Source organism: Pholis gunnellus (genome assembly GCF_910591455.1).
Source record: "Pholis gunnellus genome assembly, chromosome: 11".
Classification (NCBI taxonomy): domain Eukaryota; kingdom Metazoa; phylum Chordata; class Actinopteri; order Perciformes; family Pholidae; genus Pholis; species Pholis gunnellus.
This window is the reverse complement of record NC_136538.1, coordinates 2,812,746-2,873,005: the sequence shown is the minus strand read 5'-3', so window position 1 is coordinate 2,873,005 and position 60,260 is coordinate 2,812,746. Positions and strand designations below refer to the sequence as shown.

Here is a 60,260-nt window from a genome sequence, read left to right as displayed (position 1 = left end):
ACGTCCCAGTGCGCACTCATCTACACATCTGGATCTGATACCAACACCTTCCTTTTCTATCTCCACCCATTAACCTCGACCACTGTGTCTTGACTACATTCATTAATTAACTCTACTTGCTTTTAATCCATTTTGGGGTCGCTTTATCTACAGTTTCATGAATGCATCTTGAATGCCTACATGACCTGGTGCCCATAAAAACTGCATCATAACCTAATACTTCAATATAAAGATTGCAATAGTTCATAAAAAGATATCCTGTCTACATCTTGGCGCGGTTTGAGACTTACCTGGGCTGTCCTTGTCGTTGTGCTACCTGCTAGTTTTTCTCCAGATGCTTTCGCTCCTCAGATCTCCAGAGTTCAGCTTTTCTTGCAGGTCAACTCGTGTCAAGTTCAAGTGTCAGTAACCTCGGTCACAAGTCAGCGTTCTGTTTCCATGGATATTACTGCCGCCTGTGTACCATACTCTGGTATAAAGTTATGTATTTCAACAATTAGCCAAATTAATTATACAAGTTGTCCCTTTTTTGTTTCTACGGGTGTTTTTTCATGAAGCTTATCATTTTCTATTGCCTCAAAACATAAATGAACAGAGAGGAAGATATCGTATCTTCTGCTGACAATATGTTGAGTCATGTTCACAATATATTGATCTGTCAAAATGAGAAAGTAATCATCTGTCAGGACGAGCAGCACCTGATGATGAACACAACATGTTGAGAAGAGCCAACTCAAAGTTAACAGTGTGACTGCAGAATAACCAATCAGTGAATCAGAAGAAGTCAAAACACACAGAGAGCTCTGTGAAGGTCACACAATCTGCTCCCCATCATGAGTTCTTTGGAGGCAGCTGTTTTTCTGTTGATTTCTAATCTGTTAGGGTTAGGGTTAGTTAATTATATTTGTTTTAAGATACAATAATATGTTTAAGTTTGAATTCACATTCAGAGATGGCGTTTTATTTAAGTCTGCCAACATGCAATTCATGTTTGCATATTTGACATTGACTTCAGATTTTGCACTCAGTTATTAATGTTTTCAAAATAAATGCTCATTTAAGTACTTTAATCATCAGTCATATTTCCATATTCATCTTTTATATTTCCCTCATTCTTCTACTATAGTGAGATGGGCGTGTCCATGTATGACTCGCCACCAGATGGAGGCAAATGTAACACTTCATCATCTGTTCTTTCTCATGCAATCTGACGCTTTAAATTTCAAAGAAATATAAAAGAAGAAAGAGACAAAAAAAATACAAATAAAACAAACATCAAGCATTGGTTTAAAAAATAATATTTATACATACACCCAATACCTACACACACACTTACATATGTACACACACATGGTGCTCACAGACACACTAACGTTGCTCCTCAGCCTGTGAAAACACTGAGGTTTTGGAAATAGATTATTTAGTATCTTTTTCATGGTGTTTGTTTTAAGATACAAGAGTATATTTAAGTTCCAATTCACATTCAGAAATGGCGTTTTATTGAAGTCTGCCAACATGCAATAACTGTTTGCATATTTGACATTGGCTTCAGATTTTTAGTTATGCTTATGGTTATAAAGCATTATGAACATTCATGAATGCTTAAAACTACAATTATACAGTGCCAAACAGATTATAACACAAATATGTTTATGATGCATATTAGACATTGGTGCCATAAATCTTCCAACAGTAATGAGCACATGTAGGACAGCGTGTGTGACACATTTCTCACATGTATTTTACAGAAGTACTGAAGACATGCTGGTCACTGAAACGTCCACTCATGGCTTCAGCAGAGAGACCTGGAGGTGCTGTGATCTGCAGCACTTCTATTAGAAAGTGTTTGTCTTTTTGTGTGTTTTTATTGTTGGTGTGTTAATGATTTTAGGGACTTTAGGGAATGTCATCCAAGATCATTTAGAGGTTTTTGTCTGCTGTTGACATAGTGGCGGGTCATTATTGGCCCTTAAGACAACACAAGGGTTATTAAAGCAAGTCAGTCTGTCCTGCCGTTCATCCCTCTGTTCCACACAGCTCTCTAACAAGGAGCAGTGAAGCTGGAACACCTTCCTCACACTTCATGGTGGTACCATGCCTGGAGATGAAACGTTGTCTTAGCAGATGCTCAGCAAATGTATAAACTCACATCGGAAGAAACTCGATATCACATTTGTAGAAATGCTTGTGGTGTCTAGTAAGTATTAACAAGGTTTAATCTCGAAGTCCTGAGGTGAAACCATTTGTCAGCGGCGGAAGATGTGAGGCGTTCCCTGATGAGCCGCTGTCCCTGGACCTGTCTCCTCGCAATCCTGTGATAAGACCACGTGCTGTCGTGGGGGGACAACATCCTCTAGACTCAAGGTTTATGAAGGGAGCTGAAAACGGCCTGGCAGCACGCAGGACTGTCACTTTGGAGCGCAGCAGAGACCAGCTGGGCACAAGGATGAAGAGATACAGTGTAAAAAAATATCCCTTCTGTTGTTTGAAGAAGACCATAAGACGCATGATGAGCGAGGAATATCATAGCTGTGATGAAGCTCATCGCACTGTGAGACAAAGGTGTTTAAGGTGGAGGGAGAGGTATGCAACATCACCACGACAGTAATGACAACTTCATTCAGCTCTTCACTTTAAAGTGGCACACACAAGACATTACAAAAGGAATCAGAAATATTAATATAAAAAAAACTATTTAAAAGATGAACTGAAGAACTAATGCTGCAAAAGAACGGAATAAAAACAATAAAAGAAAATGTCAAAAATGTGAAGCACAGACAGAGAAACACTATTTCCAATCGTCAGTCTGTGTAATTCTGAATTGAAGTCAACCTGAAAAGTCCACTTGAGATTGTTCTCTCAATTGCTGTTTCCAAAGTTAAGAAGAATGTTGAACCTCATATTCACAAATGTCTGTAATATTTGTCCATTTGTTTTTATTTTCAAACTCTGAAGGCTTCGAGATGTACAGTAGGCAAGATACTCTTAAGAGATACTGAACAAAGCTCATAGTGTACTGAAGGACCCCGTCTGCTGTGGTCTACTGTGGCTTTGTTTCATTCATTCATCACAGTAATAAACTATGAAGTACCTGGCATGGGTTATTGAATATTGTAAAATAACAGCTGGCGTGGTCCTTTACACTTACAATACTTGCTTCATGATATTTCAATTGTCTTTGCTTTGCTCCAGAAATATCTCAAATCAGTGCATCAGTCTGCCTCTAGCAATTGAGAATGCCAACATAGTAATGTATGCAGATCACACGACACTGTGTAGCACAGCTTTAAACAAAGATGAACGAGTAACCATTCTGAATCAGGATCTAGAGAGACTGTCTGATTGGGTGAAAGTGAACAATCTAGCCCTGAACATTTACAAAAATAAAGGTATTGTGTTTGGCTCGAAGAATATGGAGCTCAAGCGCAAATTCAGTCAGGAAGACACTAACGGGTAATCTCTCTCTCCTCTCCTTGTAATTACTCTATCAGCTGATTGGGGGCGTGCACTTTTAACTATCCAACCAGATGCGGCACAGTTTCCTTAAGCCAATCATATCTGTGCGGTCAACTTTAAAAGTGTTCTCTCTGCTGCTGTCAGTTGTCATTTCAGCTAAGCAGACGCGAGGCGATACAATTCCCCTTACCCTTTTAATTAAACATCTAGTTGTGGGTAACTGAGACAATGACGGATCCCGACTTTGATCGTTTCTGGAAGAGTCGGGTCTCAACATCGATATTTAGCCGGAGCCGGCATTCAGCCCGCCAGGTGGCCGGCGCAGGAGCACTCGCCCAGCGCGGCGCAGCAGCTCCCCACAGACGAGCAAGAGGCCCTCTTGGCTCAGCTAGAAGTTCGCGGTGGTATCCGAGTAAGGCTATCAGTTACTCGCGATCAGTCGATCCATCGCCGGTGGGCGCACCGGAAGAATCAGGCTCATCCCGCGGGCGGAGTCGCGTCCCGTACTCTTTCTCCACCAGCAACTCCTGGCCTCCATTGCAGACAACACCGTAATTGCCACTGGGTAGCTTCATCCACTCCGTCGATGCTGGTCTTCAATCTCTGGTAAACGATGCTGCTTCTATTATATTAACATCGGCGCCACCAGGACTCCATGCGGCAACCAGCAGCCATGTTAAATCAGCTCCACAGGACAGTTCAGGCTCCTCGCGGTTTAACAGAGACTTTGTTTCCGCGCCTCGTCATTTACCGACAAATGAGGAAATCATGGGTCTGACACACGTCTGGAGCTCCGGAGCATCACTCATTTAATCAGTATGATAGCGCCTGTTCCAGTAGTGGAAGTGGAGCGTCACGAGACCACAATCATTATGAGCGGGAATAAACACAACTAAGCAGCAGTTAAACTTAGTTTATCATCTCCGTAGTGAAGGGCGCGATGTGTACTCTCCTCCGAATTCAATCTGGCACGGGCTGTGCTCATGATCAATGGTATATCACAAATAGTGCACTGATAAAACACTGACATGTCTGGGGATTATAGGAGATGGGCCAATTCGTTTGAGATGCTTCAGAACAGCAGGGTTTAATTTGAGTAAATGTTTGGCAGCCAAATCCAATAGTTTACAGGATATTTAACCTTTGTTTCTTTATGATACATGTAATACTTTACTTCTTTCCTAACAGGGCTTGGCTAAGGCGATAAGTAGTTCATGAATATGAGGCTACAGCTGACTACAATCCCTCCTCGGCATTGTGGAGGTTGGTTCATGGCTTGTGTTAGCTATACCAACATTCTATGGGTATATCTATGGTTAACATTCTTCACAGCCATGTTGTTTGTACGCCTCTGGTGTTTTAGAGAATAATAACTCATAGAGCTGGGTATTGAAATAGAGTTCTACAAAGAGTTCCTCATGCAAAGGTCCGGAACATCAAAGTGCGTGATGATTTAGTCCCATATAATGGACGTAGCCCAACAGTTGTATCAACGTTTGTATGTAGTCAGCAGCTGATTATTAAATGAAGAAGTCGAAGGAATATGTCAGGTAAGTAAGGGTTGCTTTTATAGATTAAATGACATAACAGAAGCTTTTTAAGAACTTGCATCTTAAAAAATAAAGTACCTAATTTAATGGAACTGTATCGCTACGCAGCGTTAGAATTCAGTGCAATCATGGTGATGCGATCGTAACGGAAAGTATGACATTACAGCGTATCTTAAAGAGGATTGTGTGTAGCAACATTATTTGTGGTTTAAACCACTTGGTTCAGCTCTATTCCTCTTTTTACATCATAGTTGGGCAGTGAAATCATGCGATAGGATTCCGATTATTGGGCTCGTAGCTCATATCAGTGCCGCTAATATTTTGGAGTGAGTGGGTGCGTTTGCTCAAAAGATGTTGCTTAGTGGCGCTTCACCTGGCTGCTTTGTATAATCGTAATGGTCTCTGGACATACGAAACACACTGGGTTAAACTGGAGGGGAGGAATGAACATGTAAGAGTCTGTCCATATTGGTTAAGGCGGATTAGTGGCAAAACATACTTGGACATTTATACATCAAGTCTAATTGCCTCAATTCAAGCTCTTCCCCTAGGGATGCGCTTCTCCTCTCCTGCTCGTTGGACATGAAATCTTCCTTTTCCTAAGATGCACAATCTACCTTGATGACAGGTGCTGCGCTGACCTGCGTGTCAGATCGCTGTGCAGTCACTGGAATGGTGTAACATTCTACAAACAAGCTGGTGATTTTCGCTGATTTACTAAAACGTCGACACGGATGCAGGCCATCCGTGGGTTTTGGGGGGTTCTGTCAAGGCCTGTGGTTTACTAGACACAAAGGGTAACTCAAGCTCATTAAAGCCTTAAAAATGTGTACGGTAAGTGATGCATATAACTGGTGGTGGTGTCATGTTGACTTTGTTTCCGGCATTTTTGCATGTCATTTAATTTGTCCAATAGCATTATCTCATTCATGCAAAATGTTCTTTATATTATCTCTAAAGCTACCTCTCGCATTCTATTCCAGTGGATCTTCGCATCACGGTATAAGACCTTGGCTCTCAAGTCTGTTGGACTCACACCATTGTGGTCTAATTGGTACGTGACTTGGCTGGTAACTCATGGCTTAAACACTCCAAATGCGGAGGTGCTGCACAGTAGTTGTGGCGTAGATAGACTGGGTTTTGCCCTTTCAAATCCATGCTTAAGTTCCTCCGGGTAAGACCTATTAGTTGCTCCACTATTCTTACCCCAGGTAACATTCCTTTATCCAAAACGTGGTAGCAGTTGGAGGTTATCCTCACTAGACTCAACTTCTCACCTCAGCTACACTCTGGGCACTTTTTTTAGAATAGGGCCGCTACTTCGGCAGCTAACCAAGGCATCTCCTCTACTACCCTACAAAATTGGGTCGTTTGTCATCCTCTGCCTTCACGTCTTACGTCCACTCTGATCTCAACACCATCCTTGAGAAGCAAGATCATTGAAGCCTTAAAATCCGGTAAGGAATGCATATAACTGGTGGTGGTGACATGTTCACGTCGATTGTTATATTATTGATAGGTCATATTATTAGTATCGGCTCATAGCAGGGGATAGCATTATATCCTTCTGAAAATGTTTCTTCTAATAACACTAAAGATATTTCTCTAGCGTGCTAATGGGTAGTCTCTCATCACGGTATAATACCGTACCCTCCCTGCTGTGTTTACCTTACTCTATTTTCCTCTGGTGTGACTCGACCGTTTTCCCCGTCTGATTGGTCTAACACTGTTTCTCAATCTCCTGGTCTCACGTGACCTGGCTTATCGTGACTGTTTCCTAGGTGAACGTGACCTGGATTAACGTGTCTGTTTCCTGGTCCGACGGGACCGCTTTCCATTCCCAAAAGAAAGATGGGTCTGAGGTGCCCTATTTCTCATTTCCTGGTCCAAGTGAAAAGAGACCGGTCCAAGGACAACATTTCTAGACCCCCAACCATGCTGTTCTGTGTTCTCCCTTGAAACCCCCTATTCTGCACTGCGGTCTAACCTGACCCAACCTATCCTTGTCTGCGGTCTAGCTTGACCCTCACCTATCCCGTCCTGCGCTCGGGCCCTCCGCAGGGCCGACCCACCATATATTTCGGGATCTGTTGAAATCCTACCATACTTCACTATGGGCTATCTAGACCCGCACTATCCTGTATCTGCGGTCTAACCTGACCCAACCTGTCCTAGTCTGCAGTCCTTCGTGACATTCTTCTATCCTTGGCTTTGACTAACCTTGACCTCTTACCTCTGGTCTAACATCTACTCACTCACGTTCTAGCCTTGAATTCCCTCGTGACTAATTGTCTATGTTCTTAGGAAATTCACCACAGCAGTAAGGTATTTATTTATTTATTTATATAAATTTCTTTTGGGGGATTAGGCCTATTGGACCGCAGTATCCCTACCCTCGGTGATAGTACTTCATGATGGAGTCCAATCGCCAAAGACTTTGCACTTTTCATATTTGCATGTGTAATAAATCATTGTTAAACTATAAAACAAGTCTCTCCTGATTGAAATGCTTATTGGTGACCCACCGCATCATCGGTCACTGTCAGGTTCAGCTATAGAACCGGTCAAGAAGACCAAACTACTGGTGTAGGGTTGGATGGTCGTCGTGGTCTGAGCACATTGACGGCATTGTGACTAAAAAGGGAAGGGGCAGAGCAATGGCTAGAAGGTGCTCCACTGATTTAACATCCTCTATTATTTATCAGGTGTTACAGTCCTTTGTCCCCTGAAACTGTCCAGTCATATCTGAGCCACCAGATTGGCACTCCAGTGATCAATAAGAACAAGTAGAGCATACATGCACTCGCCTGTCATGGTTCTCAGTTCATTAAACTCCACAACGGCCTTCTCATTTAATGAGACACCTGAATATTTCTTCAACCATAACAAAACACATGCAACAGACATAACCATCACACAAGGAATGCTAGCACGGATCACTTGATACCTCCGACCCCAAGAAGAAACTTTCTCAAACGCAGTAATCTACCGTTCAATAAAGGCTTGGAACTCACCTCCTCCTCAAATAACTTGTACAGGTAACAATCTGTCATTAGAAAAACAAAGGCTCACTTAAGGCCACCGACCATTCAATTCAACTCAATTTATTTTTGTACAGCACAAAATCACAAATCCCTAATTTGCCTCAGAGGGCTTTACAATCTGCACACATGCTACAACATCCTCTGTCCCAGGACCCTCATATCGGAACAGGAAGAAAGAGGAAGAGACCTGAGAGAGCAACAGAGGAGGACCCTCTATCAGGATGGACAATAGTGTGATAGATGTCATGTGTACAGAATGAACATAACAGAGTTACAACACATTCAATGCATGTGACTGATCCTTCTTTGAAGACGTTATGGATGCATAACGTATACGGTCGGTTACTACACATCCAAGTCTCTGACTGCACTGTCTGTCTGACGTCATGTACTCTACATTATTTCGTCTCCTTTCTGTAGACCTCAGGGAGAGTAGCGTCAGCTAATGGGGATCCAGTAAATAAACTATAAACACCGGCTCATCGTCATCATCACACTCGACACACATGTGGTGTGGAACACGTGCAGCGCCAAAAGGTCCAAGACTCAGCGCATGTCCTCAGGGACACTGTCAGGATCGAGCAGCTGTTTGGCCTCGGGCTGCTGATAACGTCGTCTCTTTGCTCCTTATCGCGCTCTGAGCAGAGGATGCAGCCAAAGAAAGGCTCATCTTTGTGGAGACAATATTCTTTTACTGTAGACCTTCCAGCACTTCTCACTTTCTGCTGACTGGCACACGACTGCTTACACGTCTTTGTGTCTAAACTTAAGAGGGACACTACGGGTGAATGGTTTACATTTAATAGCTTATCACCATGAACGTTGATCACTTACAGCACTGTTGTGTATTACAAATGTTCTTTTCTTTTCGATGTATGAACTAACTCCCAAATAAAGACCTTCAGAATGTAGAGAGGAAAGAAACTGGAAGGTTTGGTGTCACTGCTGCTGAAGTGGAGATTTAAACTGCAGCACCGTGATCTCACTAAAACATGCGAGGACCACGAACTACAACATGCCAACACATTACATGCCAACAACATGGAACGTGCGGTTAAGCGGTTGTGGTCATTTCACGTAGTTTATCGAGATCAGGTTCCATACATTGTGCATGACACGACAGGTCAAAGGGTAATATACCTAAACGTGTATGCTGGACCTCGTTCAGCAAGAACAATAGCCCCAATGTGTTTGGCCTGTAGTGTCAGCATTCACAAAATGCAAATTGGAAGCAGGTATATTTGCAAAACACAACATATAGAAAGCATGTGGTCTAACACCCCACAGTGCTCACTGCAGCATCTGCCCCGTCCTTGAACACAAGTGTCCCTGACAAAACCTTCCCCAATAAATCACTTGAGCACAGCCAAGAGTGGTGACATTTCATCTTGTTTAATTCTGTAAATGTATTCACACACACACAAACAATGAAACCCGAACACACACAGCACCACACCACTAAAGTGTTAGAACGGCAGGTAAACAAAGCAGGGCGCCTGTGTGCTCTATGATTCTACAGTCTGAGCCAAGATGACACAGAAGATATATTGAACACATTAATGGAATACAAACGATCAAAACATTTGAAAGAACTCAAGAACAGAATGGTCAGAGGTGCTTGTTTTGCAGAGCAATTCTAAAGGGGCTAAATTAGAAATTCAGAGCACATCTATGATAAGCCTTCCATTCACATATTTGTATGCACGTTGTGAAATATTGCATTATAAAGCCGAATGGAACCAGCTAGATTTGATCCATCTTCCTCGATTGGCTCCCTTGAGGTGGGTTTTTTGCCTATGTCGAAAAAGAGTTAATGCAATAAATAGATTATGAAAAGGCCTCTGCCAAATACATTCTGATGTAGCGCTACACTTCGGGGACGGCGTTATCAGCTGCAACCGCCGTGTAAGAGCAGCCCAGAGGGGCGGCCATTAAGGAGGCGTGTGGGCACTCAGAGGGAGAAAGGTTCATTCTCTGCTCAGGTAGACATTACTGCTCTATATCTTTACAGAGACGATAGTAGTTTGCCTCTGTATTAGTGCTCTGAATCCTATTTAGAACACCTTTAAGCACAGGAACCGTGTTTGCGTTTGATACACAGTAGTGCATGACGTTCCCAGATGCACTAGCAGAGTGTTAGGAAGTAGAAACATGGCGTCTCATCCGACGTTAAACCCTCCCGCTGAGGTAGGGGGCGCGTCCTAATGCTGCTCCGTCACTTCAGCAGGTGTCTCAGCTGGTCCTGCAGGTTTTTAGAGTGCTCCACGCTGGAGGATGGAAAAGAATTCAGTGCACGTCATGGGTTTGTGTTATGGCTTACCGGTGAGACAGTGATGTCAGCTGTTCCCCCTGAAGGACAAACAGAGTGTGGTGTTTAGACTTACTTCTTCTGGATGGCCTCCTGCCTTAGTGACGGACAGACAGACAAACACACAGGCAGACTCTTAACATTCACTTCCAGTTTGAAAAAAGGTTTTTGTTTTTTAATTTTGAAGTTCCACGTGTTAGACAGCTGATTGATACTCACTGGTATTGCAGATGTGTGGTGATAATGGACATTTTTCTCAGACTCTGGAAGACAGATGGTAACGTTGTTGAATTGTGTCATTTTGGAGCACGCAAACAAGGGCAGATAACGTCTTAATACACTTTATGTTGTTGTCTGATGGACTGGACTCTGGGACGTTGGGACACTCTTAGAGGTGTTCATTTAGTTTAGTTTGTAAAAAGAGTTTCCAGTATGTTGTCCTCCCATGGCATGCTATATAACTCGAGTGTGATCCCTGCCTCTATATATATATATATATATATATATACACACACACACAGTATATACACATACTTACATCCTCAGAGTGCAGGATGGCATCCTCCTGAATCACCATATTTCTTGCTGCTTGACCAAGAAGCTGGAAGAGACATTAGCGACAATGAGGCATTTAGGGCTTTTATTCATGACCAGTAAAAGCTGCTATTCTTTTTCCCCATGAATAGGTTGATCGTTTTGTCTGTCCAAAAATCGGGCCATGCTTTTATTTTGAAGTCGAAATGACGTGTCCGTTTGTCCTCGTATTAGCTCGATGGCGTTAGCTAGAAGCCAGCATCATATTTGTCACTCGTCTCGTTTTACCTCCTGACTGCGGGATCCCTTCAGCACTTGGCGGGTCAGCGCGATCACGTCCCCGCTACAGGAGCCCACTTTATCGGATAAGAGCCCTTTGACAGACTGGCCAAACCGCGGCTGGGACTCAGCTGACGCCATTTTCTGTTTTCTGTTTTGGTTAGCGATGGATGGTGCGTAGCCAGGGTCAAAATTCACAGCAACGCGTCCCCCTTTACTGATGTGTCACATAATTCTAAATATTTTAACGCGTACAAATTGGCGCAAATAGAGCGACAGTACTGCGATTTTTGGTAATTAGTAGTCAATAAATGAATTAAAAGTTATTTGTACTTCATTATCACATGCATTTGATAAATATCAAGATCCTTGTAAACCGTCACAGTTTGACTCCTTAGTCAGTAAAGTATTTTACTAGTATTAGTATTTTACTGACTAAGGAGTCAAACTGCTGGAGTCAACATTTTACTTTAAGTAGTCTACAAATGCAGAGGTATTATCAGTAAAATGTCATTTGCTTTCATAAATGAAGGACTCAAAATTGCCCCTTGGTGTTGCATAATTAATTATATTTCTGTGTTGTACTTTATTAAGCTGCTTAATGTATACCAGTATATCATATTTTATAAAGGGAAGGTATATTTTGTGTGTATGTTGTTTATCTGCAGAATGAGTAATGGAGTTGGGGTGGAAATGTTAAGTTGCAGAAAATGTAATATCTCAAAACTGCACTTCAATACAGTAATGCACTTAGGTACTTTCCAACACTTCTGACTTTCACCATGTCCATTTTTTTGTGTCGTTATGGCAAGGATTCAATGAATCATCTTATCTTGTTTGAATTGGCCCAGCCTTAAACATGCCGACTCAAGGATTTGGCATTGAAGGAGCTGTATAAATGTAGGGCCCTGCAGCAGCTCAGGGCCTTTCTGCAGAGCTCCTCTCTGCTCGGCCTCCGCTGGATCAGACCCCTCTCTCAGGGCTCCTTTGCAATGGATATGACTTGGTTTCTGTGTCTGTGTGTGTTTTTGGCCGTGGGCCTGGCTTTGTTGGCGCTGCAGTTGAAGCTCAGGGTGTTGGTGCATGGCCCCCGGGAGCCCCCCCACCTCCCAGCACTCCCACTCATCGGCAGTCTGCTGAGTTTGCGGAGCCCGCACCCTCCTCATGTGCTCTTCAAAGAACTGCAGGGGAAGTACGGAGCGACGTACTCTCTGATGATGGGCTCCCACTGTGTCATCGTCGTCAACCAGCACGCGCACGCTAAACAAGTCCTGCTGAAGAAGGGAAAGATATTTGCAGGAAGACCCAGAACTGTGGGTACACTTCTTCTTCTTCTTCTTCTTCTTCTTCTTCTTCTTCTTCTTCTTCTTCTTCTTCTTCTTCTTCTTCTTCTTCTTCTTCTTCTTCTCCTTCTTCTCCTTCTTCTTGTCAGCAGCAGCAGTAGTCATGTATCTTTTGTCTATGTGTGATGAAGGTAACCACAGATGTTCTGACCAGAGATGGGAAAGACATCGCATTTGGAGACTACAGTACCACGTGGAGATTCCACAGGAAGATAGTCCACGGAGCTCTGTGCATGTTTGGAGAGGGCTCTGCCTCCATTGAGAAGATCAGTGAGTACAATTCCCTCTACACTCCTCTGACATGAGGGCTATGATAGACTGTAAACGCACCTGACACTTCTCCCTTGAGATTGCTTTGGCAAACACAGTAATGCAGACAGCTTCTCTGGATAATCTGCTTCTACCAAAAGAAATGTGATAAATGAAAGTTGTTTGTTATTTGGGTGTACTGACCCTTTAACTTTTGATCTTGTCATCAGCACTTTACAGTTGTGCATATTTTGCATTATTTCACTTTGTACAGTATTGTACTTATTGTAATGTTATGTATTGTAATAATGTAAACAAGAACTAAGAAACATTAAAGCTTAAACTGGAAATAAATGTAGTGAAGTTGACATTTTAAATAATGTTAATGTTAATGCATAAAAATCCTTAAATAAGTGTGCACGATGCTTTATATCATTCTGTCATCTATCTGTTAAGAAACATCGCCATGAAAGTGTAAAAGTACGGAAGAACCCAGATTCCTCCAGAAGGATCCGATTGAATGGAGGAGCATCACTAAAGCAACCGATCAGACAGACAAATGCTCATGAGCAGTAATGCAGCGTTAATCTACCGATTGTTTTCTCAATGAATCGATAGTGAGTTTGGTTCATAACATGTCAGTGAAAAGGGAAAATACCCAAGCTGACATATTCAAATAGCTTCTTTTGTCCTTGTAATACTCCTAAACCCAAAGGTATTGACTCTAAAGGGGAATACCACTGAGATGAAGACGTGTAATATGTTATTTCCATGGGCGAGGAAAGTCACTGAATGAGACACTGACTTGCTGGGCCGACAAAATATTTATTTTCTCTTTTGTTATACAGGACGGGGTGTGTATTGATTGAGAATTATGACACAATGTAAAGACAACTATTTAGAACACTGGAAAGAAGAAACTAAGAGCCAAAGTAGATCCGAATATTATCTGGAACTAAAAAGAGATGGTTGTGCTGTCAGAGACAGAAAGCAGAGACAGAGCCTCACCAGCACAGCTCATGTTGAGGCTGAGGTACTTCCTCCTGAAAGGATGAAATAAAGAACATTTACTTCTGTAATCCTGGATTTCAAAGAGTTTAATGATTGAAATACAGACACAGCAGATCTTGCTGCCCAATATGTATCAACATGTCACCACACACACACACGCACACGTTTGTTGAAATGTGATTGTAATACTGTATTTATCATTATTATATAACAAACGTAATGTTGTGTTCATGTTCATATTCCTATTCATATTATTGTGTACTTTTGTATTTTTGTGCTTTGGCAACATTGTTTTTCTGAAACTTTCATGCCAATAAAGTTACATTGAATGAAATAGAATGAACTGCACCGTGTGTGTTCATGGAATACGTCCCCCAGTGCAACAGTTTGGGTCATTGATGAGCTTTTATAGGTTTTGGATAACAATGGAGGTGTAGAGAAGATATATCCGGCTTTGGTCCACAGACACAATATACAGTGAAAATATAGAATTAATTTAACATTTTGATCATTGTTTTAGAGAGTAAGCATTGGAAACATGTGAGTGAGTGACGCTGTGTTTTGCTCAGTCCATGCAGAGGCCCAGTCCCTGTGCTCCGTCCTGTCCGAGGCAGCGGTGGCTGGACTGGCCCTGGATCTGTCTCCAGAGCTGACTCGGGCCGTCACTAACGTCATCTGTTCGCTCTGCTTCAACTCCTCCTACCGCCGAGGGGACCAGGAGTTCGAGGCCATGCTGCGCTACAGCCAGGGCATCGTGGACACCGTGGCAAAGGACAGCCTGGTGGACATCTTCCCCTGGTTACAGGTAGACGGCGTGAACATGAGAGCTGGATTTCAATGTGACAATGAGGCATGAAACAAGAAGCCATAGGAATACAATTACATTTTGCAACATGTGTTTAAACAGTGTTATTAATACTTAATTACTATCAATGTTTGCTGTGTAACAGTAAAAGTGCTAACTAGCCGCTGTCTTAACACTATAAGACCACATTTCCCATAAATCCCATTTTCCGATATGTCTTGCAGCTTTTGTGCTGGAACAACAGTCCTCTCCTGTTGTTGTGGACTAGTGAGTGCATGCCAGTGTGAAAAGCAGTTATACTGATTCATATTTAGTCTTTATTTATTCATGACAAAAAAGTGTTCTCAACACCTTTAACGTTGAAGCAAAAGGGGACATTTCATTCTAATACAACCACCCGACTCAAGCCAAGATTCAAAGAGGAAGAATGGGAGAATGACAATTTACTGCTTTTAGAGAATCTGTTATTCTGTCATATTTGTATTATAATGTCTACAGAAAAGATATATACTTATATATTATACCACATTGTATATATTATGACGTATTTATCTTTGACACAGATCTTTCCTAATGCGGACCTGCAGCTCCTAAAACAGTGTGTTTCAGCCAGAGACCAACTTCTGCAGAAGAAATATGATGAACACAAGGTACTTTTATTTCATTTCTTTTTCATTTTAAGTCCCTTATTAGTCCCGCAGTGGGGACATTTGACCCATCCCTAGTATACAGGGAGCAGTGGGCTGCCCCTGAGAAGCGCCCGGGGAACAGTCGGGGGTTCAGCGTCTTGCTCAGGGACACTTCGGCACAGGACACGTAGCAGCCAAGGATCCAACCGCCGACCGGCGTTGGCCTCTTGCTAATAATATTCCTTGTGCTGTCACTAATGAGGTAAAGACGGTTAAGATGTAAAGGTGCAATGTGTAATTCCTGGCCACATGCTCCAATAGAAATAGGGGTCAGCGTTTCACCTCTACTTCTGGGTCCATACAATCTGAATTTACACTCCGTGTTTCTGCCACTTTGGGTTTAATCCAAAAAAAAAAAAACATCAAAACTCACACGGACCACATACCTTCGATGTGATCGACAAGCCCTCGGGGCAGCTCCTCTTCTTCGTCCTCTCATGTTGGACTGAGAAACACTGGATGCTACAGTGACTCACTATCTCAAGACAAGACGGGCTAGCTGGTTAGCATGCTCATTTCAGCCTCAATACTGTCACCTCTTCACATTCTGTTGATGATGTTAGTTAATTTTGTGAATGTAATAAACACATTGCACCCTGAAGGGGGAGAGAATGTAGCTTAGCTGGCAACTGGCCACAACCTGTACGATCTCTAAGGGAAGTTCCTGGAAATGACTGTGTAACTTGTTTTGCCTAAGTTAGACACAAAAGGTTTTAGTCAGTGCACACAACAGGTTGGCTGAATATGAAGAACTGGTAACTTGTCTTTCTGAGCAATGATAGTAGTAATTACAGGCTAGCAGACAATTCAGCAAACATGGAGGATAAGGTTTCCCATAACAAAGCAAATCTCTGTCAGTCTGTGATTTAGGTATGAAATAAGTATTCTTTCAAGGGAATTTCTGGAAATCAACAGTTGCTTATGAACTCTATCCAGCTATATAACGGCCATTGCATATCATTACCCGGCTCCTTTTTAAGAACTCTAATAAATGAGTGGATAATGTATCATATTGTTCTTTTTTTCCAGGAAACTTCCTGGAAAATGATTTTAAAGTGTTGAGACCATTTCTTTGTTGCATTGCATTGCACAACGTTTTGTACAGATTGATTAATCTGACTGACAAATACAATACAATATACTGTATACTATGAGTGTGTGTGCTGTACATTGCCCCCCCCTCTCAGGCAGACTACAGTGACCATGTGCAGAGGGACCTGCTGGACGCTCTGCTGAGAGCCAAACGCAGCGCTGAGAACAACAACACGGCAGAGATCAGCGCGGAGTCCGTGGGCCTGAGCGACGATCACCTCCTCATGACTGTGGGGGACATCTTTGGAGCCGGAGTGGAAACCACCACCACCGTGCTCAAATGGGCCATCGCCCACCTCATCCATCACCCGCAGGTAAGCCTGGAGCAGCATCGGTGTGTGTGTGCACCTGCGTTGGGGGGGGGGCATCCTGAAGCTTTACACAGACTTAAAATGCAATGTACACGATTTAATGGATTTAAGCCAGGGCAATTTACTAAACACACCACGCACACACATCACTAAGGCTAATATTGTTGACAATAAGGCCATTCACACAACAACCACGCAACAACTCTGCCCTACAGCAGAATCCACACAGCACACTCGCCTCTCTCACTTTAACCAGAAGCACACACCATCACACCAACACACAGACCAAAATGATGACATTTGTCCAAATAGGGTCCGTTTAGGTCTACAAACTGAAGTGAGAACAGGCTCATGATGGAATGCATATATTTAGTCATACAGACATATTTTATCTGTACCTGTATTCTTGTTTTCCACATACGTGACACTGTCTGAATTCAGTTAGTTTGGCCATGTGTCAGTAAGCGGGGTTTTAAATTTGTAACATATTTTGACTTTGCAAACCTTTAAAGAATCTTGCATTCTTTGAGCTGCAGTACCCCCGAAGTCCACTAGATGCTGCTCTGATGTCATTTCATTACCACAATTAAGGCTCTCAGCACTGATGTCACTTCTCCTTTTGTGAGCCGATCCCAGCTGACATTGGGTGAAGGCAGGGTTCATCCTGGACAGGACAACAGACTATCACAGGGCTGACACAAAGAGAAAGATACCCATTCACAGTCAACAGTTAACCTAAGCTGCATGTTATTGGACTGTGGGAGGAAGCCGGAGAACCCGTGGAGAACCCACGCTGACACAGGGAGAACATACCACTGTGCAGCCCCTATAGTGTGCCAGCCGACTCATAATGTTTACAGGATATTCGACCTCTTTCTTTACAGGGATTGTATAAAGGCGATAAAATATGTCCATGAATATGAATTTTACAGTTAATTACAATTGCAATAATTATTCAAGTTCACTTCTTGGATTTTAATTTCAGTTTGTTGAGACACACATCGAGCCATGCAGATTCAGTTTTAAACCCAATTATTCAAGTTAATTCAAATATCATTCATTCATATTCAGTTTCTAGTGACACATATTTCTGCCCATATAGCCAGAATGCCAACAGGAACCTTTATTGCATGTCGTACACCTCCCTCTGTCCACTATCCAATGAAGGTTAAAAATGCCAAAAAGTTTCTAAAAAGCGTGTTATTCCTACAAATCCAAGAACCGAGAAAATTCTGTGAACCCTGTGAAAATTAATTTGTGAAAAAAGAACCTGAATATAAATAAGGTGTAGTTTTGGTGCAGAACATGGATATTTGTGACTGTTTGTATGTGTGTTTAGGTACAGAGGCGTATCCAGGAAGAACTGGACATCAAGGTGGGGGAGGACAGGTGCCCCCAGCTCAGTGACAGAGGCAGTCTGCCCTACCTGGAGGCCACCATCAGGGAGGTGTTACGGATCCGCCCTGTGGCCCCTCTACTCATCCCCCATGTTGCCCTCAGTGATACCAGGTACACTAAACACATGACACTCATTTAGCGTCACTGTTATCCATCTCTGACATGATGGAAACACTGCAATTGATCAATAACTGATCAATACAGCACCAGTTATGACTGACTAGTGTGACATAACTTGTCTGAAACTCTGGAACTTTGCTCATGACAAAGATATGTGTTTTAATGCAGAGCCACGCAAACCCGCAAACATTCTGTCTCTGACCTTCTCTGTAGCATCGGGGACTTCACAGTGAAGAAAGGTTCTCGAGTCATCATCAACCTGTGGTCCCTGCACCACGATGAGAAGGAATGGAAAAGCCCGGAGCTCTTTGACCCTGGTGAGAGGATCCTGCTGTCTAATGTGTGCCATATTTTATCCTGGAAAATGATCTACTGAAATGTAATATCATTTATGGAGCCAATAGGTCTTTTTTCTCATGTCTGCTGTGAAGAAAGGCCTATTGTAGCCTTTTTATGAATATGGATTAATGATGATACAAAGGAATAAGTCATCTCTGTTATGTAGAATGGGATTTAGAATGGGAAAATGAACCGTTCATTGGCTATCATCCATCCATCCATCTATCCATTTACCATCCAGTTACGTGGGGTTGGGTCGCGGGGGCAGCAGGCTTAGAAGGGTATTTCAGATGACCCCCTCCCCAGCAATGTTTTCCAGCTCTTTCTGGGGAACCCAGAGGCATTCCCAGGCAAGCCAAGATATATAATCCCTCCAGCGTGTTCTGGGTCTACCTCGAGGCCTCTTACCAGTTGGATGTGGCCGAAAACCTCTAAAGGGAGGAGTCCAGGAGGCATCCTAATTAGATACCCGAATAACCTCAGCTGATCACTTTTGACTCCGAGCTCCATCCGGATATCTGAGCTCCTCTCCTTAGCTCTAAGGCTGCCCCCAGCCACACTACAAAGGAAGCTCTTTTCGTTGAGCTCAGTCTTTTGGTCACTACCCAAGCTCATGACCATAGGTGAAGGTTGGAACATATGTGGAGCTTTGCCTTCCAGCTCAGCTCCCTCTTAACCACTACGGTCCGGTACAACTCCTGCATCACTGCTGACAGTCCATCTCACGCTCAGTTTTACCCCCACTCTGGAATGAGACCCCGAGATACTTGAACTCTTGGGGCAGTGACTCATTTTCAACCCAAAGTGCAATCCACCATTTTCCTGCAGGGACCCATGGCCTCAGACTTGGAAGTACTGACTCTCATCCCGACCACTTCACACTCGGCAGCAAACCGGCCCAGAGCGTGCTGAAGGTCACATTCTGAAGGAGCCCACAGAACCACATCATCTGCAAAGAGCAGGGACGCAATTCTGAGGTCCCCAAAGCAGACGCTGCGCCTTGAAAAGTCTGTCCATAAATCCTGTCCAATGGACTTGTACTTGTATAGCGCTTTTCTAGTCCTATTACCACTCCATCAGGACTATCCAACATTCATATCCATTCATACACTGCCGGCACAGCCTACAGGACACATCAACATGGATTATTGAAGGCGGGGATCAAACCGCCGATCCTTTGATTGAAGGAAGACCCGCTATTCACCATAGACAAAGATTCTGACAGTGAAGACAATGTACTGTATCTTTTAGTGCAGAAGGAGGTCTGTAACATCCAGTGGTGGGTAGCGAAGACAAAAACTGTACTCAAGTAAAAGTACTGTTACTTTGCAAAAGCAAGTACTTAAGTAGAAGTACAGTTACTTTGAAAAAAACAAGTATTCAAGTAGAAGTAAAAGTAATATAAAATAAAATAACTACTTAAGTAACAGTACAAAAGTATTTCTAAAAAGATTACTTGAGTAGCAAGTAAGCCAAGAAATGAAATAACAATAAAAAGCCCAGGCACACTACTGATCGATAGCCAGTGGGTTCAGAGATTGTCAGCAGTTTAGCTCCATGACCATCATCGGTTCAAACCTAATTGCGAGGTTTGTAGTTTTGCTGGTGCGTTTGTTGATTCTGATTCCATGTTGTTCTTCTGCAGGTCGCTTCTTGAACAGTGAAGGAACAGGTCTGATCATCCCGTCGTCCAGCTACCTGCCTTTTGGTGCCGGGGTTAGGGTGTGTCTGGGCGAGGCCTTGGCCAAGATGGAGCTCTTCCTCTTCCTGTCATGGATCCTACAGCGCTTCACCCTCTCTGTCCCACCAGGCCACTCCCTGCCCAGTCTGGAGGGCAAGTTTGGAGTGGTCCTCCAGCCAGCCAGGTACAAGGTGAACGCCAAGCCTAGACCGGGCTGGGAGAGCAACAAGTGCAAGCCGTGTTGAGACTGGCCGCATGTTCTCGGCTACATTGGCTCTCATTTGTGACCTGAGAGTCTGCATGCAGGCAGATGATCATAAGGCAGTGACCTGGACATAACATAACATCTCTTTGGTTGTATGACATTTATTATTATTTCTTCTCAATGTAACACAATCTCAACGAACACTTCGATACATTTATAAATACAATTTAGGGTCTAATATACAGTATTTGAACAAGTTATTTCTGCTGCAATGGCATACTTCATAGTAATAGGAGACACACTCTCTATTGACATAATTGACCCATTGCTCAGAGGGAAATTCTAAGTACTAACTCATCAGTTGACAAATTGATTAGTTGATTTGAAAAATATATCTGTAAAACTGAGTTTCTCCTCACAGAATCATGCAAAAGCACCTCTGCTCCTAGGTTTCTTGGAAATCGGTCATTCAGCATTAACAAAGTATAAAAACATTACTAATCAACTAAGAGCAATACAACCGATCAACTCACCCCCCTCCTCTGTATATGTGTCCCCATCAATGTGGAAATGAAACTTGCGCTCTTGAATTTAATTGTACTTTTCTTCAAAGTTATAAAAACAAACAAATTGTCATGATTTTGAAAGTTTTCTCAACATTCACAAATTGTTCTGTGGCATTTCCACCATTTAACCCTCATCCTACCGACATATTATAGCAAAATGTTAACTTATTTCATTTTAAAACATTATTAGTTGTCATCTGAAGAAGAAAGTAATGAGTCCTGAAACCAGAAGTGACTTTTTTTGCCCTGCTGGTTCCATCGCCTCGAAGTCAATATGTTATTATATATATATATATATATATATATATATATATATATATATATATATATATATATATATGTATATATCAGTGGTGGGCTGTCAGGGCCAGCAAGGCCTTCTCTGCTGGCCCTGACACTGACAGAATCCTGTGTTCACGTGTTTTAGTGCTGCAGTTTTGCTGGAATGTGCAGAAGCCTGTTGAATCGTGTTATTTGGGTTTTATGTTATTCTACCTGTTTTGTTGTCATATAAATATATGTGACTGGTTCTTGTGAGTTTGTTCTTGTTTTAATTACATTGATTTTGACTATATGCATTGCCCGTTAATGACGAAGCATCCCATCATGCTGCGTCATAGTGACAGACCTGCATCCTTTATAGTTTTGCGCATATTCATGTGTCTGCACTCTGCAGTTAGTGCATTTGTAGCCCTCATAGGTGTTGAGCTTCATGTAACATTGTATTTCAAACGTCAAATGTTGCAGTGTTATGTGAATATGAGCTTTTTACACGAAAAAAAGAATAACCCGTAGCTGTGTCATAATGAGGATAATAGGAGGTGGTTCAACTGTAGTAGGACAGCACTGAAGGCAAATACACATATACACAGCCCGCCACTGATATATATATATAAATATATATATATATATATAGGTGGCACCTTGCATGGTAGCCCCTGCCATCATTGTATGAATTGGTTAAAGAGCTTTGAGTGGTCAGAAGACAAGAAAAGCGCTATACAAATAAGTCCATTTACCATTTAAATGATTTGATGCCTGAAGTAAGGTCTGTGGTTACCACAAGATTTTAAAGTTGTGTTCTATGATTTCAATACGTCAGTAGATACCCCTCTCGTAAAGTCAAAAAGGCACTTGCTCTCTTCAGCCTTGTTGTAAAGACTCAAAGTCATGTGACCGTGGTGTAGTTTGTTTGTACGTTAGCATTTATGCTTAAAAATAAAAAACGTAAAAGTGTTCATCTGTGAAGATTATCTTGCTGAACATAACATATAAGTAGCATAAACTTGTGTTCGCCACAGAGTTTATTTTTCTGCAATATTCAAAAATCCAATAGAAAAACCCAATGGGCTTTTGCCAAAGGAACCAGTGTGATGCTGACTTCGGGGTTGGTCTACACACATACGTCATCCCTGCACGAGTCTATTGACAGAGCACATGAGACGATCTGTCTGTCTCCTTCAAAATAACAGAGTGCCCCTGCCCCAGATAACCCAACCTAACCTAACCCCTTTCATTCAAATGGACTATGTTTGATATGTGGACATATATATATATATATATATATATATATATATATATATATATATATATATATGTACACACGGGGTCCTGAGACCCCAGCTCCAGCAGTGTTTCCGCGCCTCTAGTGAGCCTCCTTTACCATTCATACACCTGTTTTGTTGGGGTATGCTGATAGACACACAGAGCCCGGCCCCTGCACTTGTCCTTTCATTGTAATTGGCTCGACACTGGCGTGTATGGAAATTCCCCACGCGCGACCCTTGGCTCACACCTTGACTAGCGGGAGAATGCGCGAGGCCGTAGGCAGACGTGCAGACGTACACACACACACACACGCACACACACACACACACACAAACAGCCGCCCGTGACCCGTCGCTGTGAATCACAAACGGGCTCTCTCACTTGCAACCACGGCTGCTTCCGTTGAGACCACCCGCCCGTCACCCTACGCCAAACTCCCGCGAAGAGAGCGACACCATGCCGAGGTCTTTCCTGGTGAAGAAACAGCACAGCGCCAAGAGAGCAAACTCTGGGGGACTGAAGTCACAGACTGGAGGTAGGACCGTCTCTAGTCGCCACATGTGTGAGGAGGCAAATTAACAACTAAGTTACATTACAAGTGCGCTTTTTGACTCTTGATTCAAAATAGAAATAGACAGCCTGGACCTAAACTAACATAGAAACTGAATATTACACAACACCTGCTATCCAAAGACAATGTTTACTCATTAATACGTCAATAATTGAACCCGCCAAACTTCAGAATAAGTGATTTCATTTGTACATTTAAGTACATTTTCCTGCTTGTAAGTATGAATGCAGACTTTTGCCATGTTTCAAGAAGAGCATTTGAATGTTTCCCCTCTATTTGTTAAGTGTGTTTTAGCCTTTAGCTCTATATGGAGTCACAGCTTGTTGATGTCCGAGGTGTTCAGTGACTCACATATATCAAAGATTAAAAACATCCTTTTTTTGACCAAACTGTGAGGTAAGAAGTTCATGTTTTACAGCATTTAAAGACTTGTGAGTGATCATCCTTCTATCCTAAATGTTTTAAAACCAGCACACCCTTTCTGTTTCGTAGCTCTTTACAAAATGATGGACGGAGAATAACAGTTTTGTCCGACCTCAAACAAAATGTAGTTTTGTGTTTAGCAGGTGCAAAATCTGTCCTTAAGAAGAGCAGAAGGGCCCCATTAAGCAGCCTCAAGAGCCTATGTAGCCCCCCAGGCTCCTCCTGACAAACCCCTCCTCCAGCCTTTGTATTTGTTCCAATACAGCCCTTAAAGCGAGCTTGAGCTCCCCATCCCACTATAATGATGGACTCCCATTACTGCCATCAGAGAGCCAAGGAAGAAGAGCTGGTAATGGACTGTAATCATATTTCATTTAACGATACATATTCAGGGTTTAAGCTGTACAAACTTTGAATACATTTTTGAGGACCGCAGATGGTGATTTCCTGTATGTTTTCAAAGATTATGTCACAGTAATTGTATTTTTTGCATGTGTGTTCTTGAACTCTGATCTGTATGAAAAACAGTTTGAGTTTTGGATCTCGAGTGAAGTTTCAGATTAGAATTAAAGCCCCTGAAAAGTTGGTTTCAAATACATTTTCAAAGTTTTCTCTTTTCTCTTGAAGATTAAATAAGCATGAATATTCAGTCAATCAATGGTAACGTTTGAAAATAAAGACCGACCAAAAGCAGCTACACAAAGCTATGTTGTGCGGCAACGTTGGTCATTGATGTCAAATGGAGAGTGAGTTAAAATAATAAGTAATTAGCTGTAGTACTGACCTGTCTGACAACAATCTGTGGTGTTGTGTCCCACTGTAACCAGTCCACTCAGCCTGTCTGACCCACTGTAACCAGTCCACTCATCCTCTCTGACCCACTGTAACCAGTCCACTCAGCCTGTCTGACCCACTGTAACCAGTCCACTCATCCTCTCTGTCCCACTGTAACCAGTCCACTCATCCTCTCTGTCCCACTGTAACCAGTCCACTCATCCTCTCTGTCCCACTGTAACCAGTCCACTCATCCTCTCTGTCCCACTGTAACCAGTCCACTCATCCTCTCTGACCCACTGTAACCAGTCCACTCAGCCTGTCTGACCCACTGTAACCAGTCCACTCATCCTCTCTGTCCCACTGTAACCAGTCCACTCATCCTCTCTGTCCCACTGTAACCAGTCCACTCAGCCTCTCTGTCCCACTGTAACCAGTCCACTCATCCTCTCTGTCCCACTGTAACCAGTCCACTCATCCTCTCTGTCCCACTGTAACCAGTCCACTCATCCTCTCTGTCCCACTGTAACCAGTCCACTCAGCCTGTCTGACCCACTGTAACCAGTCCACTCATCCTCTCTGTCCCACTGTAACCAGTCCACTCATCCTCTCTGTCCCACTGTAACCAGTCCACTCAGCCTCTCTGTCCCACTGTAACCAGTCCACTCATCCTCTCTGTCCCACTGTAACCAGTCCACTCATCCTCTCTGTCCCACTGTAACCAGTCCACTCATCCTCTCTGTCCCACTGTAACCAGTCCACTCATCCTCTCTGTCCCACTGTAACCAGTCCACTCAGCCTGTCTGACCCACTGTAACCAGTCCACTCATCCTCTCTGTCCCACTGTAACCAGTCCACTCATCCTCTCTGTCCCACTGTAACCAGTCCACTCAGCCTCTCTGTCCCACTGTAACCAGTCCACTCATCCTCTCTGTCCCACTGTAACCAGTCCACTCATCCTCTCTGACCCACTGTAACCAGTCCACTCAGCCTCTCTGACCCACTGTGACCAGTCCACTCAGCCTCTCTGTCCCACTGTAACCAGTCCACTCAGCCTGTCTGACCCACTGTAACCAGTCCACTCATCCTCTCTGACCCACTGTAACCAGTCCACTCAGCCTCTCTGACCCACTGTGACCAGTCCACTCAGCCTCTCTGTCCCACTGTAACCAGTCCACTCAGCCTGTCTGACCCACTGTAACCAGTCCACTCATCCTCTCTGTCCCACTGTAACCAGTCCACTCAGCCTGTCTGACCCACTGTGACCAGTCCACTCAGCCTCTCTGTCCCATTGTAACCAGTCCACTCAGCCTCTCTGCCCCACTGTGTTCAAGTGGGACAGAATAAACAGGAAGTTAAAGAAACAGTTACTTCCTGTTAGATCCGATCTGTAGGCTACTTGTAGTTTGCAGACCACGTTCAGATTTATTCATGTGTGTTTATAAATATATAATTATGTGGAAATGTGCGTGTATCTGCATTGTATGTTATCTTTTGTTCTATTTATGTCTGTGTGTATTCATCTTCTGGAGGAAAAACTGAACTTCTGACTCACCTGGAACATAATAAGTATTTTATTCTTGCTTTTACTAGTTGCGTTTATAGCTGTACTTAGGCTTTCCTCGGTTGTGAGTGCTTTGTGAGTTTCTGCTTGTCTGAGGAAGGTGTGATTTAGTCTCAGCTGGTGAATTGCTTTGCTAATTGCCAGGGAGGAGCCTGCACTCCGGGCAGACAATGAGCAATCAGTAGATTGCTGTCCTTAAGCACTGCTGGTGGTTGGAAGCGTCAGGCAAGGGCGATTTCGCCAACTTCTTTGACAAGAAGGTAAACGATATCAGATCCTCCTTCTCTCAACCCCCACTGTCCCTGTCCACCCTCTCCAGCTCTTCCCCCTCAGCTCTCCCTCCCCTCTCCATGCCCCTTACCTTATCTTACTCCCCTCTCCCCTAACAAGGTTGAGGACCTTGTTACATCAAACCGCCCCACCACGTGCTCCCTTGACCCGATCCCTTCCCCTCTTCTTCAGTCTATTGCAACTGAACTCCTTCCTTTCCTCACCCACCTCATCAACACATCTCTTGTCTCAGGATGCTTTCCCACGGCTTTCAAGACTGCCAGAGTCACTCCCCTTCTGAAGAAACCATCACTTGACCCCTCTGATGTCAAGAACTTCAGACCCTCTCTTCTACCCTTTCTATCCAAAACACTTGAACGTGCTGTCTTTAAACAACTGTCTTCCTATCTACACCAGAACAGCCTCTTGGACCCCCACCAGTCCGGGTTCAAGATGGGTCACTCGACTGAGACAGCTCTCCTTGCGGTGACGGAGTCGCTTCACGCCGCGAGAGCTAACTCTCTCTCCTCTGTCCTGATTCTCCTGGACCTGTCTGCGGTGTTTGACACGGTGAACCACCAGATCCTCCTCTCCACCCTCGAGGGGATGGGCGTCTCAGGCTCTGCACTCTCCCTGTTTGCATCCTACCTGACAGGTCGATCCTACCAGGTGACATGGAGGGGGGCCGTGTCGAAACCACGCATGCTGACTACAGGGGTTCCACAAGGTTCAGTCCTGGGCCCCCTTCTCTTCTCACTCTACAAAACATCATCAGGCTGAAAACTCACCTCTTCAAGAAGTACTACCCTGAGCCTTCCACTCAGCACTTATTGTATTCATACTAGTTTGTTGCACTTATTGTATTAGTTTGTTTCTGTACGTTTGCTCTGGTTTATGCTCTTAGATGCTTGTTTAACAAAGGAGATGCACTTATGACTTCTGGTGACTAGTAGTTCTCTTGAATACCTATGTTGAATACACTTATTGTAAGTCGCTTTGGATAAAAGCGTCTGCTAAATGACTGTAATGTAATGTAATGTCTACCTGTTAAACACTTTGCTGCTTGCTTTGATATGTTTTCTATAAATAAGCTTTATTATTATTATTATCATTATTATTATCATCAATCACACAATATTTGTTTTTAGATTAAACCTTTGTTTCAGAACATGAGACTAACAGCCAGCAATCGAGCATTCAATATTACAAATACACAGAAAATAGGCTTTTCTACTAAACGTGGTGGGTGTTGTCAAATCTAAGAGCCAATCAGCTCTTTGATCTGGTGACTGCCAGGCGTTTCCCATCATGCATTGGGTCTTGTAGTCTGGTGGAGAGCAACTGCGGCGCCTGGCTCTAAAAAACTGGCCACGTTGATCTCATGAGGTTATCGTTGACCACGTGTTCATGACGTCAGAGCAAATCGGGATCAAGTCGCACACAAATCTACCCAGCATGCATTGTGAGGTGATAACCGGTGATCGATTCTGATCAGGACTGGCTCATCTGGAGTGAACCTATTGTTGAGTGTATTGTTGGAGAAGTCGCAACAGACAGGGAGTGTAATTTAGCGAGCAAAGAAAATTCACTAAAGATAATTAAATAAAGATATGAACACTGGAAGAGCAGCTCAGAGGCCAACAGCTTGGTGGCCTCTGTGAATCTTCACTCATGCGCTGTAAATGAAACAAAGTTATTCAAGTGGGAAGTGAAATCCTCTCAGGAACATCTTACAAATGTACTTGAGGTCATGCATTGAAAATATGAAAAATCTAAAACTGCTGCAGCCGGTGGCTCCCATTAATTTTGCTACATTGTTGTCTTTATTGTTTTTTCTTGTATTTATCACTAATGGCATATGACAGAATACACTCATCAACATGTGAAAAGGAAGCGTGAGGATTAAGAGCAGCGGACTTTGAGACGATCACCGTCCACGGCCGACCACCCAGCCAGACCTGCTGGATTAAACACCACCAAACTGCCCCATGGAAGAGAGGGAGGAGAGCTCAGACGGAAGCTAAGCTAACCCAGCTAGGACCTCAGGCTACTCCACTACCCAGCATGCTGCTGGCTGTCTGCTGCCCGGTCACAGAATAATTAGAAGGATGAAAGCAGCGTGAGGTCGGTGACTGCTGAGTCCACATCTTCACAGAGACCCGGATCCATCAAGCTGAACTTGATTAGACCGGAGGACAGAGAGCAGGACTCTGGTGGACCAGAGGAGGAGGACTCTGTGTCTACATCCTGATGCTTGGTGCTCAAACACAGTCACAGTTGATGGACAATGTTTTCTTCATGTTGAGTTTTTAATGTGAAGATGTCGGCCATATTTTCTGACCAGACAATTGTTCCTGATGCTGCTGTCTACATTCTGGATGATGAAAATTACAAAAATGCACAACAGGTACATTTTTGTAAATCTTTGGGCTACATCTGCATTTGTTTGTGCATCCCTGTGTTGCATAATGACAATAAATGATTCTTGAATCCTTGAATTTTTTTTAAAAGCCTCCCTGGAGAAAATGCAGCAGCTGCCCGTGCATGTGAGCATTAGAAAGGAACAAATCCGAACCTCCCCTTTAAAAGTTCAAATATCATCTAGACATACTGTGGCTGAATTAATATAACAATATAACAATAAGCTAAATGTGTGTATGTATGTCTATTCTACAGAGGCCCCCTGCAGCACCCACGAAGACTCTCAGCTGCACAATGACACCCCCCCTCACCATCATCGTCCAGCCCCGAGCCCATGGCTACAGCAGAGAGCCCAGTCTCTCTCCTCCTCCTGTCCTCTTTCTCTCAGAGCAGATCGACTGCATCTTCCATCTTCTCCTAACACCTCCCCGCTCTCCTTTTTGGGCCACTCTTCAGAGGCTTACAGCAGAAGCACTGCAGATGCCTTCAAACCAGCTGAATCCTGTACCAAAGGGAACCTGGAACTCCAGTGTGTCACAGGAGACCACAGGAGGAGAGAGAGCTTTGTCCCTTCATCCCTGCCTCTCCTGGCCCTCTTTCCAATCATTCCTCCCGGCGGCAGCAGCCATGAGTCCTGTGAGTGTTTAGACTGTCATAAAGAGTACTTAAACTTCTCGAGCCTGACCAAACACAAGCAGCTCCAGTGTGAGTGGAGCGGTAAGAAGTACTTCAGCTGTAAGTACTGTGAGAAGGAGTACGTCAGCCTCGGAGCTCTCAAGATGCACATCAGGACACACACACTGCCCTGTGTGTGTAAACTCTGTGGCAAGGCCTTCTCCAGACCCTGGCTGCTTCAGGGACATATACGAACACACACAGGTCAGTGAAACACACATTCACACCTTAAAGGTGCAATGTGCACATGCAAATAGCATTCAAAATTCGACAAAACTGCGAATCTCTGAGAGACGGTCAGGATAAAGCCGCTATTATAATCTTCACGTGCGGCATTGGCCTATAGCAGGGGTCACTAATAGGCAGACTGGGGTCCGGATCTGGACACACACGTATAACTGATGGACAATTGAGAATTATACATTTGGGCGGAGCGATTCTATTTTAATCTGCACAGCTTTTCTAGCCTTTATGGCACTCGGTCAGCAGTCCAGGAAACACACCAAACATCCACATGCGTTGTAAATCATCACGTGATGCTACTCAGCCAATCGCATATTTGTATTCCAAAATACATCGTGAGTCGAGGAGATTTAAACACAGACAGCACATAGCGTCTCTAAAAAGTGAAAACAGAGCTTTAACAAAGAATGGACTCTTATTTGTTCATTCTTCCTGCTGGCGCTACTAAACCACTCCGTCTCATATGTTCAGATACCGTGGCCGTTATTCAAAGCGCCAATGTGAAACTCCACTATGAGACCAAACACACATGTTTAGACCAAACATACCCACTCCAGTCTGAACTGAGGGCAAGATGTTGACATGTGTCGAGGTTGTTTATCATAAAGTTGACTGAGACAGTTATGACGTGAAATGGATTTAACAAAAGAAAATAAAAAACTGAACTCCAGCCACACTTTCCTTTTCCATTTTCATTCATTTTTCTAAAATCAAGCACTTTCTTCATTTCTTTCTTTATTTTTAGATGGAGCCTTTATTTTGTTTGAAATGAGAAGAACATTTATTTATGTATTTCTATTCTTTATAATCCATGCAGTTAAATTTGATAACTGAGAATAATAATTGTTAAAATATAATTGATGTGTACTTGACAGTTGTTGACTACACAGAGACGTTGTTACTACTTCTTGAATATATATATATATATATATGTCACTAAATAGCGCAAGTTAGATATTATTATAATGTTCTGGACCTTTGCACGAGGAGACTTTCTCAATCTGGACCTTTTGGAATTTGAATTGAATACCCCTGGCCTATAGTTTACGTTAGCCATCTGTATGTTTACTGTGCCACTAACAAAGGCTGTATGGTCCATGTATGTTTTGGTAGGTTTTATTTTTAAAAGGCGAGTATAAACTAAGCTTAATGATAGCATGAAGGTATAAGGTAGCTAACTAGCCAGTTGCTAAAATGTAAAAACTTAATGCATCATCCACACACAGCGTAGGAAAGCACATTGCTATCGCCTGATAATGACGACTTTGTTCCCATCATTGTCTGTGACTGGTGTTTCGTGGTAGCATGGTGGAAATAGCAAGCTGACTAAGTAGCAAGACGTCCGCTGTTGCCTTGCTGGTTTCGCCATGATTTGGTGCTGCACTGGTTGCAATAGATGAGCCCAACAGTGGGCCATCTCTTCATCTCTAGAAGAGTTTAGCCTTCTGCGTGAGCATAGAGCTCAGCTCAGCAGTGACAACTGAGGATAGCAGAAAGCTAAGTTTAACTATTAGCAACATTTTCTTTCCATTTCTGAAACGCATTGCCAACATTGTAGCTTGCTACAGCCTTGAACCACAGTTTATCCTCACAAGTGTATGCGATTCTGACACCAAACAACACAGCGAGATGACATTTTCAATATGAAACTTTAGCCCACTACTATGAGGTGAATCATGTTTGACTCCGGTCTTCCCTTTGTTTTGCCTCCAGCTAACACTGTCTCTACAGACACCCATGAACTGCACCGATGTGTCTGTCTGAATGGGGTATTGTTCTGGTTGGGATTGGTTAGAGGGTTCATGGACTACCAGAAACAGGAAACTAGAGCCCCGGAATCACTTTCATGAATCTCTGTGTTCCTTCTGCAGGAGAGAAACCGTTCTCATGCTTCCACTGCAGCAGAGCTTTTGCTGACCGATCCAACCTGCGAGCTCACCTCCAAACCCACTCTGAAGTGAAAAAGTACCAGTGTTCCAGCTGCTTCAAGACCTTCTCCAGGATCTCACTGTTAGCTAAGCACCAAGAGGCTTGCTGCCCGCTGTCCTGACAGCCTGTTAACGTAAACCTGAGAGAAATACTCTTCTGTAGAGTTTCACTGGTCCACAACAAGTCTGTGAAACTGGATCTTAGGTGTACAAACTAACATGTCTTTTGTGTGCACAATCTTGCACAGATTGAGTCAGCATCAATGGAACAGCCTCACATTTATGTTGATGTTATTATTTTGCCCTTATTGCCTGTGTAACAGAATTAATGATTCCACTTGCCATCACTGGCCATTATTTGCTAATATTACTGTATTATAAGTTATTACTAAGCCATATCATTTTCATATTATTTCCTCCTCTATTTCTGTAAATATCATTCACAACTTATTATCATTAGTTTTCCGGAGACAAGTGTGTTGTGTGTCCCATGAGCGCCCTCGGCTGGGCCCCTGCAGACTTGAGTGGTGCGCCCCGCTCTCTGTGACCAGTCTGCTGCACGCGTCTCCTGGTAGGTTGATCTGTGACGAGCTCCGTCGTGATATCTGTATAAGATCCTTTTTGTTCGTAGAATTGTGTTTCGATCTATAATTTCTAGATCAAATGCTTTAAACTGATAACTTTATATAGCATTAATAACATGCTAACAGCAGCTAGCTTAAGCATTTGTCTCTTTACTTTGACGGTGTTCCAGAGCTTGTAACCACGAGGTGCGCTGTGAGAAACCCTGAAATCATTCTGTTTGTTACCAGATGTGCTACATATATGCTGTCCTGTGAATAAACGGCTGGTTGGAGCCAAAAAGAAATCAAGTGTGCCTGAATTAAAACACAACGCAAAGAGAGAGTACATAACTGCTACACCTGGTAACATTGAAGTTTGAACTTACTAACTGACTAGAACTAGTGCTGAAGTAGCAATTAGCCGACTGAGTATCCAGTTACATTGAATCATATCAAGATTATTTTGTAATAAAGTTGTTTTGTTTCTGCATAAAACTGTTTTTTCTTTGAAATCATTTTAAAGTGAGTGACAAATACCTTAGAAGTTGTGAAAAAATGTTATGCTCTGTTAAAATGCGATGATTTAATAAGATTTAAAGGGTGAGTTATATTAACCGCACCTTATTTCAGGGATCTAACCAAACCATTCAAAAGACTTTTCTTGGATCATTCTTTTAGCTTCGTTATGGGAACAGGAAGTGTAAAAATACTTCCTAGTTTTAGGGTGGTCCTTGATTTTTACTGACCGTAAAAGCATGGATATGTTGGAATGATCACATTTCGCAATCCAATTTGAAAGCACATGTTTAACCATCTTAAATCACTAATCCAAAGTCATAACCAGTTATGACAAAGACTTTGGTAGTAGTTACAACTTTTGACCTATGGCAACTCATGGAGAATACTGCAACGGATAGCATGCTGGTGAATGGTAATGGGGCTACCATGCCAGGTGCCGCCTGCCCATAACACTAGCTAACAAGTTCAGGCTCGGATGTGCGTTAGCTGCATCTCTTCTAGAGATTCGAGGTCTCGCCTAGTGTTTCTGCGTGCCGCACACAGTTTACAGCAAAAGTAGATAGTGAAAAGCTCAAGCTTAACCCTGGGAAACACTGGCTGTTCCTCCTTCATCGATCTCCAAAGGGGAGAAGGCAGGGATGACACACAATGACATGATTGCTGCTGCTGCATTTACAGGTAAAAGTAGATGGTGGCACCTTGCATAGTAGCCCCTGCCATCAGTGTATGAATGTGTGTGAATTGGTGACATGAATTATTGTCCTAAACAAGTCTTCAAACCACTCAAAGAGCTTTGAGTGGTTTGAAGACAAGAAAAGCCATTTATCATTTACCATTTTCATTCTAAGGTGACACCTGCAGGTAGCGCTTGGTTACCATTCCCACTTAACTAGATAAAGACCTATCCTTGGTGTCCCCACAACATCTGTCGAAGGGAACACCACTGGAATTGAGTGACGTCCTATGTCATGTAGTCCACGGATGCTTCCCTGACTGGGCGGGGAGGACCGGCCTGGGGAGAGCGGTTGGTGGTGTGTGCCCTCCAGCAGAGGATAGACACGCAGTGGAAGGAACAGCTCCTTCCTATCTCCAGGCCATGGTCAAGCCCTACACCCCCGCCCGACCACTTCGATCTGCTGCCCCGTCGCTCAGAGGTCTCTGCAGCCGATCAACCCGGTCACGGCTGTTTTCTGTCCTGGCCCCACAATGGTGGAATGAACTCCCCACTGACGTCAGGACAGCAGAGTCGCTGCCCATCTTTCATCAGGCTGAAAACTCACCTCTTCAAGAAGTGCTACCCTGAGCCTTCTACTCAGCACTTATTGTATTCGTATTAGTTTGTTGGACTTATTGTATTTGTTTGTTTCTGTACGTTTGCTCTGGTTTATGCTCTTAGATGCTTGTTTAACAAAGGAGATGCACTTATGACTTCTGGTGACTAGTAGTTCTCTTGAATACCTATGTTGAATACAGTCTCTTTGGATAAAAGCGTCTGCTAAAGAAAAATGACTGTAATGTAATCAACCCATCCTCCGGGACTTCAGACTCCTCATACGGGGCAAGCTGGTGATGGTGAGGACCAACAACTGCACCACAGTGGCCTATATCAACATGGAGAACAGCCTGCACGCCTGTGCAAAGAAAGGAAGCTAGGACCTGTGCAATTGAGTCTGTCCTTTTGGTGGATCAAGGCATGTTTCATACCACTGTTAAAGTGTATTCAGTAAACGTTTCTTCCTGCCAGAAGGGTTTTGAAGAAAGACTGGTCTTTGGCCACCCTCCCATCAAGCAGTTTTTGCAAGGGGTCTGGAGGCAATGCCCAATGATGCGTGCCTTCTCCCCAGAGTGGGAACAGTCATTGGTGCTCCAGGCCTTGGTAAAGAGCCCCATTGAATCTCTGGAGCGCTCCTATCTGGCATTGTCATTCTAGACAGTTTTGCTGCTTGAACTGACCTCAGCTAAGAGAGTGTGTGAACTAACTGCCCTGTCGGTGGACTCTGGTTGCTTGCTGCTTTGTGGAGACTGAAGCGGGGCTAGACTTAGACCTTATCCCTCCTTTGTTTCCAAGAACCTAAGGAGTTCTTTCAGGTTGCGGGTTATACAGCTGGATGCTTTTTGTCTTCCACCTCAGGGTACAGGGAGGCTAAGTCACATCTGCTTTGCCCAATTTGTGTGTTGGCATGTTGTTCAATGCACACCCACGTTATACACTGAACAGCTTAATGTGTGCTTTTGGGATGGTGTGATAAAGCCCTATTCAAGAAATGCCTGGTGGGATGACTTTGTGAGTGCCCAAGCCTACAGGCAGGCAGGAAGAGTCCCATCCACTGTGGTCGGTGCACAGCATACCTGTTGGGTGGGGTGAGTGTTGAGGGCACATGTACCACAGCATTGTGGTGGATGCCTTGTCCGCTCATATGGTTCTATTTCAGCAGGGTGTGCATTTGGGCTCAACCCACTGTACCCATAGTCCAGTCAGGAGAAAAGCCTGTTTGAGTTAGAAGGAAGGTTACGATATTGTAACCCTTAATCTTTATGCATGGGTGGAGCCCTCCACCAAGGGGGCCCTGCGCTCCTACAGCGCTTGCGGAAGAGCATGTAGGATAACAGGCAGCGGTGTGTGCTGCCTTATATACTCTGGGTTCTGCACATATTCAGGTAGGCATGCCCCTGATTGGCTGGCTACACTTCCAGTAGAAAATTCTGCCTGTGCTTATAGAACTAGGGTTACAATATCGTAACCATCAATTCATCATGACACATACCGTAAGTCATGGGGAGTAGGCTACTACTGAAGCTTTTGAACTGCGTAGTGTCTTTCTTTACTTCAGCATCAGCTACTCTGTGAAAATGCATAAAGGTAACATGTGAATAACAGTGAATCTATATCTAAATTATCAGTAATCAATTCATTATCAGTCGGCACAGTCTAGGCATATATATATTGTCTTGGGTGACAATGTGCAGTTTAATAAAGACATGATCCAAGTTTTCCCACCAGCGGAAAAGATACTTGACTGCAAACCCAATGCTGCAAACACTTTCCCTGCCCTGCACCTGTAGTATATATGTGAGCACCTGTTTGCCCACCAAAATAGCTCTGTTATGATGTAATGGAATGCTATGAACAGTAACTGTCTGTGGAACAAGATCTAAATATTCCTAACCAGTCAGTCGGGTTCCTTTTCAATTCACACAGATGCTATTCTGACTCCCTGCAGGCCTATAAATACATGGAAAGCTGTTATATTAGGCATGAGGGCAGCTCTCCATCTCACCGTGTGTCAGTAATACAAGACAGCGCCACCGGATTTAGCTGCTGTCAAGGCCTATTTTTAGGCTACAATATTAGGCCAACGGATACAGTAAAAATGTGTGTGATTATGTTGGTATTTTCCACAGTAAATGTGAGTGTTTGGATAAAGTCCCTCATCACAGGCCTCTGCTGCACTGCAAATAACACGGTGTTACACTTGTTACCAAGACATCTGCCAATGTGTGGAAAAGAGTGTGTTCTTATTCAATTCAACATAGGATGAAGAAGGTCAGAGTTAGATGTGTTAGATGAGGGGAAGAAGAGGGAACAGTCAAGGTTGTGTTTAAGAGACATGAATGCTGCCCATTAAAATGTCGCTTTCAACCATATCATTTTAAATATTCAAGGTGTGTAGCTATGCAATGCCTGCATGACATTTATTTTATTTATTTTTATAGTGAGTTTTACCAGGTCAAAAAATGGAACTTGTTTTTGTTTTCATTCTCAAGTTTTTATGGAGTATCTCTCTGCAGGACACTTACATGCCCTCGAAGTCCTGAAACAAAAAGAAATATACAGAATATATTTTGTATTAATATCAACAAATCCCTTATAAAGATCCAAACCAACAATGTGTGAGTCTATCTGTCAATACCTTCTGACTTCCCTTCTCTGTATGTGTCTCTACAAGCTCATTGGTTACTGTTGACTCTTTCAAAACAATTTGCAAATCATTGTATGTCATTTTAAAGCCCCAGTTATTTATTTTATTCTTGCTTTAATTTAGTTGACTTTAGAGCTTTACTTAGGCCTGCCTCAGTTGTGATTGGGCTGTGAGTTTCTGCCTGTCTGAGTAGGTGTGATTTAGTCACTCCTGCTGAATAGCTCTGCTGATTGCAGGGGGAGGAACTTGCACTCCTGGCAGACAATGAGCAATTAGTAGATTGCTGTTCTTAACCACTGCTGGTGGTTGGAAGCGTCAGCTTTCGAGCGTCAGGCAAACGAAGGCTAGGGCGAACAAAGGCAACAGGGCGACTTTTTCAAGCCCGACTTCGTCAAGCTTGACCCCTCGAGCTTGTACTTGGGGAGTTTCTATTTCTCTACCATGTGTTTGCACCCTATTTCTATTCGCTCCTCTGCTCGGATGGTCACGTAGACATTGGGTCACTCCCAGGTGCCGTGAACCCGCTAACCTCATCTATCCTACTCTCTCGGCTCATGGAGAGTAGTTGGTGGCGGGGGGACTATGGAATTGCCAGTCGGCAGTGCCGAAAGCTGAGTTCATCTCGGGCTATGCTTCCTTGCTCTCCCTTAACTTTCTTGCTCTAACTGAGACCTGGATCACACCAGAAAACACTACCACACCTGCAGCACTGTCGGATGTGTACTCTTTTTCTCACACTCCCAGAGATGGAAATACTCTCCTGTCTCGGTTCCACAGTTCTCCCCGTCCTCGTTCGAATTTCATGCTGTTACTGTCACTTATCCAGTCAAGCTCAACATTGCTGTTGTTTATCGCCCACCAGGGCCTCTTGGTGAGTTCTTGGAGGAGCTTGACACATTAGTCTCGCACTTCCATGACGATGGCTCCGCACTCATCTTGCTCGGCGACTTCAACATCCAGACTGTTAAGCTAGAACCTCTTCTTTCCTTCCTCTCCTCCTTTGACTTTTACCACTCCCCTTCTCCTCCTACCCACAAGGCCGGCAACCAGCTGGATCTTATCTTCACTAGACACTGTTCTACTGCCAACCTGTCTGTCACTCCTCTCCAGCTGTCTGACCACTACTTCATGGCCTACTCCCTCTCCCTCTCCTCTCCCTCTTTACGTCCACCACCTACCCACATGGTCTCTACCCGTAGTCATCTTCGATCCCTCTCCCCGGCTGATCTTTCCTCTTCTGTTACCTCTGCTCTCCCTGACCCTGCATCCTTCTCTCTCCTATCCCCTGATACTGCTACTAATCTCCTCCTTAGCACCCTTTCCTCTTCATTGGACAACCTCTGTCCCTTCACCTCCAGGCCTGCACGGCCAACTCCACCTGCTCCGTGGCTGTCGGACTCAGTGCGTACTGATAGACGGAGTCTAAGAGAGGCTGAGCGTAAATGGAGAAAAGGCAAACTGCCGGAGGACCTTCTCAACTTCCAATCTCTTCTTTCCACTTTCTCTTCCTCTCTATTTACTGCCAAAGCTGCTTTCTTCCGCTCTAAAATCCTAACCTCTGCTTCCAATCCTAAAAAACTCTTCGAAACGTTCTCTTCACTCCTCCAACCCCCACCCCCTCCTCCTACTTCCTCCCTCCGCCCTGATGATTTCGCCAACTTCTTTGATAAGAAGGTAAACGATATCAGATCCTCCTTCTCTCCACTCCCCTGTCCACCCTCTCCCTCTCTACCCTGTCCAGCTCTTCCCCCAACGGTCTCCCCCCACTCTCCATGCCCCAGCTTAGCCTATCTTGCGCCCCTCTCTCCTAACGAGGTCCTCAAACTTGTTACATCAAACCGCCCCACCACGTGCTCTCTTGATCCGATCCCTTCCCCTCTTCTTCAGTCTATTGCGACTGAACTCCTTCCTTTCCTCACCCACCTCATCAACACATCTCTCGATTCAGGATGCTTTCCCACGGCTTTCAAGACTGCCAGAGTCACTCCCCTTCTGAAGAAACCATCACTTGACCCGTCTGACGTCAAGAACTTCAGACCGGTTTCTCTTCTACCCTTTCTATCCAAAACACTTGAGCGTGCTGTCTTCAACCAACTGTCTTCCTATCTCCATCAGAACAGCCTCTTGGACCCCCACCAGTCCGGGTTCAAAGTGGGTCACTTGACTGAGACAGCCCTCCTTGCTGTGACGGAGTCCCTTCACACCGCAAGAGCTAACTCTCTCTCCTCTGTCCTGATTCTCCTGGACCTATCTGCAGCATTTGACACTGTGAACCACCAGATCGTTCTCTCCACCCTCAAGGGGATGGGCGTCTCAGGCTCTGCACTCTCCCTGTTTGCATCCTACCTGACAGGTCGATCCTACCAGGTGACATGGAGGGGGACCGTGTCGGAACCACGCTTGCTGACTGCGGGGGTTCTGCAAGGTTCAGTCCTGGGCCCCCTTCTCTTCTCGCCCTACACAACATCTCTGGGTTCTGTTATTCGCTCACATGACTTTTTTTACCATTGTTATGCCGATGACACCCAACTGGTCTTGTCATTTCCTCCTGGTGATACTCAAGTGGAGGTACGCATAGCTGCGTGCTTGGCTGACATCTCGAAGTGGATGACGACACACCACCTCAAGCTCAACCTCGACAAAACCGAGCTACTGTTCCTCCCGGGAAAGGGTTGCCCGCACCGAGACCTGTCCATCACCATGGAAGATACCGTGGTGAGGCCAACTCGGACTGCGAGGAACCTGGGTGTGACCCTGGATGACCAACTGTCGTTCTCAGCAAATATCGCATCGGTTACAAGCTCCTGTAGATTCCTGCTCTACAACATCAGGAGCATTCGCCCCTTCCTCACTGAGGAGACGGCGCAGGTGCTCATCCAGGCTCTTGTCATCTCCCGCCTGGACTACTGCAAGTCTCTACTTGCTGGAGCCATGGCGTCGACCATCAGACCGCTGGAGCTTATCCAGAAAGCTGCAGCTCGTCTGGTGTTCGAGCGCCCCAAGTTCTCCCACACAACTTCCCTTCTCCGTTCTCTACACTGGCTACCTGTAAGAGCTTGCATCCAGTTTAAGACGCTGGTGCTAGCCTACAGGGCAGTGAAAGGTACAGCTCCTTCCTATCTCCAGGCCATGGTCAAGCCCTACACCCCCGCCCGACCACTTCGCTCTGCTGCATCAGGGCGACTGGTTCCCCCGTCGCTCAGAGGTCCCTGCGACCGATCTACCCGGTCACGGCTGTTTTCTGTCCTGGCCCCACAGTGGTGGAATGAACTTCCCACTGACGCCAGGACAGCGGAGTCGCTGCCCATCTTTCGGCGCAGGCTGAAAACTCACCTCTTCAAGAAGTACTACCCTGAGCCTTCCACTTAGCACTTATTTTATTCGTATTAGCTTATTGCACTTATTGTAATCGTATTAGTTCGTTGAACTTATTGTATTGCGGGTTTGCTCGTTGCACTTATTGTATGTTTGTTTCTGCACTGTACGTTTGCCCTGGTTTATGCTCTTAGATACTTGTTTAGCAAAGGATATGCACTTATGACTTCTGGTGACTAGTAGTTCTCTTGAATACCGATGTTGAACACACTTCTTGTAAGTCGCTTTGGATAAAAGCGTCTGCTAAATGACTGTAATGTAATGTAATGTAATTTCAAACAGTAGGAAATAGTGTGTGGACAGTTTTTACTGTGTTAGGTTTAGCACAACAATGGAGCTCTGTGGCACAGAAGGAGGATCTATCAGGCCTTGATACACACTCTACTTGTTAGTATATACATTCACTGTTGATTTGAGTTTGCACACTTTTAAACCGCAAGCTCCTCAGGCTTTCCTCAAGCCCAATCTCTGCTTTCTCAAGTGGTACTTCCCATGACGATTGAACAAACCTTCATGTGTAACATTAGTGGTTCTCCTTTAAAGCAAAGTAAAAGGGCGAGGAGAAGACAACAGATGCAAAGTTACAAGAACATTCTGATCATATACCACTGAAAAGTATTGTATAAAACATTGTAGAGGAAATATTATTTTAACTTATTGAAGGTTCTTGAACCGCACAGATCTTGAAGGGAGATTTAAGTTATTAAAACACTTAATTGATTTGAGGGAAAGATTGTGTAAACATGTCCTGTCTCTTAAAAGTTCTTTATATGACAATTAGAGAATACATTTATCAACAAATAACTATATTGTCTAATCAAAGATATAGAGCAGTAACGTCTACCTGAGCAGAGATGAGGACTCTCGCCCAGTGTGTGTTGTTATCAGAGCTTTTCTGTGATTGGTTGACATAGCTTGGCTGCCCACGCTTACCTTTTAGTGCACATTAGTGCATGTGAGCATGCCCCACTGGCTAGCCTATGGCCACCCCTCATACGGCGGTTACAGCGGTTACGACACCGTGGAAGCGTAGCGCCACCCTCCGGTCAACACTGCTCTCTGTCAGCACTGTTAGCAATGTTGGCACCATTAGCTAGCTTCAGTACCGGCTCAGCCGTCACTATGTTCAGGACCGTGATGCAATAGATATGCTCTGAATTTCAAATTGAGCACTTTTAACGAAGTGCTTTGAGTTGCTTAAACATAACCATGAGAATGTTTATCATACTTTAGTTGCTACAAGCAGATATTGTGGGGGGAATGCTGAAATACACACAGTATGAACATTTTGCAACTTTGTTAGTTTTGTTTGTATGAGTGATGAGTGAGAACAGAGAGGGTGATTTGTTATGGTGGACAGAACAGGAGAGAGGGAGCTGGATATATGTGTGCAGTGGCTGTGGAAAAGCAGCTCAGTGGGGCGCTAACATGTCCAACTATGCCAAGTCATTACACCCCCTCCCTTTTTTCCACCACGACTGGAAGAGTGTGTGTGTGTGTGTGTGTAATCTACTAAAGGGCTACTAAAGAATTGCATAAGACATGTTTCCTTACTTCCTCTCCATGTAGATAGTTTTGTTTAAGAGATACAATGAGAGAATACAATGGAGGCAGATGGGATTTCATGTGTGGCGCTCACTATAAATAATTCAGAAATGATAATTCAGAAATGATATATCTGGACTCTTGGCCATTTGAACCAAAGCTACCTGCAGAGAGAGATACAACAAGATGGGTGGAACCATCACAGCTGCATAATTTCATTGTTGGCCACAAACTTTCTTTCCTCAAATGTCCAGGTGGTCCAAACACTTTTACAGAGTATGTTCATCTCTATCTTACTGTGACTTGCTTCTGTCTGTACGGGACGCTCCGGACTTTCAACTAACTCTGATGTAAACCCATCAGATGGTGAGAGCAACTGATGTGGTTCAAATAACAAGAAGGTTTGAGTTTGGCAGGTGGGATGGGGACGGATGGGTCAAACCCCCAGGACACCACTATAAGAGTCCCGTGTGAAACCAAGTTGAGTGATTTGTTAAATAACTTCCGGACTTTACTAACATCAGTAACGTGACAAGCATAGTTATTTCATGATCTTTTTACGAAAGCCTTGCCAAGTAGTTTTGTTTCCGAAGTAAAACCTAAAAAATAAGTCAACCTTTGTTGGAAGTTTATTTTGAAAAGAGACTAAGTTACGAGTTGAAACTGCACATTTCCTGTAAACACAGAAGTTTATTTTGAAAATAAACTGTCATGTAACCAGCAGACACTGACACGCCGTCCCTGACTGTTCAGAACTGACACTACAGGTGTACCTAGAGCCAACAGCTTGAAGCGTAGGCCACTCACCAAGCAGCCATATTTGACAAGTTGACGCTCTTGTACTGGTGAACTCACACTGATGAAGCTTCATATTTAGCTTTCACTAAACGTGCATGTTTACTGTGTAGCGGATTGCTTCTGGGCTGATATGCAACGGAGGAATGATTACAGCGACTGATAACTCTTTAAACTCACATATGACCCGTGAGTATTGTTTTAAGAGAGTCTGAACCAATTCTTTAAATCTTATAAATCAAATCAACAGTTTTCATGCACCTTCATGTTTTGCATCAAATGTGGTTTAGAAAGTCTTGAGCCACTGTAATCTGTATGGCTGCCTTTAAAGAGCATCACTAATGAGAAGTAGCAGTTTTACAAAATATGAAATGCAACAACACAAAAACTAAAAGAGATTATTTGCTATTCTTGGGGAAATATCCCTCCTCTGTAACTCTTCCTGAGTTTTTAAAATTTTTTTGAGGGGCTGAATTTTTAAATAAACTTGACTTCACTTGACTATAAATCTACATATTGACTACATATCTGAAATGGCAAAAATATGAAAAACCACACAAACTTGTGTTGTTCAAGGTAATTAAACCCAATTTAAAAGAATGTCAATCTATGTTATCATTAATGCAAAGTATTTTTAACGCTCACACAACCAACCAACTTCATCACCTGATGTGAATAAACAGGGCTATCGCTTCTTCTCATGGCCTTAGTCCTTTGTAGAACTGGTCCTTTACACTTTATGGTGGGTGCACGTCTGGCCCAAGGACACATCGACATGGACTAGAGCAGTGGTTCTCAAATGGGGGTACGTGTACCCCTGGGGGTACGTGAAGGCACTCCAGAGGGGACATGAGATTTTTTTTAAATAGATTTAAAATTAGCATCTATTCAAAAATCCTTGAAAAATAGTTATTTAATACATATTCAATAAAATATAAGTGTAAGTTCATAAACTGAATTTTATATTCAGTAGGCTATTCAATTTCATTTCCTAAACCAGGGGTTTAGGAAACCCCTGGCATGCGGCTCTTCGGCCCCTCTGTTGCGGCTCCCCTGAGTCCTCTGTCCACACGGCGTTTAAGCATCGTTTTCGAGATGATCTCCATCCAGACTTAAATGCCTGAAAACGAAAATCACGTGACTATTAACGTACACTGGGCATGCAGTGGGTGCTGGTGTTACGTCCTACTGGTTTTCAAACCTACTGGGTTCCTTCCGTGCGTGTGTTGTGTTTGTGTAACAGCAGCAGCTGTTTTCTGTCTCTGTTGCCAGATTCGTCACACATTCACAAACATATTGCTGGAGATCTATAAACCACATCTCATATATATTGCGGGGATTACAATTGTATAAGTATAGCACTACATCACATCCGATCCGAAACTTGCATCTTATGTCGATCCCTAGCGGCTTTCCCTTCAAGTCGCTCATCATGATCTGCAGAGCCCCGCCCTCAGTAAACTATCAATGGATAAATCCCAAAACAGAAAAGTCAGGGAGGGAAATAGAGAGTTTCATTCTGCGTGGACGTATTCATTTGTATTTACTGCCAACAATGCTGGCTTACCTGTATGCTTGATATGTGGCGAGAAATTAGCAAACAACAAAAAATGTAATGTTGAAAGATGCTTCCAGAACAAACACACAGCATTTACTGGAAAGTATCACGCTGGAGATGAGTGAAAAAGAGCGATTCCTCAACTGCTGCAGCAAACTCTCCTAAGAGTTTGATATTGTTATAACACGTAAAATAGCAATAAAATGTCAACAAGTGTCTTTATTCTTGTTCTATAATCTCATAAAAACAACAAACTATAGTTTTTGTATATACTATATATAAAACTTTATAAACTGTGACATCAAATAGTTATTTAATAAATATTCAATAAAATATAAGTGTAAGTTCATAAACTGAATTTTATATTCAGTAGGCTATTCAATTTAATTTCCTAAACTAGGGGTCGGCAACCCGCGGCTCCGGTAATATAGCCGCGGTTCCAGACTAAATTTATTTGGTGGAAAATGGATCAAAATGTCTCTTTGGATAGAAAAGGTTGCCGACCCCTGAACTAAACAATGCAATCTTCAGTGTTGACAGTTCAATAAATCAGACACTGATGATCTTTTTTTCAACCAAAAATGCTTTGCGCTGGTTAGGGGGTACTTGGCTGAAAAAATATTTCACAGGGGGTACATCACTGAAAAAAGGTTGAGAACCACTGGACTAGAGGACCCGGGGATCGAACCGCCGATCTTGTGATTAAAGGACGACCTGCTCTACCACACTGGCCCCAGGCGGGTTTGTTAGACCTGATTTCTGAAACAGGGTCCTGGTCCACTAATGTTCATCTTTGATGCAGTAGCAAACATGATATTTTGGACAGAGGCCTTTAGTTTCAGTGGTGTGGTGCAGCAGAATGTGCTACGCTGGCAGTAACGGGACCGAAACAGCTGGAGCTCATTCAAAGTGGTGAGCTGGGGGGGGTTGTCCCTCTACCAGCGTCGGGCTGATTCACAGGTAAACAGACTCGTACTTCCAGCAGCTGACAGAAATATGAGGAGTATATTTCAAAAATGCATATTTTTGTTTCTGAAGTAGTTTATTTAACAAATTCCATTATTGTGTGCATACAAAATAACAATAAAATAAAACAAGAATAATGGAAATATAAAATCTCTAGTTTATAGGAATTCAAAATCCTGCATAATGTATTCCTATTCATGCTGTATACGGTAGGGTTAAGTAACTGAACAGTGATAACCGATGTATCATATTTATACCTCATGACTTTATCCATTCAGCTTCAGATGTATCATACAGTAACATACATTCTTTTGTAGTTACTCAACACTTTATTTATGATATCTTACACGGACACAGTGTGTGTGTCCTGTCCAGAGTGTCTCTGACTGATGGAGTGTGACAGCGTGGAGTAGCACACACAGGTTACAGGTGACGGGAGGAGCGATGTGTCAGTGAATGTCGATAGCGTCCCACTGCAGAGCTCCATGCTGGGACCCGTGATGCAACATGTGCTATCACGTGTGTTAAGTTCATTATTCTTCCTTATCAATAAACGCTTACCGCTCTACCACGCAGTGTATTGTTTTATCACGCTTGTCGTTAATAGATAAAGTAGCCTACTAAGTGTGTATTTACTACATGGCATCACGCCCAGGCCAGGCGACCTCCAATAACACCAATCAAGATATTCCAATGAAACTTATAAAACGTTAAACAGTAAATACATTGTACTAACTGTTTAGCTAATGTTGTTAGCAAACTAATGTTAACGTTAGCACAAAAAAAAGAGCAAAATGTAATCATTTCGCCAAACGTTAACTTTAGCATGGCTAGCTAACGTTATTTACTATTCATATTATCTTAAGGTTACAAGTTACCTTGTTTAATAAGTTACAGTTCTATCAGAGTATTAAGGCTGATTGTGTGGCTTATTGTAACCAACGTATGTTATTGTATCCGATCACGATGTGTGGCGTTACTCGCTTTTCCAAACGTGGGGCCATAAAGGGTCCGCAGGAGGAGGTGGGCCCGAGCCTGGGGCTCTGCAGCGAGACCGTTCTGTAGAATGTGAGCCTCTCCATGCATGGTCTTCTGGCACCATCTATGGGGAGTCCTAACATCTAACCTACTGTACCAACAGTACCGTTGCAGGTGTTACCATACGACCTCACTTCGAGCAGCTCAGTCAACTAGTCATCTGGATCCTTCCTGCAGAGCTGGGCAACAGGATGAACTCTTCTGTTGTGTATGTGGTCAAAAAAAGGTGTTTTGTTCTGTTAGTGCAAAACACTACACAGCGACTATGGAGCAGTCGCAGCCATTTGTGGAGATGAATACAGTAGCTATTGACTCATTGTATTTTATACTTTCTGCTACTGTTAGCTCTTCAAATAAAGTGACTTGTTCACTGCAGACCTATCTAAAGAATAAGGGACTTACAGTGAATACTAGCATAGCATAGCCAGTGACTAGTGGCCACTGATGAGGGTTTCAGAGTCAACAGGCTCCACTCACAAGACATGTTTCCATGGAGACCCTCATGCTGTGGTGTTCAGGTGAACTGAAGCTGTGAGTGGAACGGTATTTTTCACCGTCGCCTCACTTGTTACAGTCACTGGATGTTTTTGTCTTCACATCGTCAAAACAAAGCAGTGAAGCATTCAAACTGTTGGTTTTGTAGCGTAGCAAAATGGCTGTCCTGCTACACCGGGAAACAAATAAAAAGGAAGTAAGGTTATCACTAAATCCAAAGCTGGTTGGACTTCTTTGTGATGTGGATCTATGTAGAGACCAGGCTGGGTCTGGCTGGGTCAGGAGCTTCTTCTGGAGGGACGGGGGAGCAGCCGTCATGGTGACAGGGTGGTTGTGGTGGGATTGCTGTCAGTTTTCAGCCAGTGACAGAGCCAGAGCCGCCTGCAGTGCTGCTTCTTCATCGATGCTGTAGTCCTGACAGAAAAAAACAGACACTAGTGACTGCAAACCGTGAAGTGCATTCCTAATCGAATACAAACATCCAGTATGTGAGGAGGCTGATCACTGGGAAATGTACAGTTGTATGTGACTACATGTACAACAGAAAGCATGTGAGCACTTTTGACTGCAGCCCAGCACATTAAAGACCTGTAAGATGGAGCTCTCTCTCTCCAACAGGTTTGTATAATGGTAGAAGAATGAAATCCTTCTCGCAGTTAAAAAAATGAATTTTCTGTATTCTGAAGTATGCAGATATATTAACTCAGACCGTGACGAGAAAGGTTCTTCTTTCAGAAGAATTGTTACTTTAATTCATCTCAGATCAAATATAGTCACATTTACAGTGAATGCAAGCAACAGGACACTGGGTGTACTATGAGCCCTAATGAGTGTACATTAATATTACTGGATGCTGTTCAAGTACGGACAGTGAAAGATCATTCATGACTCCGGATATCAGGTCCAGATATGACAGTGACGTAATTTTCGTAAGCAAGCCGTAAGAATGTAAGGGGAGGGGGTCGAGGCCACGCCCCTTCGAGGCCACGCCCCCAGCCCAAAGCAATGGGACTCTATGACAGCTATATCAAAGGAACAGCAAACTTGACACAAAGGTGCTATGGATAGCCAGGAATACACACACAATTACCTTCCTATCACACTTACCCTAACTCTAGACCTAACCATAACCCTTATACTGTGCTTGGCCACGCCCCCAGCCCAAAGCAATGGGAGTCTATGACAGCTATACCAAAGGAACGAGCTAAAGTCACCAAACTTGACACAAAGCTGCTATGGATAGCCAGGAATACACACACAAAATGTCAGAAGTCTAGCACAAACTTTCAAAATATCCTCTTTTCTAACCATAAACCTTACAATAACCCTAAACCTGACCCTGATCCTAACCCTGACCCTAACCCGAACCCAAAGATGAGAATTTTGCGCATCCTGGGACACCAAACACGGCCATGTTTGGTGACGTAATTTTTGTAAGCAAGCCGTGAGAATGTAAGGGGAGGGGGTCGAGGCCACGCCCCTTCGAGGCCACGCTCCCAGCCCAAAGCAATGGGACTCTATGACAGCTATATCAAAGGAACAAGCTAGAGCCACCAAACTTGACACAAAGGTGCTATGGATAGCCAGGAATACACACACAATTACCTTCCTATCACACTTACCCTAACCCTAGACCTAACCATAACCCTTATACTGTGCTTGGCCACGCCCCCAGCCCAAAGCAATTGGAGTCTATGACAGCTATACCAAAGGAACGAGCTAAAGTCACCAAACTTGACACAAAGCTGCTATGGATAGCCAGGAATACACACACTATTACCTTCCTATCACACTTACCCTAACCCTATACCTAACCATAACCCTTATACTGTGCTTGGCCACGCCCCCAGCCCAAAGCAATGGGAGTCTATGACAGCTATACCAAAGGAACGAGCTAAAGTCACCAAACTTGACACAAAGCTGCTATGGATAGCCAGGAATACACACACAAAATGTCAGGAGTCTAGCACAAACTTTCAAAATATCCTCTTTTCTAACCATAAACCTTACAATAACCCTAACCCTTACCCCAGTGGTCGCCAACCCGTCGATCGCGATCGACAGGTCGATCTCGGAGACTTTCCCTGTCGTTCTCCAAAATAAAATAAAAATAAATAAAAAAAAAAAAGAAGACAAAAAATCCTGCGCTTTTATTTTGAAGGGGATTTTGTCTGCAGCCTGTCTGCGCATCATCTCCGCTTGTGTGCACGTCTCAGAACGCGCAACTGGTGGGCCCCACCGAGGCGGGTCTATGAAGCAGTTTAGCCAATTGCTGATTAAAGATATAAATGAATGACATACAATTTAGCCAATCAGCGTCTTCAAATAGATTCAGAGTGGGGCCAAAACGAAGCTGCCCGTTCTCGTCAGGAGAAGTCTCTACAGGCGAGCATGAGCGCCAGCGCAAGCACTGCTCCTCCAAGACCCGTTTGAGAGGAGAAGTTTGGCGGAGATTCTGCAGTTATAGAGCTGATCCCAGATCAGCCTGACCTCACAATCAGACAGCAGACTAGCGGGAAAGGGAAGCAGAACATGAAGCTTCTCTACTAGCTGTACCAGACAGGTTTGGCTAGCTGGATGCAGTCATGCTAATAACTTATTTAGCTTTTTAAAACAACGGGGACAGATCCAGCACGGACAGTTAGGGAGTGAGGGATGAGGAGGTAAGGAAACATGAGCACACCAGGGTAGGGAGTGAAGGATAAGGAGGTAAGGAGACAGACACCTCACAGACTGCCTCAGACTGGCTGTCTGTGCTTATGAGCCGAACTACAAGGCACTCACAGACAGTGTTCAGTCACAACATCACACTGACTTGAGTCACATGACTTCTGATGGCATTGTGATGGGACATAGAGCTGAACTGCACTTACATTAGTTGCACTGACTGAGAATTGTGTCAGTGTTGTGTTGTAACGTCAGTTGATAAATACAACAGTTAATATTGGTAGTTCATCAATATTATTCAACTGTTGCTCAGAGGATCTTTGTGTCTGGTTGGACCATTCTACAGCGTTTTGTTCTCCATCGACTAAACTAAATAACAGCTAATAGTGAAAAAGACTTTCTACAGATAAAAGCATCATTCAGACATAGCGAATCGTCCTCTCACACATCTGACCGGACACAGTCAAGCTCTGTGGTGGGACAGTCTGAACTTTAAGATGATAGTGTATTTACAGTATTTATATACAGTGTATATTGCAGCTTCTCAGCTAAATGGGAACAGGTTCAAAATAGCCGTGACAGCCACTGTAATGTTAGACGTGAAGCTGTCCTTTGGTCAGTTAGGTAGTTGCTCACTGTTTTATGATCCGCGGTAGTTTGGGCGGTCCGAGGGTTGTTTGAGTGGTGTATTGCACGTTGCTGGGTTAGGTTATAAAGAGCTCTGCCTGTATCATAATCATGAAAGAAATCAAAACCCCAAACAAACAGCTGTTACTGAAACATCAGCACTGGACTTACAACAAAGGTGTCGTAGGAGAACTTGTGTCTGTGGAGGAGATGCTGGAGGAAGTTGGAGCTCTTATAGCTGGGGTCTCCCCACGGCATGGCGGAACACACCGGACACACCTGGAGACACAAACACTCGGCTCAGTTTCAGTGGAGTCACTGCCACAACTCATAAGACATACACGAGCATGTGGATTATTTTGACTAGTGTTGAAAGATAAAAACCACCATCTCAGCTGTGTAAACCATGTGAGCCTCAGTAGGTCCGGCCCCTCAGGATCCACACAAACTACCACACAAGCAGAATCTACAGTATGCCACACCGCCACCGTCTCGTTGTACACAGTCGCTGGCTTGAGGGAAGTGAACTCAGTGAAATGAGTAAGACCATCGAGGTAGATATCCGTCAACACACAAAACACTCCCAAGAGATTAAGGTCAGGAGCTGCTTTGTGCTTTGGGGCAGACAGACGGGTCCTATCAAATGTTTTCTGAATTCTGTGTTTGATGATTTAACCAGATTTAGTCATCAGAAAAAGAATGTCTAATCATGTGGTGGATGAATGAAATGTAAACATTGCACTACTTTTCCTCAAAGAAAGTGCCTCTACACTCTTAATACACAGAAGGTACACACTTATAAAATAGTAGTGGTTTGGATATTGCTCTGCTCTAAATGTATTCTTTTTTGCATTCACATTTTGGCAAATTTCTTCATTTTTAAAGTTGTTTCAAATTTTATTATGAAATTCCACAATTCCATCCCTGTTTTCTGCATCGTGGAAATCATGGGGCCCTAAACAAAGGTCCATGGCCAGACTAGAACCGGTGGTCAGCACATTTAAACCCACACCACCAGGGTAGCCCTGTTTCCTTAGATAAGTGTTTGTGTGAGTTAGTCTCTTACCACTTTATTAGGGTCATTACTGTGATTGTCCATACAGTGCTTCACCAGCTCCTGCTGGTCCAGGTTTCTGGCCCCACAGAACGGACACACAAATGTTGACCGGTTTGGAATATTGCTGCTTACCGATGGAGAGACACGTAAAAACAGAAGACCTGGATCAAGCTACTTCAATCTGTTCTATGTACACCGTGTGTACATGTACAACATCTCACATGTTTTATGAGTTCTAGGTAGTAGGTGAGTCAGAGTATATGGAGATGGATCGCATACAGTCTGTTCTAGCTCTAGACAGCACATGTTATGGAGTTCTAGTGAGACAGGTCCCGGGTTCTCCAGAGGAATGAGTATCTTCTCCTGCACTGGGCTTTAGTTGACATACAGTAACATATGCTGACATAATGCAGCTCATATAGAGGAAGTTAGCAGAACACTGGTTCATGTTTATGATACTTCTTCACAAATGAACACTTTTATGATTTTTGAAGTGTAAATATAATCGGCAGAAGTAAAAAGCTAACGTGTGGAGTAAGGTAGATACGACAGGGCACAGTGCTCGCTCTAGTCACTAGTTATGAAGCACACACCCACACACACACACACACACGCACACACCATTGTATGGTTGAATAGAGACTTGACATTGAACAATGTCTACATAAAATCCTCATTACATATCTGCTTATGCCCAAATGTTTCCTTTAATAGTTTGTTCATACTTTAGTTATAGTTTATGTATAATAAGCACACCACTTTGTTATAGATTGTTTACTATTTTACAACATGATTTCTTTAGGGAAAGCAGCATTTTTAATTCATGCAAGTTATTCTTTAGGGAGCAGCTGTATTTCTAAGTCGTCAATCTGAATCACTCACAAGTCCCCTTTGCTCTATAAGCAGCCATTTCACTGTGGCCTGAAATCTTTATGAAAAAGAACTGCTTATCAAAATGCTCACGTGAACATTGTTTTTGAATGGAAACTGCATTTTGGGATTGAGTCCGCTCAGCGTGGTGTGTGTACCTTGGTATAGGTTGGGAGGTGGGCACCACAGGGACGAACTCAGGACAGTTAGCTATCTGCTCCTGTACTCTAGAACAGGAAGCAGTGTGGGACCTCATCTTCACCAGAGCCACCTGAGAACACACACACACACACACACACACACACACACACACACACACACACACACACGAGGATTGTAGGTCATTAACAATACTACAAAGACAACATTGTTCATTTTGTCAGCACAGCCTCATTAGCGTTACTTGCTGCCATCTTCACACTGACCAGCTGTTCTGTCCAACACACTTAACATTAACATAAAGACTATAAATAGCAACCGATGCCACAATATTATGATTTAATTATGTACCAGATAACACACATACAGCCATGATGGAGAGTTGCTCCTATGAGTTGCTAACAGGAATGCCCAGTATACCTTCTTGTTACAGCCCCTGCAGGGTGCTTTGTATGAGGCCAGCCGCTTCTCCATGCTGGAGGAGCGCTCCACTTTCTTGGGGTCAAAGGGCACGCGACAGAGAGGGCAGAGGGGCGAGGTCACCTGGAGACATGGCTGCAGACACTCCCCACAGAACCTGGAGGAGCAGACGACAGACAGCCGGGAGAAACGGTTCAAGTCGTTGCTCAAGAGAACCACGGCAACGATAATGAGGGAGAGGGAGTCCCAGGTGTCCCGCTGGTCCAGGCTTTAGGCCACCTCTGCCCCCCCCCGTTACACTGATGACATGTTCAACAACGATATGAGCCCACTGCAATGCTCAGAGAAGGTGGAATATTTGAAGACTCCATCTGCGTTGGTCTTTGCTCACTCAGCCGTTAGCCAAAGGCAGAGAGCTAGTTTAGCACAGTGAGCTAATCAATACGAGTAATGTGAACGTTAACACAGCTGGGCTCACTTTGGAATGTTTTCGATGAAGCGGCTGTGGACCAAAGCAGCAGAGACGTATGCTGCCTCCTCTGAAAAGGCCGACCTAAATAAATGAGTGTCTGTTCACGTGTTTGCTGTATTTAGAATACTTTCACCACTTTACCTTCAGACATCGCTGTCTCTCTGTTCACTGGTGTTCTGACGCGATGACCCTCACACTACACTACACTAACATGTACATAATGGACCTGTTCTTTAATAATAACCATTCTATAACAATTCATCCATCACTTTATTGAACGTTTCAAGTCAAACATTCCATCACAGATACCAGTCTTCTGTTTGCGTCTCCATTCTGACCAACAATAATAAAATGCAGACAATCATATTACAAAGAAAGAAAAAAGACAATCACATTTGAGGAGCTGTTTGTTTTTGTTAATAAGTTGACTTTCTTGCCGTTGATTTATAATTTATTGCATTTTAACACAGCTGTAAAATTACAATTCTACCAGATTCCAGATTCTTTCTTCAATAACATCAGAGACGCTGGACTACAGCCCTTCTTTCGTTTAAGAGCACATAAAGGAACATCAACAAAACAATCAACAATAATATATATTAATACAATACTAATTTGTTTGGTAGTGAAACACAGCAGCTGTCTCACTGTGCGTGTGTTGCTATGGAGAGGAAGAGAAGGAAGCATCCATCCCGTAATAATAGAAGTGAGGTCTGCTCTTCTCTTTCTTCTTTTCAGCTCCAGACTGACAAATTAGAAATACTCCTCACTCGTTCTTCTAGAGCCAATGAGGTCATGATCCCATCAGTCACATGATCAGCTCGGTCATGTTCAGCTCACAGCCACCAGTCCTTCAGGTAACAATGAGCGCACATTAGGAAACAATTACAGGAGCTTTCAAATCACAGGTTTGTTATCAAGACTCTGATTTTATTACACTTGGGTCTGCCAACAATCTGTGGAACGACTGACGGCTTTTCTTCATTTTATTTAGGTCATTTTGAGCAGAATTGTGGTCTTGATTTCTCCTTGTGCACCTTAGTCCCCCGGGAGACCTGTGGAGGGCTACAGACCACCGACTGTTTATAGGAAGTGGACGTCGTCATGGTGACGTCACCCATTGGTTTGTAGACTGATGTTTTGAAGCCTCGAGTTCGGTGATTTTGGCGTCAACATCTTGGCTTTTCTTTCAACCAAGTGACCATTATTGGACTGAGGAGTGACGCAGAGACGCCGTATACGTCTCTGGTAGAGACCTGTCAATCACAGTAGCCCCGCCCTAAAGCATATCCTGCTTTATGGTCTGTTTGACTCTAAATGGACCATCATTTACTAAATGAACATCATGCTGTATTGAAGAAGTCTTGAAACTAGAGATTGAGACCATAAACTCATGTTTACTGAGGTAATAAATCAAGAGAGAAGTAGAGTCATTTTCTCATAGACTTCTATACAACCAGAGGAGTCGCCCCCTGGTGGACACTAGAGAGAATGCAGCTTTAACACATGAAGCATCGGCTTCGCTCAGCAGAACCGGAGGCTGCTTCCTGCTGCTGACAGACGGGTGCTACCTCCATGTCACATGATGTCACCCATCAGTGAGGAGCCTGAGGTAAGAACCACGAGGAGTCAAGCTCAGGTCTCTGCAGAGGTGGGTGGGTTTAAGGTCCAGTGTGTAGGAAATGGCAGCATCTATAGATGGGAGGGTTCAGAGGTTCTCCAGTGTGCTAATATCAGAGAACTACAGTGGCCGACATGGGGACCGGCTCCCTGATGTAGATATAAACGGCTTATTCTAAGGCAACAAACACAACGATTCTTATTTTCAGGTGATTATACAATAAAGAAAACACACTTCTTAATATCATATTCACTTCCTGCCAACAGATCCCTAAATGCTACACACTGGACATTTAACTTAACTTGTGCACCCTGCCAGCATACGCAAACAACCCTCTCATACCCAGGACACCACATCATGTTTTGAGAACTGAATATTTTGAGTTGTTTGTAATAAATGAATAATGAATCATAGTACTGGTATTTATAGGTGTAGCTGTATTTGAGGTTGATTTGTATTGTATAACTTGGTAATAAATGCTGCTCACTATCTGTAGTCGGTCATGACAGAACAACTCCTGCTGCTGGACACAGAAGTATGGGCTTAGTTTTTCTTAATACATGTGAAGATCAAGACTCACATTTGTGCATCAATAATTACAGTCAAATCGTTGAGCTGTGTTCCTCCAGTGAAGGACGTGTATGACACAACCATCGCTGTCACTTCTGCTGAATGCTCCAGTATAGAATGAATGAGCTGCTGTTACCAACACAAACACATGATATTAAAGCGGGGCCGTAACGTTGCTGTACACGTGCACACACAACAACACGCATCCAAACAAGAGAGGCTACTTTACGTGTGCGCGCAGCTGTTGATGCTGACGGGTCTGTGGAACACCTCCAGGCAGATGGGACAGGACAGCTGGCTCTCGATGCCCTCGGCCGGACCGCTGCTGGGCTGCTGGCGGAGCTGGGTGCTCGTCGAGACAAAGCTCCGGAACATCGCCATCATGGAGCGGAGAGGACACCGCTACTGTCGACGACAGCTCCTGACTATCCAACCTGCAGTGAGCTGGTGCATCAGCCGTGCAGCACACTGTATGTATGCCGCACAAACACGGCGGCTGTCCTCTCTACTAATCATGAAACATATGGTGAATAAACCAAAGGGGTACTGTCCCGGGCAGGAGGAGACACGCAGCAGAGGTAAACATCAGGAGCAGGGGGTTCGCGCTGTGCCGCGAGGATGACCTGGATAGAAAACGTCGATCTACACACTGACGGAGGACGTGTGCTGCTGGGTGCACTTGGTTGTCAGATCAGCGCTTTCGGAAGAAACGCCAGTGAACGCTCGCGAGCAGCACGAGAGGCTACATCAAAGACCCTCCGCGCGCTCTGCTTTGTAGATGGTTAAAGTCCTGACTGTCCTCTCCTCGCGTCGCTATGGAAGCCCATTTCTGACAGCAAAAAAGAAACAAAAGTCAAAATTATAATTTTAATACCAAAAATTATTGTTTCTACTTTTTTTCTGCCAGCAATTTTTTTGTTGTTGAATTTTTCGGACGAAATGATGAGATACTTTAACACAGCAGTCGTAGAAGCAGCTCTTTATAGGTTACTGTGGTGAAGCCTGACCGGAGTGGCTTCTGAAGTGGTAGGAGGCAGACACGAGAGACTTTGTTCCAATAACAAAAGGTGTTTTATTTACAAAAAGTGCACTGCTACACGTGTAACCAAACATATATCAAACAAAACAAACTGTTAACTTGGCGGAACTGAATAAACTCATCATAAACTAACATAATCACGTGCACACAGCTACACACTGATCTTCTCTTCCCCCGTTCAGTCACAGTCATCTCCTTTATATAGAGCCTCCTATCAGCAGGATCTAATTCAGTGCAGGTGACACCAATTACCTACACATACTCTACTCCCCCCCCCCCCCCCCCCATACTTGGTCTGACCCAATGACATCACGGATGACATCATCCAGTGTATAAATAGAGGCAATGGTTGGGTGCCTTCCCCTTTAGCCTCTGAAACACCTGGTGGGTATGATAAACAAACAATTGTCAAGCATGGTTAGATTTATAGATGAATGCAATATGGGGACAAATGGTGTGTTCTCACCCACTTTGTCACCCCCCCCCCCCCCCCCTTACAATGTTACTCCTCAGAGTCACGGGACAGGAAGTCAGCGATGACATTCTTGTGTCCTGGTCTATACTGAATCTGAAAACAATAAGGCTGGAGAGACAAGTACCATCTGGTAATTCTAGCATTAGTGTCTTTCATTCTGTGGATCCACTGCAATGCACGATGGTCCGACTCAAGCACAAACTCTTTGCCAATCAGGTAGTATTTCAAGGTGTCCAATGCCCATTTAATAGCTAGAGCTTCCTTTTCCACTGTTGAATACCTCATTTCCCTTGGGAAGAGTTTCCGGCTGATGTACTGCACAGGCAACTGGTTTCCATCCTGCCCTTGCAATAACACTGCTCCGAGACCTACTCCAGAAGCATCTGTCTGGACAGTAAAGGGAAGAGTGAAATCTGGACACTGCAAAACCGGTTCTTGACACACACAGTTTTTCAAGTCCTTGAAAGCATCCTCACTTTCTTGAGTCCATTTAACCTTCATTGGGCTGGATTTGCGAGTCATGTCAGTTAGTACTGCAGATCTTGATGAAAAGTTCAGAATAAGTCTGCGATACCAACCTACTAACCCCAAGAATGATCGTAGCCTCCTCTTGGTGTTAGGTGCCCCCTTGTGAAGCTGCAATCGCCTCAACCTTTCCTACCTGACGACGGATGCCTCCACCTCCAATCACATAACCAAGGTACTGGACCTCTGGCTTAGCAATGTGACACTTCTTAGCATTGATGACCAGACCAGACTGTGGATGCGGTGAAAGACATCAGCAAGATGTTGAACATGCTCCTCCCAGGTCCGGCTGAAGATAACTATGTCATCAATGTACGCTGCTGCGTAGTCGTCCGCTCCTCTCAAAACTTCATCAACCAATCTTTGAAATGTTGCTGGTGCGCCGTGTAAACCAAAGGGCATCATTCTGAATCTGAACAGGCCACTTGGAATCCTGAATGTTGTTAAGTCCTTGAAGATTCCGTTAAGGGCACTTGCCAGTACCCTTTACACAGGTCAAGGGTTGTTAGGAAGTTGGCATTTCCCAAGCGCTCAATCAGTTCATCAACCCTTGGCATTGGATAGGAATCAAAGGCAGACACAGCATTTAACTTTGAAAAGTTAACACAGAATCTCAGCTTAGGGTCATTTTTCTTTGGAACCAACACCACAGGGCTACACCACTCACTACACGAAGGCTCGATGATTCCTGTAGCCAGCATCTCCTCCACGTCTTGCTTCAGTCCTGGAACAAGTCTGGCTGGAATGCGGCAGGTGGTGTCCCTGATTGGCTGCTGTTCTGATGAATGCAGACGAATTTGATGGTCAATGAGGTTTGTACAACCTGGCTTTAGACTGAAGAGCCCTTTTGCTTGTGGGCCTGGAGTTCCCAGCGCTTTTCTGCCGTAAGATGACTCAGATCTGGAAACACTGGAGTGTCAGTTTGAAGTGTGAAAATACTGCTCCTGAAGTTCTTCCTCATCAACAACTGTGCGTGCCCACATGGTTAAAGACTGCTCTGATTGGTCTACCCACTCTTTTAGAAGGTTTACGTGAAAGACTTGATGCTTTTTCCAACGGTCTGGTAACAAGAGTTCATACGTAACAGGGCCAGCCTTTTTTGTAATCTTGTACGGCCCCTGCCACTTGGCAAGGAGCCCACTGTCAGATGTTGGCAGCAACAAAAGAACTTTCTGGCCCTCCTGGAAAACTCTCCTCTTAGAAGCTTTATCATAACTCTTCTTTTGTCGCTGCTGTGCTTGAGCCAGATTACCATTGGCAAGCTCCTGAAATTGGTCCAGTTTGTCTCTCATCTTCAGGACATATGAGAGCTCACTGCACTGCTGTCGTGGCATCGGACCCTCCCAGGCATCCTTCAAGACATCCATTGGACCCCTCACTGAATGTCCATAGAGCAGCTGGAAAGGTGAAAACCCTGTAGATGCTTGTGGGACCTCTCTGTATGCAAACAGCAAGAATGGCAGCCATCGGTCCCAGTCTGACCCTGAGTCATTCACAAACTTCTTCAGCATAGACTTGAGGGTTTTGTTAAAGCGCTCCACGAGGCCATCCGTTTGTGGATGGTAGGGGCTGGTCTTTACACCCTGAATTCCCAGCAAGCTGTACACCTCTTTTAGTAGGTGCAAGGTGAAGTTGGTGCCTTGGTCTGTGATGATCTCCTTTGGGATTCCGACTCTGGAAAACAGCTGAATGAGGCAGTTGACAATTTGGCGAGCCTTGATCTTCTTCAAGGGAAAGGCTTCAGGATATCTTGTGGCATAATCACAGACTACCAGTATGTACTTGTGGCCTGCACTACTCCTTTCTAGAGGACCTACAATGTGCATGGCAATGCGTGAAAAGGGTGCATCAATGATGGGCATGCTAATGAGGGGAGCCCTATCTCCATTCTTGCCTGGAGCAGTTAACTGACACTTTGGACAAGACTGGCAACATTTCACTGTGTCAGCGTACTGCTGGGGCCAATAGAAACGGGTAACCATCCTCGCAAATGTTTTTGCCTGTCCCAGGTGTCCTGCCCATGGGATAGAGTGGCTCAGGTTAAGGATTGTGGGCCTTAAACTCTGGGGAATGACTAACTGGTCACCAATCTGGCTACGGCGATACAACATGTCTCCCTTAACCACAAATGCTTCCTTTCCCCTATCCCTCACTTGGGCTGACTCGGGCACACATTTAGCAAACAACGTTGCAAGTGTGGGGTCCTCTCGCTGTAGCTTAGCAATGTCGCTAGGAATAGCAAAATGATCGAATTCTAAAGGCTTCGACACCTGTTCAGCAACTTTTGTTCCCCTTACTCTGTCCCGTCTCCTGTCTTTTGCTTTTCCTTTCCTTACACAATTTGGTGCGCTCAACACTAGGCACTTCCTCGTTTGCAAACGGTAACTCCTCCCACTCCGCTGTTGACCTAGCTTGTTCTTGCTTGGTTTTTGACCTAGTGACAGCTAGCAAACTTCCACTGGTGCAGCTAGCTCTAGCCTCACAAGACTGCTTGGCTATCAGTTCAGCAAGGATAGGGAGATCAGAGCCTAACACAACCTGATAGGGCAGTTGTTTAAATACTCCTACTGAAAGCAAGTAGTGTTGACCTTCAACCTGGATAGCTACCTCAGCTATGGGGTAACTTACTTTGTCACCGTGAACACAGAAAATATCAACTGTCCCTCCACAAAAAATGACATCCCTCGGGAGACTGTCCTGTCGGACTAGGGTGCGATCACTTCCTGAATCTAGGAGAGCTACACAGGGTCTGTCTTCAATTAACACAGCTATTGTAAGTTCTTCACGTTGACATTCCGAGCCACTATTCCTCTCTAACTCACTGACAAGTAACTGGGGAGCAAAACACATGTAATTGTTACTAACACGTACATTAGGACACTCTGCTTTAAAATGACCCATCTGGCCACATGAATGACATGCTAAGAGGGCTTCGCTTCTCGGCTCATATGTAGCTGCGTTTGAGGGGACGAAACTATGTCTTGTATTAGCTCTAAATTCATTACCAAACGCCTTGCTCGATGGGGTGGGTGGGCGGGACTTGGCTGGAAGGTACTCTTTTGCTGGACGGCGAGCAGCTAAATAAACTTCAGCCAGTTCTGCTGCTTCTTTGGAGGTCTTTGGGTTTCGCTCTTTAATCCAGGTACACAGGCCTGGATTCAGGATTTTGAGAAACTGCTCCATGATGACAGTGTCTCCAATTTCTTCCTTTGTCTTAGCTTCTGGAGCCATCCACTTGCCGTACAAGTCCTTAAGGCGGACCTGCAGCTCTTTAGGAGTCTCCTCTTCTACTGGCACAGTGGAACGGAACCTTATTCGATAGGTCTCCGCACTGATTTCAAATTTCTGCAACACAGCAGAGGTAACACAGGACCGTCAGGATCGTCAGCCGCTGCAGGAAGGTGCAGCAGCCTCATCCACCCACTCCATAGAACTGACAACCGATCTACCTCAAGTCCCGGTCATCCGAGACAGGCCTGCGGATGATCTATTGCAGTTGGCTAATGGAGGACGGAATTCCAGTCTGGTGAGATTTCCTGGCTGGAAAAGCCCCAAAATGCAGCCCTACTTGTTGGAGCTGTATAAAT

General features: G+C 44.0%; 4 protein-coding genes across 5 annotated transcripts; 2 read left to right on the top strand and 2 right to left on the bottom strand.

Moving 5' to 3' along the window:
- Positions 1 to 9,423: 9,423 nt before the first annotated feature.
- borcs7 (BLOC-1 related complex subunit 7) lies at positions 9,424 to 11,313 on the bottom strand. 2 transcript variants are annotated; one of them, XM_079168334.1, is made up of 5 exons: positions 11,181 to 11,313; positions 10,897 to 10,959; positions 10,578 to 10,621; positions 10,435 to 10,455; positions 9,424 to 10,317 (listed from the first exon to the last, which is right to left on the bottom strand). In XM_079168334.1, the coding sequence occupies exons 1-5, from the start codon at positions 11,310 to 11,312 to the stop codon at positions 10,266 to 10,268; spliced, it is 312 nt and encodes a 103-aa protein (XP_079024460.1). In that variant the 5' UTR covers position 11,313; the 3' UTR covers positions 9,424 to 10,265. The 2 variants fall into 2 exon arrangements, with proteins under 2 accessions (XP_079024460.1, XP_079024461.1); XM_079168335.1 differs by lacking the exons at positions 9,424 to 10,317; positions 10,435 to 10,455 and adding an exon at positions 10,337 to 10,399.
- An 850-nt stretch (positions 11,314 to 12,163) lies between these two features.
- cyp17a1 (cytochrome P450, family 17, subfamily A, polypeptide 1) lies at positions 12,164 to 20,454 on the top strand (the record flags this gene model as incomplete). Its single annotated transcript, XM_079169509.1, has 8 exons — positions 12,164 to 12,484; positions 12,646 to 12,784; positions 14,344 to 14,579; positions 15,143 to 15,229; positions 16,456 to 16,674; positions 18,011 to 18,180; positions 18,403 to 18,506; positions 20,174 to 20,454. The coding sequence occupies 8 exons, from the start codon at positions 12,164 to 12,166 to the stop codon at positions 20,452 to 20,454; spliced, it is 1,557 nt and encodes a 518-aa protein (XP_079025635.1).
- A 2,530-nt stretch (positions 20,455 to 22,984) lies between these two features.
- LOC306703481 (zinc finger protein SNAI3-like) lies at positions 22,985 to 31,519 on the top strand (the record flags this gene model as incomplete). The annotated part of the gene is made up of 3 exons (XM_079169459.1): positions 22,985 to 23,063; positions 28,807 to 29,430; positions 31,341 to 31,519. 3 exons carry the CDS (start codon positions 22,985 to 22,987, stop codon positions 31,517 to 31,519), a joined length of 882 nt encoding a protein of 293 aa, XP_079025585.1.
- A 15,000-nt stretch (positions 31,520 to 46,519) lies between these two features.
- On the bottom strand, positions 46,520 to 55,018 carry rnf166 (ring finger protein 166; the record flags this gene model as incomplete). Its single annotated transcript, XM_079169450.1, has 6 exons — positions 46,520 to 46,585; positions 49,637 to 49,744; positions 50,532 to 50,646; positions 51,551 to 51,663; positions 51,972 to 52,128; positions 54,864 to 55,018. 6 exons carry the CDS (start codon positions 55,016 to 55,018, stop codon positions 46,520 to 46,522), a joined length of 714 nt encoding a protein of 237 aa, XP_079025576.1.
- Positions 55,019 to 60,260: the final 5,242 nt, after the last annotated feature.

What these genes read in the sequence shown, in the direction of transcription:
- borcs7 (XM_079168334.1), bottom strand. Translation starts at nt 11,312, where the DNA reads ATGGCGTCAGCTGAGTCCCAGCCGCGGTTTGGCCAGTCTGTCAAAGGG. An exon ending in AGGGATCCCGCAGTCAGGAG is followed by an intron (nt 10,960 to 11,180) that starts GTAAAACGAGAC and finishes TGTCTCTTCCAG; the next exon opens with CTTCTTGGTCAAGCAGCAAG. An exon ending in CCATCCTGCACTCTGAGGAT is followed by an intron (nt 10,622 to 10,896) that starts GTAAGTATGTGT and finishes TCTGTCTTCCAG; the next exon opens with AGTCTGAGAAAAATGTCCAT.